The sequence below is a fragment of the Euphorbia lathyris genome, chromosome 1 (assembly GCF_963576675.1).
Source record: "Euphorbia lathyris chromosome 1, ddEupLath1.1, whole genome shotgun sequence".
NCBI lineage: Eukaryota > Viridiplantae > Streptophyta > Magnoliopsida > Malpighiales > Euphorbiaceae > Euphorbia > Euphorbia lathyris.
This window is the reverse complement of record NC_088910.1, coordinates 55,757,098-55,829,186: the sequence shown is the minus strand read 5'-3', so window position 1 is coordinate 55,829,186 and position 72,089 is coordinate 55,757,098. Positions and strand designations below refer to the sequence as shown.

Below are 72,089 nucleotides of genomic sequence, written 5' to 3'. Positions count from 1 at the left end.
TATAATATAACCTAATATTAAGGTATAATAACTAAAATTAAGGACACGAATGTGACAGCTTTGATATGAAACATTTGATCCTTAGACAAAGCACTAGCAGATTGACTATCACTGCTAATTATTATTGGAGATCTTTGTAGTAACAACTTTTAGGTGATCCATAAATCTATTCAACCAAACGGCCTCCTGGGCTGCAGATGAGTAAGACATGTACTCACCTTCCATTCTTACTACTCTAGGAAATTGCCCCGTTTTTAGCAAAAAGACGTAGCCACACGTAGATTTTCTTTCATCCAAGTCTCCTGCCCAGTCTGCATCTGTGTATCCTCTAAGTAGAAGATTCTTTCTTTGGTAACACATTGAATAGTCTGTCGGTCCTTTGAGATACCTCAGTATTCTCTTCACATCAGACCAATGAGCTTGTCCTGGGTTGGATTGATATTTTTTTACCATCCCAACAGCATGACAGATATAAGGCCTAGTGCATAATGTTGCATACATAAGGCTACCAACGACATTTGCATAAGGAACATTTTCCATTTTCTGGATTTCTTGTTGTGTTTTAAGGCACATCTTTGAGCTTAGAACATGATCTTTGCTCATCAGGCTATCTATGGGTTTTGCAGTCTCGCATATTGAATTGCTCAAGAACTTTGTTAATGTAAGTCTCTTGAGAAAAGGCCAAAAATTTCTTATAGAGATCCCTTATGATCTTGACCCCTAAGATATACACTGCTTCTCCCATATCTTTTATCTCAAAACTTGAACTTAGCCAAGCTTTAGTTTCATTTACAAAAGTCTTATCATTTCCTGTATTAGGACATCGTCAACATATAATGATGAACTTATCTCCAGAGCGTTTAGTATAGACACAGTGGTTGTGAGCACAAAATTTACCCTTATAATGAGACTATATTACCTGCACACAGTTATTGTAGGTAGTTTTCTATGTCACATCTATGAAAAGCACAAGTCAGGATCTGAATCATGACTTTGAGCTATAAAATTGCATTTTCTATAAAGTGGTAGCCGATAGACTACACCCGTCGCTGACCGGCGACCATTCTTTTATTCCAAAAACTCTGTGTTTTATTTGAAACAAACGGTTGAAACTGCTTCTGCCACGTCAATAGTTGATTGGCTACAGGCATCGCCGATCGGCTACCACCGTAGTCGGCCGGCTACGAGAATAGTTTTCATCAGTTTAATTTTGAAATTTAGGCAGTTTTCTGTCTAACTCAATAGAAATAGGCAGGAAACTTCCAAAGTTGGGGTTGCAAAAATATTTATGGAGTTTACCTAGAAAGAAAATAATTTGTGAGAGAAAAGAGAACATTAATTATCGTTCTTGAGTGATTCAAACGCAAAATCAAACACCGCAAGTGTGTTGATCAGGAAATTGCACTTTGAGAACTTCATCTCTATTCTTCTGGCAATTTTTGAACACTGTAATTATCAAAACACGATTTTTGGTTTTTTTATTCTGTAACACTAGTTACAAACTCCATTCCAAACATATTTGGAGTGAGTTTCTTGGATTTTTTTTTGTTGTATTTCATCCTGGTGAAGTCGGGTTCAGACTACTGCTTGAGCATTGTGTTTCTTTGTTTACAAGATTCTACCGTATCACAAATTGGATAACAGCTCAGAAGGTAATTTCTGAAGGATTTTTAAAGCCTTCCCTGTTATTTGCAATCTCTATATTTTGATTCTGATTCATTCTGGTTTCTGGGTATTTTTTTCTGCCATTGTTCAAGTTCAGAAGCAGAAATTTCTACTTCTGCGCAGGGTGGCCGGTTGACAACCCTCCATAGCCGACAACTTCCTATCTGCTAACGGCACATAGACAGAAATCTTTGCCTAAATTAATTTTAATTCGGAGGTGTTTTTATAATTTATATTTATTTATTTTTGGTAAATTATGTTAATTATTGCATGTTATAATTTTAGATACGAAATAAAATTTGTTTCGGGTTAACGGGTATTTTAGTTATTTTCACAAAGTGGTAAACTGATTAGAATTGATAAACAAGGTTGAGGATATATTTATTATGTTGTTGTGCTAGATTAATAGGAATTATTTAAGTCATATATGATCAAATCCGACATTGTAATGTAAATCCGAAAGACGGATCCCAATGTCCCGTGACTAATATTTATTTGTTTTACAGGTTTAATAGTTTTATTAGGATTAGACTTGATGTATAGGGCTATTGTGCCATTTGATTAAAATGTAATTGTGAGCATAGCCTTTTTCCGACCCTAATGACGAGTCTGTGTTACTTGCTTACGGTTTTGTGTAGGTGAGCTTCACATCACATCACATTATACGAGAACACGAGCTAAGACCCGAACCCTGACTGTTTCACTTAGTTTCCTTTTCAGTAACTGATTGGGTACAGAGTCCCCAATCGGGATCCACTGTCACCGATTGGCGACCATGGACTATTCCCATGCAATTTTTATTCAATTTGGGCAATTCTTATCCCCAAACCTATCCTTAAAGGACAAAAACTGCCATTTTCGAAAAGGAACAATGGAGAGAAAAAAAGGTGTAGATACTCATTTTTGTCCGGACCAATTTTTAAGTTCTTAATAAATTTTATTCAAAATCTGAATTATTCATAAATTATTCAAAATATACAGTATTATCTTGAAAATAATTTATTAAAGCGCAATTATGTTAGGAGGTTAAAAGTGATGAGGTGACGCGTTGACCAGACGTTGACCGGTCAAAATTACCTGATGTACATTTTAGTGGGAGGTCACTAAAATGTCCATCAGGTAATAAATTTTTAAGTTCTTAATAAATTTTATTCAAAATCAGAATTATTCATAAATTATTCAAAATATACAGTATTATCTTGGAAATTTATTATTAAAGCGCAATTATGTTAGGAGGTTAAAAGTAATGAGGTGACGCGTTGACCAGACGTTGACCGGTCAAAATTACCTGATGTACATTTTAGTGGGAGGTCACTAAAAGGTTATACAGTTTAGTGTGATAAAATTTTGGTTGTACACCAAAATGTGATTATGGGTAAAGGTTGTACACCACGTATATAATTTACCCTCAATATTTCTATTTCTTAATAATAGCCAGGTTTTCTTTATATATATATATATATATAGGTGTAAAATCCAGCGCGATAAAGGTTTAAGTTGTGACAATGAGCTTATTGTGTGACATAACAAAACTACGTAGTTTTGATGATAATTAAAAAGGGCAAGGTGGCAAATTGGTAAATAAAATGAAAGAGAGGATAGAGAAAATTGTTTTATTTCTTTTCTTTAAAATACATTTTTCCGAAATCTCTAACATCGTTTTTTGAAAATTTTTATACTATTAGACGGTCATTTTAAGATCCCTGAAGCTCAAGTAAAAAAATTTCCGATGAACGGAATCCGGGTGGGCGTTTTCCGGTGACAAAAAAGTGCTAGAAAATTCTCAAAAAATGTAAAACATTATTCTAAGAAACTTTAATTCTTGGGTCGAAATAGGATTTATTACGGTTTAGTCTCAATAAAACTTTTTCCTTAATTTTATCCATTTTACATGCTTCAACAATTTGTTGGGACTATACCGTAAAAAATACCGCTTCGACCCAAGAATTAAAGTTTCTTAGAATAATGTTTTACATTTTTTGAAATTTTTTTAGAATTTTTTGGGCACTTTGTTTCTCGCCAGAAAACGCTCACCCGGATTCCGTTCACCGGAATTTTTTTACTTGAGCTTCAGGGATCTTAAAATGACCGTCTAATTTAGACGAGTCTAATAGTATAAATTTTTTTGAAAAACAAGGTTAGAAATATCGGAAAAATGTATTTTAAAGAAAAGAAATAAAACATTTTTCTGTTGGAACAATACAAGTATTATGTTAGAACAAATGATACATTGATTTGGAACAATATAAGTAGGACAAAAAAATGTGCCCAGAAAATTATCAAAAAATTTGAAAACATGTAAAACATCATTTTAAGAAACTTTAATTCTTGGCTCATAGCGAAATTCCTTACAGTTTTGACCCAATAAATTGTTGAAGCATGTAAAATGGATAAAATTAAGGAACAAGTTTTATTGGGACTAAACCGTAAGAAATCCCGCTTCGATCCAAGAATTAAAGTTTCTTAGAATAATGTTTTACATTTTTTGGAATTTTTTTAGAATTTTCTGGGTACTTTTTTTCTTGTCAAAAAACGCCAACTCGGATTCCGTTCACCGGAATTTTTTTTACTTGAGCTTCAAGGATCTTAAAATGACTGTCTAATTTAGACGAGTCTAATAGTATAAAATTTTTTGAAAAACAAGGTTAGAAATGTCAGAAAAATGTATTTTAAAGAAAAGAAATAAAACAATTTTCTGTTGGAACAATATAAGTATTTTGTTGGAACAAATGGTACATTGATTTGGAACAACATAAGTAGGACAAAAAAACGTGTCCAAAAAATTCCAAAACATGTAAAACATTATTTTAAGAAACTTTAATTCTTGGCTCAAAGCGAGATTCCTTACAGGTTTTACCCAACAAATTGTTGAAGCATGTAAAATGGATAAAATTAAGGAAACAATTTTATTGGGACTAAACCGTAAGAAATCTCGCTTCAGAATTAAAGTTTCTTAGAATAATGTTTTACATTTTCTGGAATTTTATGAGAATTTTCTAGACACGTTTTTGCTTGCCGGAAAACGCCCACCCGAATTCCGTTCACCGGAATTTTTTTTACTTGAGCTTCATGGATCTTAAAATGACCGTTTAATTAAGACGAGTCCAACGGTATAAAATTTTTTGAAAAACGAGGTTGGAAAAATCGGAAAAATGCATTTTAAAGAAAAAAATAAAACAATTTTCTCTTTCCTTTTATTTACAAATTTGCCACCTCCTTTTGGTTAATTACAAAATTGGTCATTGTCACACAATAAACCTTGTCACACCATAAGAGATGTGTCACATCTGATCTCTCATATATATATATATACATATATATATATATAGGAGAGGGCTCTTATGAGAACCTTTTTTTAGGTGATGACACTTCGTTATGGTGAGAACACTCAAAACTGCGTTGTTTAGAGTAGGAAAATTTTTAAAAAAAAAACGCTGCTACAAGTGGGATTCGAACAATGGCCTCTTCATTCACACTCCACATTACTTACCACTAAGCTAATTGCTTTTCTTCTATAGCATGTTGCGCGCTGCTTAATATACCAGTGCCATTTTAGCTTCTATTGTTTAATATTTGATTCATGCACTTATTAATATCGATTAAATATGCATAATAATGAATTATTAATAAAAAAATAAATGTGCATAATAATGAATTATTAATAGAAAAAAATCCAAGAACATGCTCTAATTTCTTATTTATTTAATTCTTCTATATTTTTATAATTTATGTTTTAAAATGTTAAGGACGATGTTCTAAATATTGTTACATATGTTCTAAACTTTATAATTTGTGTTCTAAAAATTAAGATAATGTTTTAAAAAAATAGTAAATATATGAACCATTTTTTTTGTTAAAAAAAAAACTCACATTCTAAAAAACATAACGTATGTTCTAAAAAACATAACGTATGTTCTAAAGTTTATTTTTGTATTCCAAAAATGAAGTATAATTTTTTTTTTTAAAATCAGTAGATATCTGGATCGTTTGTTCTATAATATAATTTGTAACTCATGTTCGAAAAAGCATAACACATGTTCTAAAAAATATAACGTATGTTCTAAAAAATATGTCGTATGTTCTAAACTTCATAGTTCGTGTTTTAAAAGTTAAAATATATGTTCTAACGTATGTTTTAAAAAATATATAGTTTGTGTTCCAAAAATTAAGTATAATGGTCTAAAAAAATCAGTAGATATCTGGATCGTTTTTTTATTTGTTCTATAATATAATTTATAACTCATGTTCGAAAAAACATAACACATGTTCTAAAAAACATAACGTATGTTCTAAAAAATATGTCGTATGTTCTAAACTTCATAGTTCGTGTTTTAAAAGTTAAAATATATGTTCTAACGTATATTTAAAAAAATATATTTTCTTATATAAATAAAATATTAATATGAAATTTTATTAAAATATATAATATGTTTTTACTTAAAAAATATTATATGGACTATTTTTGCATTTGTTCTATAATATAATTTATAATTCATATTCTAAATAATATAACGTATGTTCTAAAGTTTATAGTTTGTGTTCTAAAAATTAAGTATAATGTTCTAAAAAAATCAGTAGATATCTGGATCATTTTTGCATTTGTTCTATAATATAATTTATAACTCATGTTCGAAAAAACATAACGCATTTTCTAAAAAACATAACGTATGTTCTAAAAAATATGTCGTATGTTCTAAACTTCATAGTTCGTATTTTAAAAGTTATATGTTCTAACGTATGTTTTAAAAAATATATTTTCTTATATAAATAAAATATTAATATGAAATTTTATTAAAATATATAATATATTTTTATTTAAAAAATATAGTATTGGATTTTTTTAGAATCATATGCACTTAATAATATATAAATAAGAATTGTATAATGAACAAACTAAAGCAAGCGTATTTTTATTTAAAAAATATAGTATTAGATTTTTTTTAGCATTAGAAGCACTTAATAATATATAAATAAAAGAATTGTATAATGAACAAACTAAAGCAAGTGTATTTTTATTTAAAAAATATAGTATTTGATTTTTTTAGTATCAGAGTAACTTAATAATATATAAATTAAGGAATTATATAATAAACAAACTAAAGTAAGTGGCCCAACGGTAGATGGTGTGCGCTTGTCATTCATTCTATGCCCCAGTCCTAGGTTTAAATCCCTCTACCCTCATTTTCTTATTTAATCTTTAATTAAAGGTATCAAAATTACGTCGTTTCATCTAGTTCTCATATAACAAAGTGTCCTCGCCTGAGAGAGGGTTCTCACTTGATCCCTCCTATATATATATATATTAAGTAAATTTATTTTAATTATAAAATATAAAAAAAGCATTTACAGTAATTGTAACGAATGCTGCTCTTGCTCAACGTGAAATAGCAATTCTACCTACCTGTTCTGTTTGTGGTGCGCCTGTTGAAGATAATCTTCATGCAATAAAAAATTGCAAGGCAAATAAAAAAGTTTGGAAGGATATGGAGCTCCCACTTCGTCTTGATAAAATTGATGTTGCTGATTGCTACTCTTAGCTACAAGTATGCATGGAGCAATTGAAAGAAGCTGAATTTGTACGCGCTGCCTGTGGCATGTGGTGGATATGGTTTAGACGAAACAAATTCATCCATGGGGAGGAGTGGATGAACGATGAAACTATGTTGAAGAAACTACGGGATTTTATGAAGGATTGGAACTTGAGGGAGGATGATAGAAATCCCCGAACCGTTGGGACGTCAGCACCTGACCCTAATAAGACTTGGCATCCACCTCCGCGAGGCGTCACTAAAATAAATTGTGATGCTTCTTTAGGGGAAAATGGCTTTGTCGCTAAGGCTGGTTTGATTGCCTGTGATGGGGACGGGCTGGTACTTGCATCTGCGGGTATTCCGTTAAAATATTGCGAGTCACCTGAGGCAGCGGAACTCCTTGCTATCCAGGCGGGTCTCTTCCTAGCTCGTGATTGCTACTTCCCTCAAGTCTGCATTGAATCTGACGCACATGTAGTTATTGATACATTGTTACTTAAACGCACACCACAAGCCACTCTGCAATCATTGTATGAAGACGTGCGAGAGTTTAGTTCGGGCTTCCTCTCTTGTACTTTTCAGTTTATCCATCGGGAAGGAAACGTCCCAACACATAAAATGGCAATTTGGGCTAGGGATATTCCCTCTCCATTAATTTTTATTGAGGATTGTCCAACACACATTTTGGATTCTATTTGTAAGGATGTCATTCCGGCTTGATTTATTCTAGTATTACTTTTCATCAAAAAAAAAAAAAATTAGTATAGAGAAAATTGCATGATAATTCAAGTTTCAATATTATTTTACAGTTATCTAAAATGTTTGGTTTTTTATCCATTAAATTTCCTGTATAATTTTTTAGAGATTTAATAAAATAAAAATCAGTTTTACAAATTGTTGAATCTCATATTCATTTATTTATCCCATTAATATAAAACATAACGTTAGAAGTAATTTTGGGAAAGTAGAGTCCATTGGGCCAGGCTCATTAAGCCCATTTATTAGAGAAAGTGAACTTTCCATTTGTTGGCATCGCTATATACGTAGCGGAGGAATTAGAACTTGGTATCGATATTAGCTACACGCGGGAGAATTCGCCCCGCGACTCAGCAGTGGGATGGGAAGCTACCCGCCCTCGCCCTCGTCGCTCGACTCTTTCTCTTTACCCCCAACTAAACGCCTCAAAACCTTAAACCCTAATTCGAAGAGAGAATCCAGCGAGTACGAATTAGCAGAGAAGCAGGAGGGAGTAGAAAATGATTCACGGGGAAAGCAACCGATATTAACGGACGATTCAGACTCGTTACCTTGCGGTATTTGTTTGTCTGAGAATGGGAACGAAATTAGAGGCCAAATCGATAGCTGCGATCACTTCTTCTGCTTCGTGTGCATTATGGAGTGGGCCAAGGTGGAGTCTCGTTGCCCCATGTGCAAGCGCCGCTTCACCACCATCCGTAGACCCCCTAAGGAAGGCGTCTTTCCCTCTGAGCGCATTGTTAATGTACTTCAACGCGATCAGGTAATTCAGCTCGTTTTCCTTTTTTCTTGTTACTTGGTGACTGTAATTACCTCCATTTTTATGCGCAAATCTTATACTTGATGGGTTGTTGTACTCTGATTTGACCTTTACTTTTATTTTTGACCGAATTCTGCCCCTCACTCATAAAATCACAATTTATTTCAATCCATAAACTCTCAATTTTCAACCTAACAACATAAGTAAAGAAGAACCTTCAATTAATGTCCATTTAACCTTTAAATTTTCTTACTTCATAATAAATTTACCCAAGTTAATTATCTAACCTTTAATTGTTTAGCCTCTCTTAACCTCAATCCAAGCCTGATCGGTTAATATCGAAGAAAGAGATTTTTGTTCCCATTGCATTTATAAGGTTCTAGAGCATATTTAAATTAGCTTTGTAAGGTGTTGATTCGATAATGCTATCTCGAACAAACTCATTTACTATAGATAATGTTGGTCAGAATTCTAGTTATAGTCAGTTTAGGCAATTTAATCGAGTTCCTTTTCTCACAGTCTAACATAATATTTCTTTTTAGGTTTACTTTCTTTTTGGTAACACCTCAATTGGGACGTTTGATCCATATGCACAAACTCAATGCAGTGTTTGCCACAGTTCTAAAGATGAAAACTTTCTACTTCTGTGTGATCTTTGTGATTCTTCTGCTCATACTTATTGTGTTGGCTTGGGTTTTACTGTACCTGAAGGGGATTGGTTTTGCCATGATTGTGCTGTTTCTAAGACTGAACATGAAAATATTCTAAAAGATGAACAGGATGCCAATCAAGATTTATGTGTGAAGTCCAATGAAGTGAAAACAGCTGAATCTGATGCTTTATCTGATGTTCCTATCAGCAATCAGAACATTTTAGACATTTCTAATGTCACTCCAGTAGATCGGGAAGATGTTTCTATCTTTGATATTGTATGTAACTCAGGCGAACCTGTACTTGCCCGTCTTCGAGCAAGATCGTCTTCTTTTCCCCATGAAAGGCAGCCCAATCGTTCAGAGGAAATGAATCTTCCAGGTGAAGGAACTCAAACTAGTCGCAGAAGAACACCTCAGAGCAATTCAGAGAAGATAAACCAAAATGGTGCCAGAACATTGAGTCGATGTCGTGATGTGTGCAACTATGTACAAGCAGTGCGTGATAATTGGACTACCCTGCAAAATGGATCCTTGAGATTCTCTTCCATTGCAACTGCATCTAGTAGATTGAACATCGGAAATTGTAGTAGTGTCCCAGCAAATGGTGGGAAAGTGACAAAAGATGACAGTTTACATGGAACCTCTGTTCATGGTAGATGTCCTTATGATATTGATAAAGCATGGAAAATGTTGGATAAGGCAAAGTCAGTAAAACAGGATTATAGAAGAACCAATGGTGTTGACTGTGTGTTAAAAAATCCTCCTTACAAAGGCAGTGCTTCAAAAACGGGCACTGATGGAAGTTCAAGCCTACATTCATCAAAAAGACAACTACTTGCAAGTAGAGGGCTGCGAAACAGTTCTATGACCGAGAAGCAGTACACGTTTCCTTCCCTTGGGAAGGAAACTGATGATAAGCATATATCCACCAAGTGGAGAATGCAAAAGCATAGTTTGAACATGCCCAAAGCAATGGCAGGATCTTATGATAATCGACCAAATCCTTCACCTGGATTTTCTGCATCTGCATCTGCATCTCGATCTCTATCCACGTCATCTCAGAAAAACCAAACTAGCAGTGAAAGGAATGCCACTAGGGAAACACAGGCACAGAAAAGACTATACAATGGGTCGCAAAATGTAACTAATAAGCAGGATGGATCTGGCAGTTCAGTAACTTCAGTTATGTCAGTGGCAGAAGCTTCTGAATCATTGAACATCAAAGCAGATCTTAGCTCATCTTCCTCTTGCAGGGCAGGTGTTTCTAAGGAAGATGTTAAACTAGAAACAGGTTGCACGGGAAGTAAGGCAGGAAAATACGAGGATGCCAAAAGTGAGATACAGTTACTTGTCAAGCTCAATCTAAAGCTATTAAACGGAGCCAAACAGTTAGGTAAAGATCATATCTTGCTTGGTCTTGTACACATTCTAAGATTCTATAAGTATCTCTTTTTTTTCTTAATTCGCTCAATGATTGATGATATGTGCAGGAATAAATGGATTCAAGGAGGTTGCAAGAGTTGTGACTCATACCATTTTGGCAGCATGTGGTTTTAAGGAGTCACGGCATGTTATTCAGTCTGTTCCAAGCTGTGTTTGCAGTCATTCTGATGGCATTCAGCAACTCCATAAGTCGACTCTAATGCCAAATTCATGCCGAGAATGTTTTTACGTATTTGTCAAGGATGTGGTTAACTCGGTACTCTCTGAGAAATTATCTAAAGCACGTGCGCATGATTAAGTGTTATTAGGAAATAAAAAGGCCTTTTGGTACCTTGTCTGCATTTTCTTTTTCTCGATGAAACATTAGCTCAAAAAGTATTCTTAGAAGTAAATGCAACCAAAATAAATTGTTTCCCTTTTTCTTTTTTCATATTTAAAAGTAAATGTGAAAACGATGTGTTGTACATATTTGTCAAATATATAATTTACTTATATTTATGTTTTATTTTTCTTTTAAAAGAGAATGCATTAATGAGCCTCAACTGGACAATATCGTAACATTACAGATGAAACAAAACTGGGGATAGATTGATAAAACGGAGGACAAGACCCAAAACATGAAGACCGAGCAAAAGCATGAGTCAACTCGTTAGCTTGTTGCTAAATATATTTGACTGGGTAGAAGTTTTGTTGAAGAAATACCTATAACGAGCTATGTTGTCACAAATTCAGTATTGTCATTGACGTTGAATTTATCGCATCAGCCACAACCATGGCATCAATTTGATCACAGCCTTGACTCGACGTCGAATGAATCGCATCGGCCACAACCTTGGCATCTGTTTGATCACAACCATCATGACTCGCTACCCATACGAAAGCATGTAACAAGTATAAGGTCTTACACTCTTTCACTAAAGGCGTGCCAGATAACATATATCTATTCTGCCAGTCAGGAAGCGTCCCGTTGAGTCTCGAAGAATAGCCCCGGGGCCCGTCTGCCAGTCAGGAAGCGTCCTGTTGAGTCTTGAAGAATAGCCCCGGGGCCCGCCTGAGATTGATCAGATAAAAGGGTTGCATCTACGCTGCAAGCTAGGAAAGTCGATGGAGGAGGATGCTAATTACGACAACTTGTTGAAGGAGCAACAACTGCTGATTGTGGAAGTTTTAATTTCTGAGCTCTTAACCAGTCACACAACACATCCTTCACGATGTAACAAACTTGCTCTATCGAGACCGTAATATGATTCCATAATCGATCGTTACAAGACCTCCATAAACTCCTGTTACGTACCAAAGAAAGAAGAAGATTAATTGTTACACCTAAGTAATTAGCTATTAGTTTCTTAGCTATTAAGTTTCATTACTTAGTTGTTAAGTTTTAGTTCCTTTTATTAGTGTCTTAGCTACTAAGTCTTAGTTACTTAAGTGTTAAGTTTTGCTAGCTGTCATTTCTTCTTCCTTAAGTATCTTTTGCCACTGCTATAAATACAGCTATTGTCATTGTAAGGGACCATGAAAAATATTAATGAATTATTTTCTTTTCTCACTCTCTATTCTCTGATTTCTTTTTCTATCTCCTACCTATGAACTTCTTCATCTTAATTCTTTTCTGTAAAGTGTAAATCGTAACATTGGTATCAAAGATCTCGATTCTCCGGCAAATTCTGATCGGGTATGATAAATACGACTGCACTGGTAACTCGTGTAACTAAGAAGAATCAACAAGCCATGGAAACTCTCGAAGATCAGATCAAGGCTATCGCGGGTCAGTTTTACGATCGATCGAAGTCTACTGCAGAAAGATTGGACAAGATAAGCGATCAACAAACTGAGCAACAGAAGAGGATTGAAACTCTAATTGCAGAGCAGAATCAATTACGAAGAGATCAATTGGATTCCAACAAATCCATTGATGAAAGGTTCCACAACGTGTTATCTACCTTCACCAAGCTCCTCCAGATTAATTCCGGTATCCAGATTAATTCCGATCAACCTACGACTTCAACCCTCAATACTAACACTGGAAAAGCAATTCTCGGCAGCGGTCCTAATTCATCCCCTGCATCCTTCGTAGAAGTTTCTCCACCTGAGAGAACTCCCTATTTCCACAAGTTACTTCCGAAATGCGATCCTCCTGTGTTTGAAGGTGTTGATGTAGATCTTTGGGTGAGTAAGTGTAATAAATATTTTCAGATATTTGAAGTTGCAGAAGAAAAGAAGGTGATGCTGGTTCCTTACTTGCTATTTCTAATATGGTACCCACTTGGTTAGAGGAAGCTAAAACTTCCTATGAAGGGGATGTCAATGCTACTAATTTGCTTCAGCAGTTAACCATCCATCCAACCAGTCATCCCAAATATACCTTAACCAATGACATTCTTCGTATGAATCAACGAATTTACATTGGTTCTCACACTGACCTACGATAGAAGGTAGTAAAGGCTTGTCACAGCTCATATATTGGAGGGCATTCAAGGGTTAAAAGCACTCTCTCTCGACTGCAACAAACTTTTTATTGGCCAAAAATGAAAACTGACGTTATTCAGTAGGTTTCTACTTATGACACATGTCTTAGATGCAAGGCTAATCGCTCTGCTTATCCTGGTCTCCTCCAACCTTTGCCAATTCCAGAGGGAGCATGGAAAGATATCGCTATGGATTTTATTGATAAGCTGCCTAAATCTAGAGGATTTCATACTATCTTGGTTATTATAGACAGATTTACCAAGTCCAGTCATTTCATTCCTCTTTCTCATCCTTTTGATTCAGCTAAGGTAGCCAAAGCCTTCCTTGATCATGTCTTTAAATTACATGGTATGCCCCGAACCATCACTTCGGTCCGAGATAAGGTGTTCACTGGTTCATTTTGGAAGGAGTTAATGAAGTTATTAGGCATTACATTGCAATTTAGTAGTGCCTACCATCCGCAAACGGATGGGCAAACAGAGCGACTCAACCAATGTTTGGAGAATTATCTTCGTAGTATGTGTTTTCTTACTTTGAAGAAATGGGCTGATTGGTTAAGCTTAGCGGAATACTGGTATAATACCAGCTTCCATAGTGCAATTAAGATGAGCCCTTATCAGGCATTATATGGCGAAGCACCGTCACTTCTAGTAGTTCCTTCAATTACAACATCTGTGGCAGCGGTGGAAACATTCCTTAGTGATCGTGAGCAAATGAATTCTTACTTAAAAGCTTGTTTAGCTTCGTCTCAAAATCGTGTGAAGCAGATGGCGGACAAGCATCGATCTGACAGAGCATTTACAGTGGGTGATATGTGTCACACCCGACCCAAAACGGCATCGGACATGAAAGGAAAATAGGATAACAAACGCCTAACAGCCTAAAAGCGAATCAATTTTCTAATAGATAAACATTTATTTGGACTACCTAAAATTTAATTAATTATTTGGCTTGGATTGATAATTCTATCAAGCTTCCTACGTATCCCGAACATCTTTTAATCTTTAAATCGGGAATCAAAGCCACGTAGTTCTACCCATTTTTGGTAGTTCTCTCAACATATTGACACGTTAATACAATTCATAGACTTCACTTTATTGTTATATAGTTTCGTTTTATCGCTACTACTATTCTTAATATTTTTAGTATCCCAATCTACGATTTTGACTCATCAATTTTTAACATATTAAAAACTTAATTTAATTTCCTAATAACTTAACTTAATTTCGGAATAGATAAAAAATGCTTATTCAGACCGTCTAAAATTTATTTATTATTCATTTAATATACGCGAATACTTTATCGATTCGACAATATAAAACTTAAACTTAAAAACCTTAAAATCACGTTATCAAATCAAATCAAATCATAGATAAATATCGATATCGTTATATAGGCATTTTATCAAAACAACTCGTAACGAATCAATTGTTTTGTCAAACCAATTCGTAATCAATCAAACGTTTTATCAAACCCACTCATAATCAATCAAACATTTTATGAAACCAAATCCGTAGTCAAGTAAACTCGTAATTAATCAAACGTAAACCCATAAATCAAAATCAACTCATAACCGATAACATAAAACCTCATATCCATTCTAGAGTTTCTCCCCTTATGTATCAATCAATAACCACACATATCAAGAATCACATAGTCGAGACGTCTCTTTAACCTTGCCTAATCCCGTATTGGTCTTACCCCACACTTCGCTGCCAATACCCGACTAGGTCTTTACACTGTGTACACAGACCATGTCCCTCACTGAACATGGTCTTCAAATATCAAAACCAACCGTCCGGATTACTCTAGATGGATATATAAAACTATCATAAGATCGTGATGTCCTCAAATCTCTTTCCAAAATCAAATTTCCAAATAATTCCATAACTACAAAACCAAATCATTTGCCTTCAATTAACTATTTCGCAAACAATCACAACTATTCAAAATAATTTATAAACAAAATACCAAAATCCTTTAAAATTAAATATTCTTTTAATATAAATAAAAGTATTAAAAACTCATATAAAATAACCGATTCATAATTTAGTCCAACTTCAAGAATTAAATAGCTCAAAATATTATATCGTTTAAAAGTAAATATTCTTATCGAGCTAATTCTGGTCACCGAAACAAAATGCTAAACTGAATAATTAATTTGAACTATGAATACTCTTAGACTCGTTAAACCACGTTAAACTACTAAGAGTATATTCGCCCTAATTTTATATTCAAATTATAATTGAACTTTTATATTCAATTTGATATAGACTCTATTAAATAAATATCGGTATTAGTCCTTCTAATTTATAACTTATTTTAACTCGATAATTTAAAGTCTCTAAAATGTTAATCAAACACTTTTACCAGACTATTTTCGTACACTTTTGTCAGACTATCGGAATTGTAACGTGTAAACTAAACTGATATTGTTAACTACGACCGAAGATTCAGTTAGACTCGTGACACTGCTACGAGTCTATCCGTAGCAATTTTATATTCCAAACTCTTACGTTAATTTTATATTCCGATTATACATTTAAACTCGCTACGCGGCTAAAAGGTCTTAATACCGAATTTCACATTATTAAATCTAAGGGACAACAAGTCTAAAATTTATATTAATAATTGTTAGACGTTAAATCATTAATCGAAAATCTATTAAAATTTAACGAAACTATCAAAACTAGACTTACTCAAAATCATACTTATAATCTTTTAAAAAAATAATTTAGATTCAAAATCATACTTATAATCTTTTAAAAAAATAATTTAGATATAAAATACAGTTGCCAAATAGCGTCGTTGATCACCGTAAATTAATCATATGATCCGTTGACAGCTGACAGCAGATCTAAAACATCATCGTCGATCACCACCGTAAATTAATTGACGTCACCCGTTAACCGCCAAAAATCATTTTTCCCAAAACCTCCCTCATTTCTTTTCCATCTTTATATATGATTTGTTTATATAGGTGATTTAAAGTTTCATATTTTCCCATTCAAACTAAAAACTCACTTTTATATACAAAAGTACTAATTTATAACCATATATAATTAATTTATAATACATGGTGTGATAATCTTGAGACAAGTGGTGTACACATGTTTTATACATATTCTATACATGCCATGTATAACTCTCTTTTTTGACAACAAACCCTTTCTAAAAATAATAAAAACAAATAGTATATTTGCTGTATAATTAACATCATATATTATTATTATTATTATTTATTTTCTTTTTTTAGTAAACAAACTAACATAAAATTAATAATTAAATATATATATATATGTTGTGACTTCAACTAACAACTATATATTAATAATAACCTTGTGCCAAGAGATCCTTCATTCTTTTAGCTCCAACATGGTGGAGGCGTGGTTGGTTGCCGGGGATTTTAATGACATTGCCCTCTTGAGTGATCAGAGAGGAGGGGGTAATCATTATGTGAACCGGTGTCTTAATCATAAGCAAAGTATGGATATGTGCGGGCTTTCGGACCTGGGTGCTGCTGGCCACAAATTTACCTGGAAAAGGAATAGTGTGTTTGTTAGGTTGGATAAGGTGTACGCTAATGTTGCAGCGATTTATAGGTTTTCTGAGGTCAAGGTACTTAATCTCCCTTTCCGTCACTCAGACCATTGCCCTATCCTCATTAATTTGGTCAAAGGAAATCGGCTGAAAGGTAATAGACCTTTTAGGTATCTGGTGGCTTGGGAGTCTCACCCCGAGTTTAAGGATTTCGTTAAAAGCAATTGGCATCCCCACTCTGATGTTCTCCTCGCTACTGAGGAATTCAGGAGGAATGTGGCTGTTTGGAATAAAAATACTTTTGGTCATATTATCAGGAGGAAGAACAAACTCTTGAGGAGAATGGAAGGTGTTCAGCGTTGCTTGGAGGTTCGTTTTGATCATAGCCTGAATGGTCACCTAAGAGCTCTTCAGAACGAGTTGGAAGCTGTGCTTAGACAGGAAGAGCTTCTGTGGTTCCAGAAATCTAGGAAGGCTTGGATTCAAGATGGGGACCGGAATACCAGGTTTTTCCACCTCTCAACGATCATTAGGAGACAGCGAAATAGGATCGAGGCTATTAAAGACGCCAGTGGTGAGTGGATTTTTGAGGAGGAGGACATTCGGCGCCTTGCCCTTGATTTCTACAAGGACCTGTTCAGAGAGGAAGCTGTGGACCTAGAGAGTGCCCACTCTGGCATTTCCTTTCCTCGTTTGGGGGAGGATGCTATTAATAATGCTTTCCATCCCATTGAGCTTAAAGAGATTGATCTGGCCTTCTCCAGCATCGGTTCCACTAAGGCTCCTGGTATTGATGGTATCCCCGCTAGTTTCTATCATAAACACTGGGACACTGTTAAAGAGGGTATATACAGCTTTGTGTTAGGTGTCTTTGGTGGTTCGAACGATATCAGTTTGGTTAATAAAACCCTCCTTGTCTTGATTCCTAAGGTTGCCAAGCCTTCTTCCTTTCTCCAGATGAGACCCATCAGTCTTTGTAATGTCTTGTATAAAGCTATTACTAAGATTGTGGCTAATAGAATCCGGAAGATCCTTCCGGATATTATCAGCCAAAATCAAGGGAGCTTTGTTCCTGGAAGACAATTGATGGATAACGTTGTTATTGCCCAGGAGGTTGTCCATTCTATGAAGATTAAGAAAGGCAAGAAAGGGATCGTGGCTCTCAAGCTGGATCTGGAGAAAGCCTATGATAGGTTGAACTGGAGCTTTCTTCTGGATAGTTTAGCCAAAGCTGGTATCCCGGAGAACTGGAGGAATTTGATTGGAAAGTGTATCTCCTCTCCTGTTTTCCAGGTTATGATCAATGGGGATATGTCGGATGAGTTCTCTCCATCCAGGGGTATTCGTCAAGGGGATCCTATGAGCCCCTTCCTTTTTGTTATTGCCATGGAAAGATTGTCTCACCGGATCCAAGAGGCGGTGAGCAAAGGGACTCTCCACCCTGTTTCCATCAACAGACATTGCCCCCCTGTTACCCATTTACTCTTTGCTGATGATGTCATGCTTTTTGTGGAGGGTAATGAGGAACAAATTAAGGCTGTGATGGATATCCTCGACTGCTTTTGTGAGGCTTCTGGCCAGAAGATTAACATCCATAAATCCCGTATGCTTTGTTCCAAGAATATGGATAATAGCTTGTGTAGAAGACTGAGTGAGATGTCCGGCATTCCCCTGACTCAATCGTTTGGGAAATACCTTGGGGTCCCTCTTCATAGTGACAGGGTGTCCAAAGCCTCTTTTAAAGATATTTTGGACAAATCTAACGGTTTGTGTGCTAGCTGGAAAGCTAATTCTCTTTCCCTTGCAGGTCGCCTTACTTTAATCCAGTCTATCAACTGCGCTGCTCCAAATCACATCATGCAAGCCTGTAAGCTCCCTGAGCCGGTCCTCAACGACCTTGATAAAATTAATCGGCGTTTTCTGTGGGGAGAGTCTGGGGATGGGAGGAAGATTCACCTGGTCCCTTGGAAGGAAGCCTGCCAGCCTAAGAGCAGGGGGGGTCTTGGTATAAGGCAAGCTAAGGACAATAATAAAGTCCTGTTAATGAAGCTTCTTTGGAGAATGTGGCAATCCCCCTCCTCCCTTTGGGTTCGTCTTCTGTGCGGCAAGTATAGGAAAGATAGAATCTTTGGTGGCCCGAAGGAGAGGGTTGTCAGCTGTTCCTTCCTCTGGAAAGGGCTTAGTGCTGTTTTTGCTGAGTTCTGTACGGGGATTGGCTTGGAGGTGGGTAATGGGAGATCCATTAGTTTCTGGTATGACACCTGGATTGGTGACAAACCGTTGATTGAGGTGTGCATCGCCCCTCCGCCAAATGATCTCCTCTCCTGGAGAATTGCTGATGTGGTGGACTCGGAGGGAGACTGGATCTGGTCTAAGTTCGACTCCTTTCTTAGCCTGGAGACCCTCCTTAATATTAGAGGTGTGAAGATTAGTAATCAGGAGGAGGATAAGGACAGACACTGCTGGGCCTTGACTAATAATGGTTCTTATTCTTGCAAATCGGCCTATGAAGCTTTTACCCCTAATAGGGCTGATCCTCCTTTGGAAATTTGGAAGTCCATTTGGGCCCTCAAAGTCCCCTACCGCATTAGGAGTTTCCTATGGCTGGGAGTCAAAGACAGGCTCCTCACGAATGCAGATAGACACAGAAGGCACTTGGCTGTATCTGGTGCCTGTAGCAGATGCAGCGGCCATGTGGAAACATTGTGCCATGCTTTAAGGGATTGCCCGAATAGTAGAAAGGTTTGGGAAGGGGTCCTTCCTCACCACATCCTTCCTTCCTTTATGGGGTTCTCTGATATTGACTGGTTCTCTGAAGGCGTTAATGAGAATTTGTTGGCCAGTATGGAGCACCGGGCTATTCTCTTCGCTATTATTTGTCACCAAATGTGGAAATGGAGGAATGAAGAGTTATTTGCTGAGAAGACTGTCTTTATTCCTGACCTCCAGTTTTACTTCTCGAAAAAACTCTCTGTTATTACAAAGAGTTTTGAAGGAGAGCCCCTGGTTCACCCCTCCCCGGTTAAAGAGGTCCAGTTAGTTGGTTGGAGGAAGCCCAGGGAAGAGGTTGTCAAGTTGAATACGGATGGCTCCTGCCTTAGTAATGGCAGAATTGCTGCTGGTGGAGTTCTTCGGGATGCTGGTGGCGCCTGGCTGGCTGGGTTTACCCATAACTTAGGTACGGGCTCCTCCTTTACTGCAGAGCTCTGGGGGATCTTGTCTGGCATTAAACTCGCCATTCGCATGGGTGTTAAAAGACTTTCGGTGGAGTCTGACAATTTGGAGGCTATCAACAGGATTTCGGATAGACAGGCTGTTTGTTTTAAGAGTCAGAATCTCATTAAAGCCATCTTGAGGCTTCGTCCTGCCTTCGATTCTCTTACCTTCTCCCATATTTATAGGGAGCAAAACCGCGTGGCGGATCGCTTGGAAGCTGCTGGGCATGGGGGGATGTTAGGTGTTTCTACCCTTTCCGTTCCTCCTTCTTTTCTGTTACCTTCTCTTCTTGAGGATAGGATTGGGGTCAGTCTTCCTAGACTGATCCCGGGTTAGGTTTTTGTTTGTTTGTTTTTTTTTCTTCCCTTCTTACAAAAAAAAAAAAAAAAATAATAATAACCTTCATCATCTCCCCTAAATATATGTTTTGATAATTCGTTTTTTTTTTAAAATTAATATTAACTATTAATAAAAGATCCTCTTTAATTATTAAATTTTATGAAACTTGCCCAAAGTTTTCAATTTAAACTTAGAACATTAAATTAAACCCAATAGTGTATTTAAAATCGTAGTTAATTAATACTCCAAAATCTATATCAAAATATTTTAGACATGGACGTGACAATTCTACCCACCTTAAAGAATTTCGTCCTCGAAATTCATACCGATTCTTACTTAGTACAATTAATCGTTACAATTTCTTAATTACAATTTTTTTTAACTCACTATCGAACTATATAACCCTCAGAATTTCTATCCCCAGATATTCACATTCCTAAATCACCATCCACACCAGGTCCGAAGAAAATAACCTAGAGCACTGATACCAAAATGTCACACCCGACCCAAAACAGCATCGGGCATGAAAGGAAAATAGGATAACAAACGCCTAACAGCCTAAAAGCGAATCAATTTTCTAATAGATAAACATTTATTTCGACTACCAAAAATTTAATTAATTATTTGGCTTGGACTTGATAATTCTATCAAGCTTCCTACGTATCCCGAACATCTTTTAATCTTTAAATCGGGAATCAAAGACACGTAGTTCTACCCATTTTTGGTAGTTCTCTCAACTTATTGACACGTTAATAAAATTCATCGACTTCACTTTATTGTTATATAGTTTCGTTTTATCGCTACTACTATTCTTAATATGTTTAGTATCCCGATCTACGATTTCGACTCATCAATTTTTAACATATTAAAAACTTAATTTAATTTTCTAATAACTTAACTTAATTTCAGAATAGATCAAAAATGCTTATTCAGACCGTCTAAAATTTATTTATTATTTATTTAATATACACGAATACTTTATCGATTCGACAATATAAAACTTAAACTTAAAAACCTTAAAATCACATTATCAAATCAAATCAAATCATAGATAAATATCGATATCGTTATATAGGCATTTTATCAAAACAACTCGTAACGAATCAATTGTTTTGTCAAACCAATTCGTAATCAATCAAACGTTTTATCAAACCCACTCGTAATCAATCAAACATTTTATGAAACCAAATCCGTAGTCAAGTAAACTCGTAATTAATCAAACGTAAAACCATATATCAAAATCAATTCATAACCGATAACATAAAACCTCATATCCATTCTAGAGTTTCTCCCCTTATGTATCAATCCATAACCACACATATCAAGAATTACATAGTCGAGATGTCTCTTTAACCTTGCCTAATCCCGTATTGGTCTTACCCTACACTTCGCTCCCAATACCCGACTAGGTCTTTACACTGTGTACACAGGCCATGTCCTTCACTGAACATGGTCTTCAAATATCAAAACCAACCGTCCGGATTACTCTAGATGGATATATAAAACTATCTAGAAGATCATGATGTCCTCAAATCTCTTTCCAAAATCAAATTTCCAAATAATTCCATAACTACAAAACCAAATCATTTGCCTTCAATTAACTATTTCGCAAACAATCACAACTATTCAAAATAATTTATAAACAAAATACCAAAATCCTTTAAAATTAAATATTCTTTTAATATAAATAAAAGTATTAAAAACTCATATAAAATAACCGATTCATAATTTAGTCCAACTTCAAGAAATAAATAGCTCAAAATATTATATCGTTTAAAAGTAAATATTCTTATCGAGCTAATTCTGGATAATTCTGGTCACCGAAACAAAATGCTAAACTGAATAATTAATTTGAACTATGAATACTCTTAGACTTGTTAAACCACGTTAACTACTTAGAGTATATTCGCCCTAATTTTATATTCAAATTATAATTGAACTTTTATATTCAATTTGACATAGACTCTATTAAATAAATATCGGTATTAGTCATTCTAATTTATAACTTATTTTAAATCGATAATTTAAAGTCTCTAAAATGTTAATCAAACACTTTTACCAGACTATTTTCGTACACTTTTATCGGACTATCGAAATTGTAACGTGTAAACTAAACTGATATCGTTAACTACGACCGAAGGTTCAGTTAGACTCGTGACACTGCTACGAGTCTATCCGTAGCATTTTATATTCCAAACTCTTATGCTAATTTTATATTCCGATTATAATTTAAACTCACTACGCGGCTAAAAGGTCTTAATACCGAATTTCACATTATTAAATCTAAGGGACAACAAGTCTAAAATTTATATTAATAATTGTTAGACGCTAAATCATTAATCGAAAATCTATTAAAATTTGACGAAACTATCAAAACTAGACTTACTCAAAATCATACTTATAATCTTTTAAAAAAATAATTTAGATATAAAATACAGTTACAAAATAACATCGTTGATCACCGTAAATTAATCATATGATCCGTTGACAGTTGACAGCAGATCCAAAACATCATCGTCGATCACCACCGTAAATTATTGACGTCACCCGTTAACCGACAAAAATCATTTTTCCCAAAACCTCCCTCATTTCTTTTCCATCTTTATATATGATTTTTTTATATAAGTGATTTAAAGTTTCATATTTTCCCATTCAAACTAAAAACTCCATTTTATATACAAAAGCACTAATTTATAACCATATATAATTAATTTATAATACATGGTGTGATAATCTTGAGACAAATGGTGTACACATGTTTTATACATATTCTATACATGCCACGTATAACTTTTTTTTTTTTTTTTTTGACAACAAACCCTTTCTAAAAATAATAAAAACAAATAGTATATTTGTTATATTTTTTTAGTAGAAAAGGAAAGGAAAGCAAAGCAAAACAAGCAACTACACCGGGATTAGTCTAGGAAAGCTAACCCCAATCCTATCCTCTAATAGTATATTTGTTATATAATTAACATTATATTTTATTATTATTTATTTTCTTTTTTAGTAAACAAACTAACATAAAATTAATAATTTTATATATATATATATATATATATTGTGACTTCAACTAACAACTATATATTAATAATAACCTTCATTATCTCCCCCAAATATATGTTTTGATAATTCGTTTTTTGTTTTTTAAATTAATATTAAGTATTAATAAAAGATCCTCTTTAATTATTAAATTTTATGAAACTTGCCCAAAGTTTTTAATTTAAACCTAGAACATTAAATTAAACCCAATAGTGTATTTAAAATCGTAATTAATTAATACTCCAAAATCTATATCGAAATATTTTAGACATGGACGTGACAATATGGTTTTCCTTAAACTCCAACCATATAGACAGACTACTGTGGCAGTCAGAACTTCACTCAAATTGGCAGCCAAATACTATGGCCCTTTTCTGGTATTGGATCGAGTAGGGAAAGTTGCTTATAAGCTCCAGCTACCTCCTGCTTGCAAAATTCACCCAGTATTTCATGTGTCGTTGCTTAAAAAGCAGTTGCAGCCTTCTACTCTAGTCCTTACTACACTTCCTCCAATTGTTGATGCTGAGTACGTGATTCTTCCTCAGAAGGTCCTGAATACACGCTATGCCCACATTGGCAGTCACACTAAGTTTCAACTTCTCATTCAGAGGGATGCATATTCAGCAGTTGATGCCACTTGGGAGGATGCTGACACTATTCACCAACAATTTCCTATTTTTTACCATTCTTGGGGACAAGAAGGTTCTTATGGGGGAGGTATTGTTACGTACCAAAGAAAGAAGATTAATTGTTACAACTTAGTAATGAGCTATTAGTTTCTTAGCTATTAAGTTTCATTACTTAGTTGTTAAGTTTTAGTTCCTTTTATTAGTGTCTTAGCTACTAAGTCTTAGTTACTTAAGTGTTAAGTTTTGCTAGCTGTCATTTCTTCTTCCTTAAGTATCTTTTGCCACTGCTATAAATATAGCCATTGTCATTATAAGGGATCATGAAAAATATTAATGAATTCTTTTCTTTTCTCACTCTCTATTCTCTGATTTCTTTTTCTATCTCCTACCTCTGAACTTCTTCATCTTAATTCTTTTCTGTAAAGTGTAAATCGTAACAACTCCATAGCAACATAAGAAACACTCTTGAAATTTCCTTAGGAGAGGATGTTAGAATGTTAAATACCGGTGACTGAAAATTAGCCGCATTCGTAACTTTGGAATGAATTAAATTCAGCACCGCTCCGTTATTGTACATTCTGTAAAAACGTGCATGCGGTCCTCCAGATCCCCATTGTAGTTAACGCATTGACTTTCTACATTCATCCCTCGATGCAGAAGATTGTCCCGGGTTGGTAAAAGGTTCTGTACCAAATTCCAAGCGAAATACCTTTTGAGGAACCTCAGCCCGCCATAAATCAGACTACTCTCCTGGAAGGTGCTGCTACGCCAAAAGGTAAGCAGTACGAACTGAATACAATCCAGACGAGCTTCCCTGCCAAATCAGCTCATTAGCCTTACCACCCTATCTAGGGGGTAACTTCAACATAGGGATCTCAGGTTATGTTTTTTTAATATTGTAACTAACAATATCAAACTATGTTGATATTAAAATAGCATGTTCCATTAAATTTAGAATCATGTATTGAATTTAGTGATGTATCAAAATTTGAGATTATATATTCTTTTCTATATGATTTGTGGATTTAAATTTGAGCAGAAATGAATTATGATTATTATTAGGTACCTAATTGGAATATAAAAATTGTATATAAATAAATAAAAATTTATAATTGCAATTAATAATCTCAACGTTTTAAAGTATTAGTTGTTCGCTTTGTTGTTTATAGATTTGGTGTGATTTCTCCAGTGACTTTAGGAATTGGGATTCAAGTAATATGGTTTGGGATATGTTGGCTTATTCAAAATCTGAGATGGTTGATGATGGCCTCTTTGTTCTTCTGGAGATGAAAGACCTGAACTTCAGTGCATCAAGAAATTTGTCAAGTGATTTCAATTATGGGTTGTGAATTAATGGATGAGATTTGGTTTACTCCATTATTAGTTCATGGAAAAGTATACTTCTCATGCATCGCATCAAATGTTGAGAGTGTTGGGCAATCCGGAGAGCCTTTTTACGATTAGGGAGAAACTTTGAGCCTTGTGAATGGATATAGTAATGGGATTGACACCACACTTAACCCAAAACCCTAAGGTAGTGGGTTAATGGATCCTTCCCAATTATATACCATTCACCAATCTCACAATCTTCCAATGTGGGAATTTTTAACACCAACTAACTCACACTTGCATCTCAACATTCTCCCCCTCAAGTGTGAGTTTCTTCCACATTGTGCTTGAGCCTTGCTCCCCCTGAGCGGAAATATTACAGAAACACCAAGAGTCCTTATATGACTCTTCTTTCCATATGGGGAGGCCAACCATGGGAGCATCACCTACTGCATCATCCCAAGCCGAACCATCGGCTCTGATACCACTTGTTGGGCAATCCGATGAGCCTTTTTACGATTAGGGAGAAACTTTGAGCTTTGTGAATGAATATAGTAATGGGCTTGACACCACACTTGACCCAAAACCCTAAGGTAGTGGGTTAATGGATCCTTCCCAATTATATACCATTCAACAATCTCGCAATCTTCCAATGTGGGACTTTTTAACACCAACTAACTCACACTTGCATCTCAACAGAGAGGTTTCTGATGAATTTTCTTCAATCTTCGGTGTTTGCTTGTGCTAAAAAAAACTTTACATCTCTTACATCTATCTGTGAGCTATAGAGTCAATTTAAAACCATGTTCATAAAATTGGCAATTTAAAGTCTAAGAAGCTGTTTTTCTTTTCGTTTTAGTTGATTCAGCAGATAAGATTTTGTCAAAACATTCATGAATACCTGTACAAATTTATGTTTTTTCACACTTGCTTTCTGTTAATACAGTAAACAAGTTTCAAAAACTTCAGTTTTGTAGGGGAATTATGAAGAAACTGGTAACAGATACTCGTTATGGAACTTCAAAGGATGAGTATTTTGGCAGCATCATTCAGTCTGGTATTTGGTCCATCTAATATGAACCTCAAATCTATCTGCTGCTGGTACCTGCCATTCGGATTTTATGAAAAATATAAAAGAAATAATAACAAATGGTACTAATTTTTTTTTATGAATCTGTCAATATTTTCAACGTATCAATATTTTGCACACCTTAAAAGTATAAATTAATGGTCTTTCTAAAGGCTACAACAAGAAAAGAGATATTAAAGGAAACAATAAGATTTTATTCATTATCCATTAATATTCCACTAACAAAATAAAATACTTATTTTGAAAGTAAACTTTGAATCAAAAATCAAAATGCTAACATTCCCTCCTGATTCAAAGTTTTTTTTATACATATGATGTACTTCTCATCATCATCTTGTAATCGGACCACTTCTCCCCACAAATGGCTTCTCGGTCCACTTCTCCCTGTAAAAGGCTTTTCGGTGCACTTCTCACCCACCTTCAATTAATGGAGCACTTCTCTCCAACATTAAAATACTAATTCATCGTCAACAACATATGTCAATTTGACATTTTCTTCAGTAACTTTTTGCATTTGAAATGCTGAGGCTTCTCCTTGTGCCAATAGTCTTTTTCTTCTTGATCATGCTTCTCACAATGACCATACTGAATAATTTTCAATTTTCCTTTTCAGATTTTGACAAAGAAAATTTCCTCAACCACTCGTTCATTTTTCGGAAGCCATGATTGAGTTTTCTTTCAAATACTCACAGATCCCTTAAAGATCAACCTAGTTCTGATACCAATTGTTGGGATTTTGGAGAAAAAATATAAAAGAAATTAATAACAAAACATGGTGCTAAGAATTTTATTAAATCTACCAATGTCATGTATATCTTAAAAGTACAGATTAATGGCCCTTTTAAAGAAAAGAGATATTAGAGAAAACAATAAGATTTTATTTGTTATTCACGAATATTCCACTAACAAAATAAAATACTTATTTTCATGAACCACTAAACTAGACTTGGTCAAAAGCAACTTTGAACCAAAAATCAAAATGTCAATGTTCCTTTCTCATTCAAAGTTTTTTTTACATATGATGTACTTCTCATCATCATCTTATAATCGGAGCACTTCTCCCGCCAAATGGTTTCTCGGTGCACTTTTCACCGTAAATGGCTTTTCGATGCACTTATCACCTGCCTTCAATTAATGGAGCACTTATCTCCAACATTAAAATACTAATTCTTCGTCAACATATGTCAAATTGTCATTTTTCTTCAGTAACTTTTTGCATTTGAAATGTTAAGGCTTCTCCTTATGCCAACAATCTTTTTCTTCTTGATCATGCTTCTCACAATGACCATACTGAGTAATTTTCAATTTTCCTTTTCAAAATTTGGCAAAGAAAATTCCCTCAACCACGTGTTCATTTTCTCGAAGCCATTGTTGAGTTTTCTTTCAAATAATCACAGATTCCTTAAAGATCAAACTGATTCTGATACCAATTGTTGGGGTTTTTATGAAAAAATATAAAAGAAATTAATAACAAAACATGGTGCTAAGAATTTTATTGAATCTGTCAATTTCTGCACACCTTAATGGCTCTTCTAAAGGCTTATAATGCAACAAGAAAAGAGATATTAGAGGAAACAATAAAATCGTATTTGTTATCCACTAATATTCCACTAACAAAATAAAATACTTATTCTGAGGAACCACTAAACTAGACTTGGTCAAAAACAACTTTGAATCAAAAATCAAAATGTCAATATTCCCTCCTCATTCAAAGTTTTTTAACATATGATGTACTTCCCATCATCTTGTAATGAGAGCACTTCTCCTCGCAAATGGCTTCTCGGTGCACTTCTCACCGTAAATGGTTTTTCGGTGCACTTCTCACCCATCTTCAATTATTGGAGAACTTCTCTCTTATATTAAAATACTAAATCTTTCATCAAGAACATATGTCAGATTGACATTTTCTTTAGTAACTTTTTGCATTTGAAACGTTGAGACTTCTCCTTGTGTCAACAATCTTTTTCTTCTTGATCATGCTTCTCATAATGACCATACTGAGTAATTTTCAATTTTTCTTTTCCAATTTTGGAAAATAAAATTCCTTCAACCACTTTTTAATTTTCTAGAAGCCATGATTGAGTTTTCTTTCAAATACTCACAGATCCCTTAAAGATCAACCTAGCTCTGATACCAATTGTTGAAAATTTTGTGAAAAAATATAAAAGAAATTAATCACAAAATATAAAATCTCAACATTCCCTCCTGATTCAAAGTTTTTTTTAAATATAATGTAATTTGCATCATCATCTTGTAATCGGAGCAGTTCTCCCAGCAAATGGCTTCTCGGTGCACTTCCCACCCACTCTCAATTATTGGAGGACTTCTCTCAAACATTAAAATACTAATTCTTCATCAACAATATATGTCAAAATGACCTTTTTTCAGTAACTTTTTGCATTTGAAACGTTGACGCCCAACAGTCTTTTTCTTCTAGATCACACTTCTCACATTGACCATAGTGAGTAATTTTCAATTTTCCTTTTCAAATTTTGGCAAAGAAAATTCCCTCAACCACTTGTTCATTTTCTGCAAGCCATGATTGAGTTTTCTTTTAAATACTCACAGATCCCTTAAAGATCAACCTGGCTCTGATACCAATTGTTGACATTTTTGAGAAAAATTATAAACGAAATTAAAACAAAACATGGTGCTAAGAATTTTATTGAATTTGTCAATGTTATGCACACCTTAAAAGTACAGATTAATGGCCATTTTAAAGGCTTAACAAGAAAAGAGATATTAAAGGAAGCAATAAAATCTTATTTGTTATCCACTAATATTCCACTAACAAAATAAAATACTTATGTTGAGGAACCACTAAACTAGACTTGGTCAAAATAACTTTGAATCAAAAATCAAAATCTCAACACCTACTTCCAGTTATAGAGTGAAAATTTCATGGAATGTCGGTACATTATTTTAGGCAGGATAAAATGGTGGCAAAACACTAACTTATATTTCTGACATTCTCTTCTTTGGAATATATATCTTCAGAAGAATAGCTTATAGTTATTATTGCTGTCACAAACTGTAACATCTCAATTTTGTGCGTTTACATATAGACATATGCATTACATAACATTATTAGGGACATTAGAAATAATATTTGCATTTTATATGTCATCATGTCATTGAACAGATGGTAAATTTATATAGATAATAATAATATCAGGATAAGTGAAAGTATATGAAATAGATGTTTAAGTGTGTCTTAAAGTATAAGGACTAAATTGAATAATCTTAAAAGTATAAGGAATGAAGTGTAATTTGTTAAATTTATAATTTATATAATATTACATAAAATTTCTGATCTATTATGAGAAAATAATAATAATATTAATAGTAATATTAATAATAGCGGTGAAACTTATAAGATAGTAATAACAACAACAACATATGGACAAATTAGGAAATCTATCCAAAACCACTAGATAAATGTGTGAAAGGTTTAGATGAGTGATATTCAGCTCAAATTCTCTAGAAAATTAGAGAGAGAAACACGTTCAAGAGAGAGAAAGTGAAGAAAAAGAGAAGAAGAAGAAGAAGAAGAGAAAGGTATGTTTTATACACCATTTTGCACAAATTATTTCATGCCTTTAGAAGCTTATTTAGATGGAGTTAAACAAGAGAAATTTTTTAGCTTATGTCTTAGGTAAACCCCAAAATTTGTTGCATGCAATTTGGTTAAGTAGTTTAGGAGATAAGGTATAATCTATTAGACTAGCTCTAAATTGAATCCTACATATGAAGTTATTCTTGTGGTACATTTTTTAAGCCTTTAAAGACTTTATTTGGAGAGGTGAATAAGAAATGTTCATATATGTCTTAATTACTGTCCTGGAAAGTTTGGTTAGTATTGAATTTTTTATATTAGGATATAACTAGGAAAGAAGTTTATGTGTGTTGTGTTGCCTATGTATTAACACAGGGTCAGATTATAAATTTGATTATAAATTTCACAGAGCTCATAAAATTTTGAATTTTGGATATGTTATACTCATGTTTGTCTAGTTTAAGTAGGAGAATCAGATCATTGCGAGTTATATCTTTTTATTTATGAGTGATTTCGTGGAACTGGTACATGCAAATTGTGATTAAAATAAGACTCAAAGAGAAATTTTGTAATAAATTATGCATACTTGGACATTTTATAAAACTTTATTATGATATGTATATATGAGTCTAGGATAAAATAAAATCAGAATTAGTTCATTTGGATATATGAAAAAGGAGTTATAAGGTTTTTATGTTAAGAGGTCATATTAGTATAGAAACAAATACCATTTGATGGAAACAAATGTAATGAAATGAAAAATAAAAATCCATAAGTAAATAATTTTAGGTTAAAAAGGGTGTTATTTTTATTTAATCCATTTGAAGATATTCTGGAGGAGGGTACAAGCCGTCATCGAGAAAATTAGCGGCCTAGAAGTGAGTATAAACATGATATGAAGTTAACTTTTAATTGTGTTTATGATTTGAGAATTGTGGTGTTTGATGTGAATTGTTGTAATTGACTTGAATAAATATGAATTGATACTTGTTGAACATTATTTGTGATAGTTGGATTAATTGAGGAGTGTGTGTATATGTTAAATGTGATTTAATTGATATATAATATATGTACATGAATGCATGAAACGTAAATGGACGACGTTGTGACATACTAGTTTGGTCACTTTTATGACTACTTGGATTTACATGGACTACTTGGAGGCGGCGACTTATGCACAAGCAGCATATCTTCTGCCAAATTGAGGGTCCAAAGCCATACTTTGTCTTCTTCCATTGGTTTCTGATGTCAGTGGAGAATTTACCCCATGGTCTTCTTACCATCTGCATGCAGGTAATAATCTACTCTGAATTTCTATTTTTTTGGTAGATGCTCTTCTGTATTGTATTAAACCATTTCAAGCCTTTCTATTTTTTTTGCCTCCTGGCCAGCGAGGGGAGCTCTGGTTGCAAGGACCAATAATCATGAAATGTAACAATTGGCTGTTCTGTTCACTACTTTCTCTTTTTGCCTTTTCGTGAATTGATCATATAATCACACTACCTTAGAATACATGAGGCCCTGTAATATTTTTCTGCAACAAGTTAGGAGAATGAAGTAGTTATTTTGTTGCAATAAGGTCTGAATGGTGTTCGTGCAGGTTATGTATGAGACGATAAGGCAACTGCTAAAACCTTAGATTCCGAGAGCTGGTTAAAAACTAGGGATATTTTGTTATTTTGATTCTAATGGCGTCCTCTATATCTTTGATAGATTAAAGGAACTGATAAAATATAAGGCATATCAGGTGATTACATCACTGCGAATTCTTTCGATTTCTTTTAATCTTCGGATGCTACTAAGATTGTATATGATTCCACTCTCTTTTTTTCTTTATTTGTTTGTGTAGGGCTAATTAACCCTTTTTTCTCCATTTTAATTTCGTATGTCAATTGGGTTAGTTTTAATTTTTTCTGAGTTTTGTTGTCTTGAATCATATAGAGATGAATTATGGGCAGTAATTAAGGAATTCTACATTTCTATCTATAATATTACTTTAAGTTCTGGATGTTCTATTGTTACAATTCCTTAATCAAATATGGAGTTTGCTAATTTCTTGTTCAAAATGTTGTCTTCCTTTGTTTGTTTTGGTACTTCTTTCAGTTCGGTTCTCAATTGCACATAGGAATTGAATTTTTATGGCTCCGAGTTCATATTGTGATTTTTCCTTAAAGATGCCAAATGTTAGCCCTGATCTATCTGATAAGGAAGGACTTGGAGCCCTTTGTTGAAATTGATCCCACTTAGCGGTATGGATGTTATAGCTAGTATTAGGATCCAGTGAAGTTAAGAAGGTATACACAACATTTAATCTGGAAGAAGGAATAGAGTTTCATTTTATCTTTGTATGGACTAAGTATATTGGCGGTACGACATTTCATAAGTTCCAATTCTTATTTGACAATTATGGATGTATATTTTGTAAGAGATAAAAATTGACTTCATTATATAATATATGAATATAAATTCTTAATCTTTGGATGGGATATCCTAGGTCTTCTTCCTTTATCCCCCATTTTTAATTAAAAAAAATCTTAATCTTTGGATTAAAATTTAGTTGATTAGATTTATTAAAGTTATTTTGTAATTATATATTTTATTATAAAAAGTATTTTAAAAATGTATTTTTTTAATAAATTGACCTATAACTGCCTCTATATTGATGCTGAAAATTTCAGAAATCCGTCGCAAAACCGTTTCAAATCCATCGCAATATCGTTTCAAATCCGTCAAAAACCGATCCAAATCCATCGCAAACTAGTGGTTGCTATAGAAACTTACCCCGACGCCTTATAAAAACCGTCGTTAGTGTAGCAACCCCTGTTGTATGGGCGGTTTTCTGATGGTTTTAAAAACCGTTGGTAGAAACTTACTGACAGCTAAAACCATTCGCTAAAGAAAAGAAATTTCATCGGTAAAGGCTTTGTTTTTTGTAGTGATTGCTTCCAATGACTACATATTGAATTTTTTCAAGAATTTATTTTCTATATTTCACAAGTTGCCTCCCTTTCCAATGAGCTTATCAAATGCTTGTAGGTTAACTTTTCTTTCTATTTTTTCATTATAAATTTCCTTTGACAAGAGTAGCAGTTTAGCCTGATGATACATGCATGTATTTTAATTTAGGCAAAATCTCCATTCTGAATTTGAGATTGTATATTTTCTTAATTTTCACATTTTCTATTGGAAATAGGTGCTAGAAAGTTTGTCGTGAATGAGATTCTGAGTTATAGGATGCATGTCGATAATCATGATGACAGTTAAACACTAGAATTCATGAATGCAGTGGTGGAGCTCTATAATGATCAATTAGTCTCAAAGCTGCAAAAAAATGCAACTTTAACTCCCCAACTCCATTTTTACCTACTTAAATTGTTGAGAGCAATGCCTCAAATATATGGTGATAACAATCATAATATTCCATTCTCTACTGATGCTATATATTTCTTTATCAACTAATGTTATATTGAGATTGTTTGGTACCTTACCAATTTAAGAAAAGTTCAAATAATAACAGATTTTGACTTGAAACACATCAGAAGCCACAAACCCTTACACATAATAAAGAGAGACCAGTTCATGAGGTCAAGATAACTGAAAAATAGTGTCAGCAGAAAAGTGAAAATTGAGAGTGCAACTTCCATAGTGGATAGCAATGTGATACTTTTAACGAGGAAATAGGTGTCTTTCGAGACCTTTAGAATTCCTGGATATTATGCACAAACAATGAGGGAAAAAGAAGAAGGTGGCCAAAAATACAAGCACGCCAAGGTCAGTATCCTCTCTGATTGATGGCCTACGAGGATTCATCCAATATATTTGGCTTGCACACAATAAGCAATAGAGGATCGCTACGATCAGAATAAGTTTCAAAGATTGATATGCTTGTTTTCTACTATCCTTTGAAGATTTTACCATTGTTAGGCATGAAATTGACTAAATATAACATAGTATTTATAAGGGAATTTGGGTGTTTTATTTTGTCATTTGGTAAGAAATAAGGGCTAATTACTGTCCTTGTGCAGATAAGCAAAGAGAAATGCTAAACTCGCTGGAAACAGCTTGTTTTGCTAAAGCCAAGAGGAGTGGAGCCTTACTTGTATCCAGCGGTCAAACGCCGGATTATCCAATGACGGACATCGACAGATCATGGTGGCAGTGGCAGAGAAAGCGGCAGAGCGGCAGGTGGAAGTGTGTGGCGATGGGATAGCCTAAAGAAGCAAGATGACTTGAAGTATCACCCCCTTGAGTGTTCAAGGGTTAATCGAAATTTAATCATTTTAGTTTATTTTAATTGTAGTTGGTAGTTGACTTATTTTGTAGAAAGGGTACAAAAGTTGTACCTATTTTGGCCTCTGTCTTTCCCTTTAAATAGAGGAAGCAGAGAAAAGTTTAGTACTTCGGATTTTTAGTATTTTTTTAGTAACATAGAATAGAAGAAAGAAGAGAGCTCCCATGGAGTCTCAAGCTGTATCAAGAACCATCGTCTGCTCACTGCTCGATATGAGTGAGTAGTCATTTTGAACGGGCACGGCCTGGCCGACCCGGTGATGTAAGTGTTACAATGTTTTTATGAATATTTTGTATTTTGCCAATGTTGTGGTCAATGAGGGTTTAACTTTCTTGCTTAAGCATGTATGTATGTGTTAGATGAATGATAGGACACTGCTTTCATCTTCACCGATATCTCTATTGATCTCAACTTCGAAGCTGACAAGTTAGAAGGTTGTGTCAAGGGTTTTCTCATCTAGAAATGCAGTTTTGTTCTTAATGCTAGAAAGAACGTATCTTTAGGATGCTAAAGGTGTTAGTAAATCTTAGGATTTTGAGAACACACGAAAGTTGACTCAAACTCACTTCAAAACTGAAACTTTGGCTTCATTGGTATTATCTTGTATTCATGGAATGTTGTAAGACGTAGCACACCGTGTTCGGCTATGTCGAGCCTATTCTATTCTCTAAAATCTTTGCAAAGTTATTTCATTTTCTTGTTTCATTAGTCTGCCTAAATTGTTAAGCAACCAACATCAAACAATCAACGATAAAAGAAGACACTGTTGTGACACACACTGTTTAGCAACGATTTCTAATATTGATTTGAATCACAATCCCTGTGGAGACGATACTCACTTATCACTTTATTACTTGTATCTAGTGCACTTGCTAGAGTCTAATCTGAGGACAACAAGTTTTTGGCTCCGTTGCCGGGGATTGAGAGCAACAAATTTATAGCTGAAATTTCTGTAAAACAAGGTGTTTTTAATCTGTGTGTTAAGGCGTGCAGGAACAAAGAAGTTAATTACACGTTTATGCGTAGAGCTGCACCTCCTGTTTTTCCTATCGATCTCGAATTAGAGAGAACGTGTAGACGAAATAGAGCGGGAGCTCGACGTGCTAGACAGAGAGAAAGGCAAAGAGAAAGAAGAATGGCTGGAAGGGAAGGCCCAGAACAGCCAGTTCCACCAAACCAAGAAGAAGAAGGAGAAAACAATAACCCTCCTGTTATGAGAATTAGAGACTACTCTAGGCCAACTATCGAGGGACACTCATCGTGTATCATGTTGCCCAACGAGGGGAACAACATGTTCGAAGTAAAAGGGTCCATGATACAGATGATACAGGCCTCAGTGCAATTTAATGGGTTTCAATCGGAAGATCCAAATGGGCATCTTCAAGAATTCATCACATTATGCAACACATTCAGGTCGAACAGGGGTGTCTCTGACGACGTGATCAGATTGAAGATGTTTCCTTTTTCCCTAAGGGATAAAGCGAAAACCTGGCTGCAAAATTTGCAGCCGGGAACGATCACGAGTTGGGAAGAGATGGCAAGAGCTTTTCTGATGAAGTATTTTCCGCCTCGACAAGCCATCAAGCTACGAAATGAAGTGTCACGCTTCATACAGGATGAAGATGAGTCGATGGCTGAAGCATGGGAAAGGTACAAGGAGCTGCTCAGAAGGGTGCCAAATCATGGTATCCCTATGTGGATACAAATGCAGAATTTTTACAATGGCGCGACCAACGTTTACAAAATCCAGATTGAATCTATCGCGAATGGTAACCTAGAAGATCTAGAGCCACAAGCTTTATATGACCTAATAGAGAAAGTGGTAAGCACGAGTTACAACTGGCACTCGTCCAGAAGTGAAGGGAAAAGGACAGGAAACGAGGATGTCATTTCGAAATTAACAAGCCAAGTAGAACAGCTTACTCGACAGTTGGGAAAGATAAATGTCTCGTCCATTCACAATGAACCGCCATTCAATGAACCGCCATTTAATGACTGTTGTGGTTTTTGCGGAGGAGCTCATTTCAATATCAACTGTCCCGGAGTTAAGCAAGGAAAACACACACGGGCTGAATGCGACTACGCAGGGTACAATCAGAGGAACCAGCCTAACCGTTATTCTAACACGTACAACTCTGAAACCAGGAACCATCCAAATTTTGGATGGACAGGCCAACCAGACCAGCTGGGACAACCACAGTATCAAGATCAGCCTAGGTATCAACAACAGCAAGGAGGACATTACCAAAGACAACCTCAGCAGCACTATAAGCAACCTATGCCACAAAAAGAAGATGTCAAACCAGATATGAAAACAATGATGATGCAGTTCATGAAACAGACGCATGCATCAATCAAGAGTCTGGAAACACAAGTTCACCAAATAACTGCGTCCACATCAAAAGGAAATGGGATAATGCCGAGTAATACAGAGCCAAATCCTAAAGGCGACGTCATGGCAATCACGCTAAGGTCTGGTAAGGAAACTCAACCTGTGGTTTTATCTGATAAGAACGCTGAGTGTGCAGGAACGTCCAAAGAAGCTGAAGGAGAACAGGAACAGGCTGTTCCTAGAAATGAAGAAACAAGGAAGGCAGACCAAGAGGAGGAGGAAAGAATGTATAAACCACCACCACCGTATGTTCCACCTGTGCCATATCCAACGCGTCTAATCAACAAGAAGTTGGAAGAGCAGAATTCGAAGGTGCTGGATACCTTAAGGAAGTTACATATAAACATTCCTTTCGTGGAAGCACTGGCACAGATGCCGACATATGCCAAATTCCTCAAGGACATCTTATCGAACAAGAAGAAGCTGGAGAACATTTCCATGATACAACTCAACAGAGATTGTTCGTCAATACTCCAAAACAAGCAGCAGCTGCCCAAGAAGCTAAAAGATCCAGGGAGTTTTTCGATACCTTGTTCTATTGGAAAACTGAATATTGAAAATGCACTGTGTGATTTAGGAGCTAGCATCAATCTTATGCCATATTCTTTGTATGCAAAACTTGAACTAGGAGAACCCCAGCCTACTCGTATGTCTATTCAGTTAGCTGATCGTTCCGTATGCTACCCTAGGGGGATAGTGGAAGACGTGCTAGTAAAAGTAGGAAAATTCATTTTGCCTGTTGATTTTATTATAATGGACATAGATGAAGACTTGCATGTTCCTATCATCCTAGGAAGACCATTCTTAGCAACAGGGAAGGCATTGATAGACGTGGGTGAGGGGCGCTTATTTTTAAGAATTAATGGGGAAGAAGTTATCTTTAAGATGAACGAGGCTATGAGGCGTGCGAATAATAATGATGACACATGTTGTTTCTTAGATGATTTTCAAAGTCTTTCTACTTTGCAGGAATAGGACACATTAGAAAATTTATTGGGAGAAGAGGTGAACATATGCGCAGGGACAGGCTGTTCCATTGAGTCCAACCTTCCGGCACCTCAGTTCGACCCTACTGTTCCAACTCATCAAGAACCACCAGAGGTACCAACTGTGCCTGTGTCTAAACCAGAATTGAAGCCACTGCCTGATCATCTCGAGTACGCATTCCTTGAACCACCCAGCGGACGTCCGATCATCATATCTTCAAAGTTGACTCCAGATCAAAAGGCGCAACTCTTGGCGGTTTTGCGAAGAAACAAGGCTGCAATCGCGTGGAAAATTGATGACATAAAAGGAATTAGCCCGGCAGTCTGTGTTCACAGAATCTTGATGGAGAAGGAGCATAAACCAACAGTCCAACCGCAACGCAGATTAAATCCACACATGAAGGAGGTTGTACGTAAAGAAGTAATCAAGCTTCTCGATGCTGGAATTATCTACCCAATATCCGATAGTGTGTGGACAAGCCCTGTTCATGTTGTGCCAAAGAAGGGAGGAACTTGGCATGCAGATAGGCAGAGATACTAATGGCTTAAGATGCAGATAAACAAATACAGGGAAAGAACTCGAGGATGCAAATGTGAGTATGGAAGAAGCCATTCGGGAAAACGGGTAGATAACTTCAAAGCAAGTTGACAACTGTTGAAGAAAATGGGTAGACGATTTAAGATCAGGGGGAATCAGTTTTGCTTCTGAAAGTGGGAGAGAAGAAGTTTAGGGGGAATGTATAGAAATAATGGAATTTAAATTGATATAAAGCGAAAAGGAAGAGAATGGAACCATATTGGAAAGTGAGGATATGATATTCAGATCGTGATTGTTGATTAGGATCAACAGTTTCTTTAGGAAGACACGTTCATAATTAAGGAAAACAAATATTTACAAAATTAAATTACACATCAGCTAGGTTCAAAATTAAAGAAAACAATCATTTTAAAAATAAAAAAAAAACTAGAAAAAATTACACATCAGCCATTAAGTGTCTTGCTTTTAGTATAGTAACTAGCATTACGTCCGTGCGATGCACGGTATTTGCAATATTTTTAAATATATTAAATATAACTAAATTAATTAAAATTATATATTAACATGTAGTTTATATTGATTTTACTATAATAATTCAATATAAATTATTAAAAACCTCTTTAAATACTACATTTTGAGTACGATTATATGTTCTAAATTCAGCAAAATTATACAAATGTAACGCAAGTTGCTTTTGCATGGAAATTTGAACAGAAATAAGTTTACTAAAATTTATTTGAAATAATAAGCCCGATAAATTTATTTATTGATAATGCTAAAATTAGTAATACATGTGATTCTCAATTTATTTGAAATTGTGTTATCAGTCTAAAAGGAAAATAAATACGGTTAAATTAAAGAAAAACATCTCTTCATCTTTCCACAAAAATAAAAATGACCTCTTCATATTATCTTAATTTATGTTGCGAGGAAATTATGAAAAAAAGATATACTTTTTCAAACTGGTTTCAACCAAAACTCCTCTTGTCCTCTTTCTAAGCATCTTATGAACATATTAAAATACACCTAAAATTTATTATTATTATTCAAATTAAATATAAAAAAACAAATTCATCAAATTAGATAAGATTAACATTATTCTCCTTTCCTATTAATTATTGATGGAGTATAGGAATATTTTCTAAAGACAGTATCATAAACTTATATAAGATTGAGAGTTCTAGATTCCTATACAAACATATAATAAATATAGTCTTTAATAAACTATTATCTTTATATTTGTGAAAAGATCAACGGTTATGGATACAGATATAAATAGTATAACAAAAAAAAACATTCACAAAAAAAGTCTCAAACTTCATGTCTTGAATCCAACTCAACATGTGACAAATATTCAAACTCATTTTATACTTTGCGGAAATAGAATGAAAAAATACATCTATTTTCAACCCCCAGAAGACATGAACTGGGAAAAAATAGATAATAAAATATTGTAAAAAGGTATACTAAAATAAGAAATCATTTTTCAAAATTTTTTAATATAACTGACCATTAAAATGAATTAATGGTAGATTAAAAGATATTAAAGGCTATTATGAATATACATTTTCTTGTTCCTTAGTACCATAATTTTTTGTGGATCCATAATTTCTTATACTTTTATTCAAAAAGAAGCAATAGTTCAGCATAACTATTTGTTGTGAAGAAAGTTATTAAATAACATTAATTACGATATTGTTGCACCTCAAAACTTTTGTGGTGAAGCTCTTAGCCTAGTGGTTGAGAGCTTACCTATGCCTTGGGAGGTCATGGGTTCGAATCACATCCGGGTCTGGTGGGGATTTTTCTTTCTTCTTTAATAATGTAAGTGCATTGCGCAAATTTTAAAAAAAAAAATAACATTAATTACGATATAACTTGTAATCCAAATGGAAAATTAGTATCATAGAATTTGGAAGGTGTACATATTACCTAATTCATAGATATGGTGTTAAAGTAGATATGCTACAAATACTTTAAGGGCATGTAAACCAATCTATTAGAATTTAAACCAAAATTTATATATATATATATATATATATCCATGCTCAAAAGGATCACTGAAAAATAGCCAGCCAAATGCAAGACATCAAAATCAAAAATCCCACAAATTTAAAAAGCAAGAAGAAAGAATAGGGAGAAGAAAATGAACTACATATTTTAAGGAAGGAACCGTAGATTTTTTATTCAATCATGAACAATGTTAGTATATTCATTATATGCACTGTTGAAAAAACAAAATAGTATGAGTTTATGCACCTTTTGAGATGGAAAAAAGAATATATTAGTGACAGAATGGAAAATAGTTAAAACAAAAAAAAAAAATTGGAAAGAGTTATTACATGCATCCATCTGATCTCAACATCCACGGTAAAAAGATAGTGTTGAGATCAGAAGGTCAGATCTGAAAAGGTCAGATTTTACAAAAGAAACATAAATCTTTCAAGCAAAGCCATATTAACACACAATGATTAATACCCTTGCATTGACATTAAGCTCTCGTTTACCAATTGTTGCTATTCTTAGTGAAACAATAGAAATAAATATATAGAAAGAGATTTAAGCCGGAAATAGTATACAATATAGAGAGAAAAACCCATGAACGATCCACTAAGTTGGAAATCGAAACTTGCATATTCGAAGGAAGATCCAACCCAAATAGATATAATTGTAGTTGAGTATAACCCCAAATGCAAATGTAGATGCATTTATAGAACAAATAGTAATCAAATAGACAGGGAATTGGAAACCTTATAAAGGAAACTGCTATTTTTAATTGCCAACTTAAATCTCAGAAACCCAAAACTTTCCGCTCTTAAACTCAATTTTGAAGCGAAAATCAATCTTCCAACTAACTAATTAAACTTAAATTTCCAACATGAATCTAAGAAACCTATAACTTTATTCTCTTAAACTCAAATTTGAAGCAAAAATCAATATGCGAAATATTAAAAAAGCAAAAATTGTAGCAACTCAACATTTGATGTGGATAGAAGATGCAAATGTTGTTGGGGGAAGGAATAAAATTACTTACCAAATGTCGAACTAATTAATCAAAATGAGGCATTGATACATGGTGAGAAGGGGATCGATCCCTATGGAAAACATGAAAATGCAGAGATTTTAGGATAGCCTGGGATCTGTTCCTAAACTCAAATGTGAAAATGTGTAAAATACGTAAAACACAATGAGAAGTTGTTGATAGGTTAGTAATGTTAAAGAAATGGGTGTTAAGATTAGGAAGAAACCTAAGAGATGGAACAGTTTGGAGCTGTTTTCTCTCTTCCTTTGGTATTATCTCCGCCTAGACAACAATTTTAGAATAGAGAAATAGAAGTAGGTGGAGGGAGATGGTAAGTAGTGAGAGGTTTAACAAGTGAAAAGAGAAATTAGCATGAAGTATTCGCAAGAGAAAAATGGAGCGTGAGTTTTCTCTTGAAACAGTATGCGTGAAAAAAAATTAATAAAAAAAGAAATTAAAATGTTTTCTTCCAAAAAAAAAAGGAGATGACATGTCAGCATTAAAGTATACTAAAGGACGGCACATGGTAAAATTGTCTATATATATATATATATATATATATATATATTAAAGAAAAGAATAATTTTAAAAATTCAAAAAACTATAAAAATTACACATCAGCAATTAAGTATCTTGCTTTTAGTAGAGTAATAGATAGATGAGATACTTAACAAGATGTGCAATTTAGAAAAGGAAGAATAAGAAAACAAAATTCAATAATTAATTACTTTTAAATTGAAAAAGTATTAATTTCCCCATTATTTTAGGGATGTGATGTTCTAAGCAGTTTTTTTTAAAAGCTTTGATAAAATCAGTTTAAAACTATTAAAATTTGACAAATAGAGAATTTTTTTACAAGTATATTACAACCGTAATATTTTAAGTCATTTACAACTGTAATAAGGACGGTTTTGGGGACAAATTGTTTATATATTAAAAAGAACTCAACAATTACTATGTTATTTGTTATTCTTACTTGTGTAACACATGGACTAGATTGAATAAATCACCAAAACATTGAAATCGGTGGGCGGTTTCCCCGACAACATTAAAGGAAATTTACTAAACTTACTTCAATGTTGTCGGGGAAACCGTCATCCGATTTCAAAACTATAAACCACCGCGAGCCAATACTATGTTTTCGGAATATATACTATAGTATTCCCAGGTTATTTTTTCCCCATTTTCTACTCCTTTAAATAAAAATCAATGAAACACTAAAAGGAAATTTACTAAACTTCAATGTTGTCGGGAAAACCGCCCTCCGATTTCAAAACTATAAACCACCGCAAGCCAATCAATCCTCTTCTGATTACCTATGTTTGTAGAATATATAGGTTATTTTTTCTCCATTTTCTCCTCTTTTAATTAAAACTTAATGAAACACTACAAATGAATTTACTAAACTTACTTCAATTTGTCGGAGGAAATCGTCCTCCGATTTCAAAACTCTAAACCAATGCGAGCGTTCCGATTACCCAGTCGTTGTCGTCATTGCCCCCTATATGCTTTTAAAATTGTGAGAAAATGCTTCTTAACCAAATAACCAAGAACTCTGAAACAACTCATAACAATAATTAATGTTTTTTAATTTTCTATTTTGTGATAAAAATGTTTTTTGTTTTTTACTTCCCCAATTTTCATTTTTTTTACCAATTTCTTGTTTTTTTTCTGTTTTTCCCCTTTCATATTTTTTTGCTATTTTCTTTTTTTTTTTCAATTTTCACAGTTTTTTTTACTTTCACGTTTTGCTCTTTAACTATTTTTTCCATTTTTTGTGTTTTTTTCACTTTTTTTGTTTATTATATTATTTTGTTCTTCCGTTTTTCACATTTTTATTTTCGTTTTCGTCCAATTTTCATGTTTTCTTTTACCGGTTTCTCATTTTTTTCTTCTGTTTTTCCCGGTTTTCACAAATTGTAAAGTCAACTCGATTAACCCGCTACCCAATCCATTTATTATATGAGTTAGTTGGGTCAAACGAAAAAATAAAAAGCATGAGGGAGTCGTGGTCGAAGAAGGGTTAGGAAAATATTTTGCCTTCTTGAACATGATAGAATATTTTTCTAATTTCCTGTCTTTTTTCTATTGACCATCATAATATTTTCCTTTGGCTATTTTTCTAAACAAAAAAAACACTAGAATATTAGGAAAACATTTTCCAGCACACTATTTTCCTGCAAGCAAAGAAGGCCTTAACAGACATCGAAATCCACCAACATGCAAAGGATTATTGACTCAATAGCTATCGAAATCCACCAACTAGCATCCAAACGTCTAATGATTTTTTAAACGTTTTTTCTATCACTTCAACTTGCATCAAGGTTTATTAAAAAAAATCGGTAAAGAATTTTTTTAGTATAGGCACAGTGTATAAATGATATAGTGCGTTAGGCTAATAATTTGAGGACACATTCACTACAAGGAAAATGGTCTATTACGCACTACAAAAAAAACACACTTTCAGGGACGAAACAAATCGTCCCCAAAAACATAAAATTTTGTCCCCTATACTTTCAGGGACAATTTTCTTGTCCCCATTTTTTGTCCTTGTTTCCTCCGTACCCGATTCTATAGGGGACGAAAAAAATGACGTTGTCGCCTTTTAGAGGCACGACTGTCGTCCCCGCTCTTAAGGATGATTTTCGTCCCCGTAGAAAGGGACGGCTATCGTCCCTATTCCTAGGGACGACATTTCGACCCTATTCCTAAGGACGATTATTGTCCTCATTTCTAGGGACGGCAAGTCGTCCCCATTCTGAGGGACGACATTTCAACCCCATTCCCAAGGACGATTGCTATCCCCATTTCTAGGGACGACATGTCATCCCCGTATAATGGTGACAAATATTTGTCTCTAAAATAAGGGACGACAATCATCCCTAAAAAATAATACAAATAATTATTAATTAAAACTAATAAATTATCGATTTTAAACTAGTAAATTACTAGTTCATTTTCAACCGCAAACGAAACTCTCATATGTAGACATAAAAATAAATCACAAGATGAAGCTGATTATGAATACAATAATATTTTATTTAACGGCAATATTCAACCCGATAATGATTGAGTAACTATACAAGTTCATTGGACTTGTTCATCCCAAATAACATCAACTCTAATATGTCCTACGCTAATTTCTATGATCAATAAAGCTATATTCAAGCGCCTCTTGAGCATTAAACTGTTTCAGTCTACTCAAAATCCTGTTTAATCTACAAATGCACATCCGTTCTAACAGGGCACTTATGATGGCAGCCATGATTAAGATAGTGTAAAATGTTCCATCTGCAAAGGAAGTCCATAAATATATCATTATATTTTCACAACATATAAATCTAAAGAAGTACAGTAGAACAAAATCATGCAAGTATACAATCTTGATCATGCATTTCTGTCGAGTCTGATAATACATATGTGGTGAGTGCCGAATCCACCAAAAATAATCCCAACTTTCCCTAAACGAATAAATTGTAATAAAGCAAGTAGAGGTCGAACCCAAGGGAATAATATTGTTTCAAAACTTCTTACGACCTAACAAAATAATTAAATGGGGGGTTTAGAATTGTGAAGCTTATTAAATTTAAAGGTAACAGGTAAAAGATCATAACAGAACAAAACAAGAATTAATGACGGTTTGTGAATAATATTTTGATGAATTTAGTTAAGGGGAATCGCAGGATAATTCATACGTTAACGATCATTGACAGATAAAATTATATTCTCATGTATTCGTCGGGTCAGTTTGATGTGTTCTTCCTTAATAGCGAACTAGTTAAGCACGACAAATAACTTGTTCCTAATCAATAAACAACCCTATCTCAGCGCCTAAGGTTTAATTTACTAACAGCTTAGAAAATAGAAGAACCTGATCTTAGTTGATCGTCTCTCAGCATCGGCGATCATAAACTAACTTATCTGTTCATTTGACTCAGATAAACCCAGCTCGATTCGTATTAATGTCACGCGGAATAAAAACTCAGGTTTGTCAAACTTGAGTCTGTTCTTCCAAACACGAAACTAGCTTAGTTCAAATAGTCAACAGCTACTTTGTTCGGTTGTCTTAGGTGAAACTCTAATAAACCAAATCAGCCTTATGATTATTCGATTCGACAAACAACCTGCAGTTATCATTCATAGAAGAAATAATCAATTGAGAACAATTCTCTGAACACGATGAACAAATAAATGGCTTAATAAGTTGAGAAGAAGGAAATACAACGATCTCACGATAACGGAAAAATCTCCCTTGAATTAACCCTTAACCGAAATAATGAAGTTAGCTCCGAACAACCATGAACGTATATGTTTTTCTGCTGGAAAAATAAAAATGTAAAAACTGATGTTCAAACTTGGAACTCTTGTTTTCTTAAGTCTATCACGATTCCTAAATATAAGGAACTAAATCCCTTCAAATTAGCTCTAGAATCCTTCTTCAAATTTTGAAATTAATTGCCTCTTCATTAGTCTCCTACAAATTCGTGCTTTAGCTGAAAATCTTGTTTTCAAATCGTCCAATCCGGATCAGGAAAGCAATCCTATTCGAAAAAGGAAACTGCCAGCCCGTAACTGCATTAGTCTTGTGCAAGACTAACTCCGACTCAGACCAATTTTTGCCCAATCAGCTCCGGATCATGAACCGACATCAACTCGACCCAAATTAGGCCCAATTTACCTTCCTTTAGTCACCATTGGCCTGTAGAGATGAAGATACCAAAAACAAACAATAAAACCCGCAAAAATGACAAAACATGACAATTATAAAGCACAAAATCGGGATTATTTATTGTCAAATTATGCACTTATCAAACACCTCACACTTGCCCAATGCTTGCCCTCAAGCATACCAGATCATGGCATTAGCTCCGCATACTCTTAGGTTGTCTTGTCATTCGTTCCTAATTCCCCTAAGCGTTATAAAGACATCGACTACCAATCATCCAAATCAAGAATCTTTCGAATTTTAGAATACTTCTAACTCCCAAAAACGTCTCAACAACATCGCACGTAACGTGTAAAACAAGGACTAGAAGCAACTTATTAAAACGGGTTTTCATGCAATGTTGGAAACAATTCAGTTTGTCAGTTTGTAGGCAAAGCATTTACTTGACTCTGACTGTTCAGAAAGGTACTCGCAAGACTCGATAACACTTAAGGGACTCAGTACTTAAAACAACAAGTAACTTTATCAACTATTTGGAAGAGAATGAGCTAGCAATGGTAAAATCTCAATGAAACAAAGCAAAGGGCAGCCACCTCACACTAGTTCAAACATATTCCCTTTTTTTCGAGGCGATTACCTCACACTATTCTAGACTTATACCAATAGTTGCACATATTTCCAGCCTAAAGAATGTGTGATTAAACATGTACAAAACTAGTAACAAAATGGACAACAAAACATCTATAGAACGCAACAACCATATTCACATGAAAGCACTTCTAACACATCATCCCTCCCCCTCTTTTCTCCTCGCACCGTCCTCGGTGCAGAATTTAATCAACTAGGGGCAAGGGCAGCAACCTCAATAACCAATTAAATGAGAAGACAAAATATAAACAAATGATTGATAAGCTTACTACCCTTTTTAGGGGAGGGGACCCCGAGCCTCAATCTTTTCGAGGGAAAGGTGGGTCAAAATTGACCGACTTGAAATATGCTTTTTGGTTAGCACGCATCTCTGAGATTTCTTGTAATATGCGCTCTTGGATGCATTGATAGGCTTCCACGGTGGTAGTAGTGTCTTGGACAAGTTCTCCCAAGGTTTGTAGTTGACCTTGTACAATCCGAAGATCCGAAAGGGGAGACTCAGTCGGGGCTTTTCTTACCGTTGTTGCCTTGGTGAAACGGGGACGTTGGCTTGCTGTTTCGGTTCCATCAGTACCATCATTGGGCAGCAACTCCTTAGCTGTTGCCAATTTTCCTGCATCCACAAAAACAAAATTTTGCCCTTCTCGGTGTAACAACTGCATATTCTGTAAAACTTTCAAGCTAAGAGGCGGCGTAAGGCATGAAATGTGTTTATCAGTGTGTGCTACATCAAAATCACATAGGTGCACTTCCAATGACGTTATCAAATGTCCTAGATAGATATACTTGGGTTTTTGGACTGGCTTTTGGAACTTGTCGGCTATCCAATAACCCAGGTTCACTTTTTGACCTGTAACCATACACCACAAGAAAAACATCTCAGCTTTCGAAGTTTTCATTGAATCTCTATTCCTAGCCGAGTAATTGACTGCTAAAAACCTATGCATCATTCTGACAATGGGGTTGCGAAAATAGTGGGCTGGTGTTTTAGAGGGGATAAACTCAGGTGCGGACTCAATTGTGTACTCCTTAAAAATGTGTGCATCATCAAAGTTCGAAGGATAATCACATAGCATGTCAAGATAATCATCAGAGGCAGCAAAAGTAGCATTCATCAGTCCCAATACAACATTGAACTCAGTTATAGATAAGTGATGCTCTTTATCTAGCAACCTAAACTGAATACATTTAGAGTGTATATCCAGCTTTTTCGTATCACAGTGAAACGCATAGGTGCTATAGAATTCGTGAACCAAGTCATCAAACACAGGGAATTTCATGGCAAACAAATCTCTCCAACCAATTCCATCCACTAATCCATAGAAATGAGCATGCATTTTTAAATGTGTTAAAGCATCCTCATCAACACTATAAGCGGGGATAATTTTTCAGGATTTCAAAGAATTATACCTCGCTGTTTGTTCGGAGTTGGAGAATTTCAGGGCACTTACATATGGAATGGTGAGTGACCCGTATTTACTTTTCCCATGTCCGAGCCGAGCACGTTTCTTCGATGGAACCTTCAGTTCTGGACTCGAGCTATCCGAACTTGTCGAACTAGCTGAACCAATTGAAACTTCAGTGGTTTCGATGTCTGAACTGGAAGCGGGAGTTGGAGTTTTTGCCCTTGGGGTTTTTGGCTTGTTTGCTGTCGTTTGCTTGCTGGATTGAGACCTAGTGGACCTCCTAGTGGTTGTGGAAGGGATGGGGTTCAGCTTCCGCTTTCGAGACGTTGTTGCAGCTCGTGTAGGGGGTTCTCTTTGCTCTCTCGCCTTCTCTGTTTCAGTTACTAGAGTGGCCGATGTTGGAGAATCGCCAATGGTCGGAGCAGATTCGCCGACGACCACCAAGCTCAGATTCGCCGACGATGGGTGTTCCGTCGTTTGAGGTGACGGTGGTTCCGTCATTGAAGGCGACGGCGGTTGTGAGTGAAGGTAGTGAAAAGAAGGTGGCGGTGGTTCTTGATATTGAAGGAGTCGAAAAGAAGGTGGCTGTGATATTTGGTAGTGGGAGATGAAAAGAGAAAATTAGAATTTGAAGGATGTAGTGATGGTGAGGTCGAATTGGTGAGTGGTGGAATTAAAGGAAAGGAAGTGTGAGTGGTGGAATTAAATGAAATTAGAAAGTGGGAAATGAAAGAAATCAAAGGATTGGTGAGTGGAGGCGGTGATGTTGGTAGTGAAGGAGATGAAAAGAAATGGAATAAATGGGAGAGGAATTGGAAATGGCGGTGGTGGGTTCAAAACCCTTGTTTCTAATTTTTTTTTCACGTTTTACCCCTCATTTCTAATTTTTTCTTCTAAACACTCTTGGACTTTATTAACTCCCCAACTCATTCTCTTGGGCCTTTATTCCTCCATTCTTATCTTTTTCTTCAAACCTGTAAATCAAAACTCAGAACTTCTAAACCTTTGGAGAAGATGATGTTAGTTAAATCAGTTAACCTATATGGAATAAAAATAAAATAAAAAACTAGACTGAAAATAAATGATAGACGTTAGTCTTGTGCAAGAGTAACTCTGGGTTGCCTCCCAGTAGCGCCTTTAGTTAACGTCTTCGGCTAGACACATCCGAGTACTAAGGCTCATCTCCTGGGTCAAGGTACTGCACTGCTTCAGGGACTCCAATGGCGATGTTCTCATAAAATAATTTGAGTCGTTGACCATTCACTTTCTGCACTTTCCCATTCTCCAAACTCTGAATTTCCACAGCTCCATGTGAATAAACTTGGACGGCTATGAAAGGCCCTATCCATTTTGATTTTAATTTTCCAGGAAACAGTCTCATTCGAGAATGGTATAGTAATACCTTCTGTCCTACCTGAAATTGTTTCCGTGTTTAGTAATCTCATTTGATTTAATTTCTCTTTTATGACCAGGTCCACTAATTCAGAACAACTTCTCTTTGAATCAGAAATAAAATTACTGGCTCGAAGGCTACGCAAGGAAGTAAGGTTACAGAAATTACAAAGTGCTGAAACTTCGAGTTCTAGTGAAGAAGAAGAAATCTCCAGCGAAGAAAGTGAACAATCTGAAGAAGAGACAATGGCAGACAGAACTCTAAGACAACTTCAAGTACAAGAGGTCAATAATCAGCCCCTATGCATCACGTATCCCAACTTGGATGTGTCGCTTGAGCTTAAATCCGGGTTGATTCATTTGTTGCCCAAGTTTCACGGTATAGAGAGTGAAAGTCCTCATAAGCATCTTAAGCAATTCCATGTGGTGTGCTCCAACATGAGACCACAAGGAGTAACGGAAGAACAAGTGAAGTTGAGAGCGTTCCCATTCTCACTAGAAGATGCAGCCAATGATTGGCTTTTAAATTTGCCATCAGGAACCATCACTACATGGAACCAGATGGTACAATCATTCCTGGACAAATATTTTCCAGCCTCCCGAGCGGCATTAATTCGGAGAGAAATCAGTGGAATCAAGCAAAAAGATGTGGAGTCGCTTCATGAGTATTGGGAGAGGTTTAAGAAGTTATGTGAAAATTTCCCTCAACACAGGATAGCTGAAAATTCTCTAATCCAATATTTCTATGAAGGGATGCTTAGCATGGAAAGAAAAATGGTGGACGTGGCAAGCGGAGGATGTTTCCTCGACAAAACACCAACCGCAGCTAAGGAGTTGATCAGGGTAATTGCAGCAACTTCTCAACAGTTTGGGAAAGTTCAGGAAGGTCCCAAGAAGGCATATGAGGTAAGCAGTTCTAACATTGAGGAGAAATTGAATAAACTGACTAGTCTTGTGCAGAACTTAGCTCTAGGAAAGGCGGCTCAGGTGAAGAAGTGTGGAATTTGTACTGCCACTGAACACGCTACTGATGAATGCCCTATTTTGTATGAAGAGAATTCTAAACAAGCCAATGCACTTAATGGGTACCAAGGTTAAAATCAAAGAAAGTATGATCCATACTCTAATACGTACAACCCAGGGTGGCGTGATAATCCAAACCTCAGCTACGGACCAAGACAGCAAAATTATTACTCACGGCCTCACCAATCCACCCAAAACTCAAGTATGCCTTTAACTGATGTTGTCCATAATCTTGCAACTAATGTGCAGGAACTCCAGAAACAGATGACTCAAATAGCTACAGCTCTGAGTGAGATTCAATCTCAAGGTAAAATGCCCTCTCAACCGGTGGACAATCCAAAGCCAAATGTGAGCGCAATCACCCTTCGTAACGGAAGAGAAATAGAGCAGCCCGTTTTAAGCAAGCTGGCCAGCAAGAAGAACGTCGTCGAGGAAGATAAAATTCTTCAAGAAGAAGTGCAAAAGCGAGATAAACTCCCTCCTTTAGTTACTCCAGCACCTTACCCGAATCGGTTCGACAAATCGAAGAAGGAAAAGGAAGAGAAGGACATCTTTGAGGTATTTCGCAAGGTCGAGGTAAATATTCCATTAATTGATATTGTTAAACAAGTTCCTCGATATGCTAAGTTCCTTAAAGATTTGTGCATTAATAAAACTAAGAGTTGGGTATGAAAAGATCACCATGGGTGCCAATGTGTCGACTGTACTTCAAAGAAAATACCCTAAAAAAGTAAGGGTAGAGGTATGTTCACTGTTCCATGTCAGATTGGGAATATTAGTATTAAACGGGCAATGTGTGACTTAGGAGCGTCTATAAATGTCATTCCTAAGTCTGTTTATTCCTCTTTAAATGCTGGTCCTCTTGAAGAAACTGGCATCGTTATTCAGCTTGCTAACAGATCTATTGTTTACCCCGAGGGGCTGTTGGAAGATGTTTTGGTGCAAGTTAACGGATTGATTTTTCCAGCGGACTTTTTTGTTCTCGATATGGAAGACGACAACTGTTCATCGCAGTCATCGGAGATCCTATTGGGAAGACCATTCCTGCAAACATCTAACACGAAGATTGATGTTAAGAAAGGGACGCTAACTATGGAGTTCGACGGTAAAACTGTTCAATTTAATGTCTATGATGCCATGAGATTTCCTAATGAAGTATCTTCAGTTTGTGGCATAGATATCCTCGAACCAATAACCCAGCATGCTTTCGAGCTTTTTAGTAAAGATGAGTTGCAGGTGGTCATCGAAGAAAGCATCGGAGTCGAGGGTGAAATCAACTTTGAGATGGGAGAAGATATACGCGATGTTATGCATGAATTGGCAGCCTTGAAACAAGATGGTAAGATTTCTGAAGTTAATACATTAACAGCCTCTAACAAGAAACCTTTACCCTCTGTTTTGCAGGCGCCAAAGTTGGAATTAAAGCTGCTGCCCAGCCATCTCAAATATGCATTCTTGGGTAGCGAGAACACTCTTCCCGTCATCATCTCCAACAAACTAGAGCCAAACGAAGAGGAACAACTGATTGAAGTTTTGAAAGAGTACAAGGAGGTTATAGGATGGACCATAGCGGATATTAAAGGAATAAGCCCCACTACGTGTATGCATAAGATTCACATTGAAGACGATGCAAAGCCTAAACGGGAAGCACAAAGAAGATTGAATCCGCCTATGATGGAAGTTGTTAAGAAGGAAATTCAGAAGATGTACGACACCGGTGTAATTTTTCCAATATCCAATAGTAAGTGGGTAAGCCCGGTACATGTCGTGCCAAAGAAAACCGGAATCACTGTGATTGCTTGCTAATGAAAAAGGAGAATTGGTTCCCACCCGAGTTCAGAATGGGTGGAGGGTTTGTATCGATTACAGAAAGTTGAATACTTCAACTAAAAAAGACCATTTCCCGCTTCCATTTATTGACCAGATGTTAGAACTTTTAGCTGGAAAATGTTTTTATTGTTGTCTTGACGGTTATTCGGGTTTTTACCAGATTCCAGTGGCACCGGAAGATCAGGAAAAAAAACCACTTTTACCTGCCCCGTTGGCACTTTCGCATATCGGAGGATGCCATTCGGACTTTGCAATGCACCAGCGACGTTCCAGCGATGCATGGTAAGTATTTTCTCTGAGTATGTTGAACAAATAATTGAAGTGTTCATGGATGATTTCACGGTATATGGAGACTCATTTAATCACTGTTTGTCTAACCTCGTTAAGATTTTAAAAAGATGCCTAGAGTCTAATATGGTTTTGAACTATGAGAAATTCCATTTTATGGTTGATCAGGGAATAATTTTAGGCCATATTAGTGTTCGGGAAGTTCGTTCTTTTCTTGGCCATGCAGGTTTTTACCGGCGATTTATAAAAGACTTCTCGAAGATTACTCAGCCGATGTGTAAGTTGCTTCAAAATGACGTACCATTTGATTTCAACCAGGAATGTAAGGATTCTTTTGATTTGTTGAAAGACAAGTTGGTTTCAGCACCGATTATCCAACCATCCGAATGGAATCGTCCTTTTGAGATCATGTGCGACGCAAGTAATTATGCTGCAGGAGTCGTGCTAGGGCAGCGAATCGATAAGAGTCCACACGTGATTTACTATGCTTCGAGAACCTTGGATCATGCTCAATGCAATTATTCAACAACAGAGAAAGAACTCTTAGCAGTGGTGTTTGCTTTAGAAAAGTTTCGTTCATATTTGTTGGGTACTAAAGTCATAATTTATTCTGATCATGCAGCACTTAGGTACCTAATGCAGAAAAAAGAGTCCAAACCTCGACTGATACGGTGGATTTTACCCCTCCAGGAATTCGACATCGAGATTAGAGACAAAAAGGGGTTCGAAAACCTTGTGGCAGACCACCTAAGTCGTTTACCCAACAATACAGAAGCACCACCGCTGAGTGAAGAATTTCCAAATGAGAACTTATTTAGCGTAAGTGAAATAACCCCATGGTATGCTGATTTAGTGAATTATTTGGCCACATGTGCTGTTCCGGACGATCTCAGTAGGCACGCAAAGGATAAACTCAGAGCTGAAGCCAAGTATTACATTTGGGATGACCCATACCTGTGGAAACACTGCTCAAATCAGTTGTTAAGGCGGTGCATACCTGAAAGCGAGGTGGAATCAGTGTTGAAGTTTTGCCATACAGAGGCTTGCGGAGGCCATTTTGGCCCAAAGAGAACAGCTCACAAAGTACTAGACAGTGGTTTGTTTTGGCCTAATTTATTCCGCGATGCTTACATATTTTGCAAATCTTATTTTCGTTGTCAAAAAACAGGAAATATAGGACGGCGGGATCAAATGCCACTTACACCGGTTTACTCTTGTGAAATTTTTGACGTCTGGGGGATAGACTTCATGGGTCCATTCCCCATTTCGTTTGGAAATCATTACATATTGCTTGCTGTAGATTACGTGTCTAATTGGGTTGAGGCAAAGGCCACCAGAGCCGATGATGCTCAAACAGTGATTCAATTTGTTCAAGCTAACATTTTTTGCAGGTTTGCTACGCCTCGAGTACTCATAAGTGATAAAGGAACTCATTTCTGTAACTGGATTATGACAGCCCTCTTGAAGAAATATGGCGTACAACACAGGACGTCGACAGCTTACCATCCCAAACAAATGGCCAAACGGAAGTGTCAAACAGAGAATTGAAGTCCATCTTGGAAAAGACAGTGAATTTCACAAGGAAGGATTGGAGCACCAGGCTAGAAGAAGCTTTATGGGCCTACCGGACGACGTACAAAACGCCTATCGGAACCACTCCATTTCGACTAGTATATGGGAAGGCTTGTCACCTCCCAGTCGAGCTTGAACACAGGGCGTTCTAGGCGATAAAACGGTGTAATATGAACCTTGATGAAGCGGGGGAGGTCCGGAAACTTCAGGTCCAGGAGCTCGAAGAGTTGAGGAATGATGCTTATGAAAGCTCAAGGATATACAAGACGAAGACTAAAAAGTTCCATGATGACATGATTGTCCGGAAACAATTTCAGGTAGGACAGAAGGTATTACTATACCATTCTCGAATGAGACTGTTTCCTGGAAAATTAAAATTAAAATGGATAGGGCCTTTCATATTCGTCCAAGTTTATTCACATGGAGCTGTGGAAATTCAGAGTTTGGAGAATGGGAAAGTGCAGAAAGTGAATGGTCAACGACTCAAATTATTTTATGAGAACATTGTCGTTGGAGTCCCTGAAGCAGTGCAGTACCTTGACCCAGGAGATGAGCCTTAGTACTCGGATGTGTCTAGCCGAAGACATTAACTAAAGGCGCTACTAGGAGGCAGCCCAGAGTTAGTCTTGCACAAGACTAACGTCTATCATTTATATTCAATCTTGTTTTTTATTTTATTTTTATTCCATGTAGGTTAACTGATTTAACTAACATCATCTTCTCCAAAGGGTTAGAAGTTCTGAGTTTTGATTTACAGGTTTGAAGAAAAAGATAAGAATGGAGGAATAAAGGCCCAAGAGAATGAGTTGGGGAGTTAATAAAGCCCAAAAGTGTTTAGAAGAAAAAAATTAGAAATGAGGGGTAAAAAGTGAAAAAAAAATTAGAAACAAGGGTTTTGAACCCACCACCGCCATTTTCAATTCCTCTCCCATTTATTCCATTTCTTTTCATCTCCTTCACTACCAACATCACCGCCTCCACTCACCAATCCTTTGATTTCTTTCATTTCCCACTTTCTGATTTCATTTAATTCCACCACTCACACTTCCTTTTCTTTAATTCCACCACTCACCAATTCGACCTCACCATCACTACATCCTTCAAATTCTAATTTTCTTTTTTCATCTCCCACTACCAAATATCACAGCCACCTTCTTTTCGACTCCTTCAATATCAAGAACCACCGCCACCTTCTTTTCACTACCTTCACTCACAACCGCCGTCGCCTTCAATGACGGAACCACCGTCACCTCAAACGACGGAACACCCATCGCCGACGAATCTGAGCTTGGTGGTCGCCGGTGAATCTGCTCCAACCATTGGCGATTCTCCAACACCGGCCACTCTAGTAACTAAAACAAAGATGGCGAGAGAGCAAAGAGCACCCCCTACACGAGCTGCAACAACGTCTCAAAAGCAGAAGCCGAACCTCATCCCTTCCACAACCACTAGGAGGTCCACTAGGTCTCAATCCAGCAAGCAAACGATAGTAAACAAGCCAAAACCCCCAAGGGAAAAAACTCCAACTCCCACTTCCAGTTCAGACACCGAAACCACTGAAGTTTCAATTGGTTCAGCTAGTTCGACAAGTTCGGATAGCTCGAGTCCAAAACTTAAGGTTCCATCGAAGAAACGTGCTCGTCTCGGACACGGGAAAAGCAAATACAGGTCACTCACCACTCCATATGTAAGTGCCCTGACATCCTCCAACTCCGAACAAATAACGAGGTATAATTCTTTGAAATCCCGAAAGATTATCCCCGCTTATAGTGTTGATGAGGATGCTTTAACACATTTAAAAATGCATGCTCATTTCTATGGATTAGTGGATGGAATTGGTTGGAGAGATTTGTTTGCCATGAAATTCCCTGTGTTTGATGACTTGGTTCACGAATTCTATAGCACCTATGTGTTTCACTGTGATACGAAAAAGCTGGATATACACTCTAAATGTATTCACTTTAGGTTGTTAGATAAAGAGCATCACTTGTCTATAACTGAGTTCAATTTTGCATTGGGACTGATGAATGCTACTTTTGCTGCCTCTGATGATTATCTTGACATGCTATGTGATTATCCTTCGAACTTTGATGATGCACACATTTTTAAGGAGTACACAATTGAGTCCGCACCTGAGTTTATCCCCTCTAAAACACCAGCCCACTATTTTCGCAACCCCGTTGTCATAATGATGCAGAGGTTTTTAGCAGTCAATTACTCGGCTAGGAATAGAGATTCAACAAAAACTTCGAAAGCTGAGATGTTTTTCTTGTGGTGTATGGTTACAGGTCAAAAAGTGAACCTGGGTTATTGGCTAGCCGACAAGTTCCAAAAGCCAGTCCAAAAACCCATGTATATCTATCTAGGACATTTGATAACGTCATTGGCAGTGCACCTATGTGATTTTGATGTAGCACGCACTGATAAACACATTTCATGCCTTACGCCGCCTCTTAGGTTGAAAGTTTTACAGAATATGCAGTTGTTACGCCGAGAAGGGCAAAATTTTGTTTTTGTGGATGCAGGGAAATTGGCAACAGCTAAGGAGTTGCTGCCCAATGATGGTACTGATGGAACCGAGACAGCAAGCCAACGTCCCCGTTTCACCAAGGCAACAACGGTAAGAAAAGCCCCGACTGAGTCGCCCCTTACGGATCTTCGGATTGTACAAAGTCAACTACAAACCTTGGGAGAACTCGTCGAAGACACTACTACCACCGTGGAAGCCTGTCAATGCACCCAAGAGCGCATATTACAAGAAATCTGAGAGATGTGTGCTAACCAAGAAGCATATTGTCAGTCAATTTTGACCCGCCTTTCCCTCGAAAAGATTGAGGCTCGGGGTCCCCTCCCCTAAAAAGGGCAGTAAGCTTCTCAATCACTTGTTTATATTTTGTCTTCTCATTTAATTGGTTGTTGAGGTTGCTGCCCTTGCCCCTAGTTGATTAAATTCCGCACCGAGGACGGTGCGAGGAGAAAAGAGGGGGAGGAATGATGTGTTAGAAGTGCTTTCATGTGAATATGGTTGTTGCATTCTATAGATGTTTTGCTGTCCATTTTGTTAGTAGTTTTGTACATGTTTAATCACACATTCTTTAGGCTGAAAATCTGTGCAACTATTGGTATAAGTCTAGAATAGTGTGAGGTAATCGCCTCGAAAAAAAAGGGAATATGTTTGAACTAGTGTGAGGTGGCTGCCATTTGCTTTGTTTCATTGAGATTTTACCATTGCTAGCTCATTATCTTCCAAATAGTTGATAAAGTTACTTGTTGTTTTAAGTACTGAGTCCCTTAAGTGTTATCGAGTCTTGCGAGTACCTTTCTGAACAGTCAGAGTCAAGTAAATGCTTTGCCTACACGCTGACAAACTGAATTGTTTCCAACATTGCATGAAAACCCGTTTTAATAAGTTGCTTCTAGTCCTTGTTTTACACATTACGTGCGATGTTGTTGAGACGTTTTTGGGAGTTAGAAGTATTCTAAAATTTGAAAGATTCTTGATTTGGATGATTGGTAGTCAATGTCTTTATAACGCTTAGGGGAATTAGGAACGAATGACAAGACAACCTAAGAGTATGCGGAGCTAATGCCATGATCTGGTATGCTTGAGGGCAAGCATTGGTCAAGTGTGAGGTGTTTGATAAGTGCATAATTCGACAATAAATAATCCCGATTCTGTGCTTTATAATTGTCATGTTTTGTCATTTTTACGGGTTTTATTGTTTGTTTTTGGTATCTTCATCTCTACAGGCCAATGGTGACTCAAGGAAGGTAAATTGGGCCTAATTTGGGTCGAGTTGATGTCAGTTCGTGATCCGGAGCTGATTGGGCAAAAATTGGTCTAAGTCGGAGTTAGTCTTGCACAAGACTAAGGCAGTTACGGGCTGGCAGTTTCTTGCTTCGAATAGGATTGCTTTCCTGATCCGGATTGGACGATTTGAGAACAAGATTTTCAGCTAAAGCACGAATTTGTAGGAGACTAATGAAGAGGCAATTAATTTCAAAATTTGAAGAAGGATTCTAGAGCTAATTTGAAGGGATTTAGTTCCTTATATTTAGGAATCGTGATAGACTTAAGAACACAAGAGTTCCAAGTTTGAACACCAGTTTTTACATTTTTATTTTTCCAGCAGAAAAACATATACGTTCATGGTCGTTCGGAGCTAACTTCATTATTTCGGTTAAGGGTTAATTCATGGGAGATTTTTCCGTTAAAAAAAAACAAAACCAAAATTTGGTGAGTGCCGAATCCACCAAAAATATTCCCAATTTTCCCTAACGAATAAATTGTAATAGAGCAAGTAGAGGTCGAACCCAAGGGAATAATATTGATTCAAAACTTCTTACGACCTAACAAAATAATTAAATTGGGGGTTTAGAATTGTGAAGCTTATTAAATTTAAAGGTAACAGGTAAAAGATCATAACAGAACAAAACAAGAATTAATGACGGTTTGTGAATAATATTTTGATGAATTTAGTTAAGGGGAATCGCGGGATAATTCATACATTAACGATCATTGACAGATAAAATTATATTCTCATGTATTCGCTTGGTCAGTTTGACGTGTTCTTCCTTAATAGTAAACTAGTTAAGCACGACAAATAACTTGGCCCTAATCAATAAACAACCCTATCTCAGTGCCTAAGGTTTAATTTACTGACAGCTTAGAAAATAGAAGAACCTGATCTTAGTTGGTCGTCTCTCAGCGTCGGCGATCATAAACTAACTTATCTGTTCATTTGACTCAGATAAACCCAGCTCGATTCGTATTAATGTCACGCGGAATACAAACTCAGGTTTGTCAAACTTGAGTCCGTTCTTCCAAACACGAAACTAGCTTGGTTCAAATAGTCAACAGCTACTTTGTTCGGTTGTCTTAGGTGAAACTCTAATAAACCAAATCAGCCTTATGATTATTCGATCCGACAAACAACCTGTAGTTATCATTCATAGAAGAAATAATCAATTGAGAACAATTCTCTGAACACGGTGAACAAATAAACGGCTTAATAAATTGAGAAGAAGGAAATACAACGATCTCACGATAACGGAAAAATCTCCCTTGAATTAACCCTTAACCGAAATAATGAAGTTAGCTCCGAACAGCCATGGATCGTATATGTTTTTCTGCTGGAAAAATAAAAATGTAAAAACTGATGTTCAAACTTGGAACTCCTGTGTTCTTTAAGTCTATCACGATTTTTAAATATAAGGAACTAAATCCCTTCAAATTAGCTCTAGAATCCTTCTTCAAATTTTGAAATTAATTGCCTCTTCATTAGTCTCCTACAAATTCGTGCTTTAGCTGAAAATCTTGTTCTCAAATCGTCCAATCCGGATCAGGAAAGCAATCCTATTCAAAGCAGGAAACTGCCAGCCCGTAACTGCCTTAGTCTTGTGCAAGACTAACTCTGACTCAGGCCAATTTTTGCCCAATCAGCTCTGTATCACGAACCGACATCAACTCGACCCAAATTAGGCCCAATTTACCTTCCTTTAGTCACCATTGGCTTGTAGAGATGAAGATACCAAAAACAAACAATAAAACCCGCAAAAATGACAAAACATGACAATTATAAAGCACAAAAGCGTGATTATTTATTGTCGAATTATGCACTTATCAATATGCATCAAATTTATGTTAAAATTCAGTCGCCAGTTATCACCTAACTATAATAACTCAAATAACAAAAATTGAACTTGGGTGGAATGCAAAGATTCGTTATCTATAGAATTTCTCCAATTGACAGTTAGACCTTTCTCTTCAATGTTGTTAAATACCAAGGAAACATGTTTTCTTAGTGTATTCATAATGTCAAAATCATACAACTAAATTTGAAAAAAGATTAGTGCTACGGAATGGCACTTCCTAGGGTCCCCATCCATTCGTTAGGGGCGAATCTGTGCGGTCCTGTGAGGTCCCGCGGTCAGCCGTGTCAGCATATAGTAGCCTTAGAAGTTTCCATAGGATTACCCGTTACTATTTTTGATGTGATAAATGAATCAGTTCGTGTTTTCAAACCGCCATGATACGTGTCTAATCCTAAATTATGTAAAGAAAATGAAACGATGCGTTAATATATACTCGTGAATCGACATACTCATTATCCTAAAACATCAAAACGATTTGAACTAAAGATGACTTAGTCGTCTCGTGTGAATGAACATGTGCGACCCGCCTTGTCCCTTTCGGTGTCCCATTAAAAGCTTAATACACGCCTTCCGGAATCAAATTTCTCGCTTCCCCAGCAGAGTCGCCACTGTTAGATGAGGTGTCGCGGCCTAATCTCCCGGGCGGACCGGGGGGTGGACAACCTCATGGCGACGTAAGCGGTGATTGGCGCCGAAAGCAACCAATCGTGGAATCAAGCTGCTCGGCAGGACCGGAGCTCGGAGATATGGAAGAGTCGCCACCCACGAATGGGAAAATGAACACCGATCCCTTGCGGAAGACCGGTGTGGGTTCGGGAAACTTAGGTACGAGCCGAGAAGGCTAGCTCCTTTCCGGAGAAAGGCTACTAGACACCCCGACATCGTCCGGTTATGAACCACCGGCCTCCTACTCAGCATGTTAGGCGATAACGGACTAATCGTATACTTCTTTAAGTTTAAAATTCATTTGAAACCCTTTTCTTTCTCTTTTTAGAAACCGTTTTGAGCATATGATATTGAAAAGCCACATCAGTAAAGAATCACCCATTTATGTTTATACATACACAGAGAGGGGGAAGAAAGAAGTGATTTATTTACAACCGTATTAAATATTATGTCGTGTGTTTATTCTACACTAACTTATTTCCCAAAAACGGATTTATTTACATGGTTCGCACCTGAATCGTCATATTCATTGATCATAACATCCCCCAATTCACTATTCCAACCTGGCCAATCTCCATCACATCACAAAGCTTTTCAATTTTATTTCTTGTCTCCTTACAGGAAGCATAAGCATGGAAATATTTTGTGTTTGCATCTCCCGCTTTAAGCCAGCGAGCCTTAGCCCGTTGCTTCCAATATAATTCCAAAGCCCCCAAAAATTCAAAATATTATGAAAATCTTCAAGACCAGGTAGGGGTGGAGTTCGAGGGGTCCAGCCCTTCCAGCCGCCCGAACCACCATGACCACGAGTAGTTTCGGTCCCCCTATCTTCACGAAAATTTGAACTTTATTCCATAAACTAAGAATACACATGATATTATATAGAGAAAAAAAAGTATATCAACCTCTTAACTTTTTCAATTTTTATTGATTAAACACGTGACCTTTTATAGCTCCTCGATGAAATAAGAACATAGTTTCTTAACAAATTAAATTTTTACTTAGAAATTTAGAATTGATTCTACTAAAGAGTAAACAAAGTATTTCATTAAAAAGTATATAATATGTTGAATGTAACTAACGAGAAATCAAAAGTCATGGACAATTTAACTAAGTTTCATATTAAATTTGATTATCTTATTAATTAGTAGCTCAATATATCCAATTATAATTATTAAATAAATCTTTAGCCATATAATACGTATATACTCAAGGGCAGAGATAGGGGGCCTGGGGCCCGACCCCTGTCTCCAAGAAGAAGAAAAATTCCTCTAAGTGCTTAATTAACACCTCCAAGATAGAGGCAACCCAGCTTGGCCGGGCTACCTCAATTCAAACTTAGCCTAGGAAAAGAGTGAATAATTAGGTCCATCATTGGCCAAATTTAGTTATTTACAAACTAGTAAAATTACAATTTGATACCTTTAATTTGATAAATTAGTTTTATACTTTTAATTTGTGCGAAGATTTGATAAATTAGGAATTGCTATATTATATAATTGTTATAAATTGGTGATTTGATTAAGCATAATTTCTTTTTGTTGTAGTATAAACGGTTAAGGTTTAGGTGATTAATTAACTCATTAAGTTTGTAATTAATTTCAAAATTCAACTTGATTATATATGATAAACGATAAATTTTTCTAAATTTGTACGAAATAACTAATTTTACTTTTATAGTCTAAATGTAGCTTAATATTGAGAACTTTTACTCTACTACATAAAAATTAATGTACATATATTAGCCTCCCCGAACTTTATTCAAATGACATATTGGCCTTCTGAACTTACTTAAAGTATACCTATTTCAACTGTTTCAAAATTTCTCATTACTTCATCACATGGATTATTGGGAGGGGGGTTAATACCACTTTAAAGAAGTTCAAGGTGTAAGTTGAACGTTTTAAAAGTACAAATGGATAATTTATTTTTTTAGATCAGTGTATGGGGCTAAAGATGTATTAAGCCTATTTAATAATTAGAATCGAATATGTTGAGCTCCTAATTAATAAGATAATCAACTCTAATATGAAAGCTAATGCTGAAGTGTTAAATGAACCATAAATCCCGTCATCAATACAGTACTGAATTTGCTCTCCTCTCACCCTTTTCCCTATCACATTCGTCGCCATTGTGAAAGTCATCTCAACGAAAAATCTTCCCGGTTCAGCAAGCACTTTTAGCGACGGTATATCATGGAATAATTCCTCAATTGATTCATTTACAGTTTTCACTATCTCGTCGAACAATTGGTTCACCTTGAATCCCCCACCAATGTCGAGAACATGCATTTCGGGCATTTCAAGCTGAACCGCAACATCAAATGCAAACCTCGCTGCGGAAATGGCTCTACGGTAGATATCTGCTTCCGTCGCTTTTGAACCCACGTGGAATGAAATACCGACAACTTTCATATCAAGCCGACGAGCATGTTTTAGCAACGGAATAATTTCTTCAGTCGATGCACCATATTTGGTCCCGAGGGAACGCCAAGAAGTGGTGTCGTTCGGGACTTTAATTCATAACAACAACTCTGATTCTGGATGCCATTTCTTCATCTTATCAATCTCTTCTTTTGAATCGAAGACTGTCAGGTTCACCCCATTTCTAGCTGCGTACTTGATATGTGAAACCTATTTATAGAGATGTCAATTTTTAAAACGACAACATAAATTATCGACACAACTTGTTTGAAACAATAAGTTTGACACAATTATCATTTTTTGCATTTTTATATCATATTTATGCTCGGAATCGACCCCCGTTAATATTGCCTATTAAATTTGATCATGGAGGTCTCAAACAAGTTTTGGTTACTCATTTGTTTGCGTAGGTACTTGCCGAACACTTTGCTTAAAACATTAGCTTCGGAATCACGCACTTGGTAAAACCAACTGACGGTTTGTTTCTTAATGATCTCAATCCCTTGTCTTTTAATTTCTTTTACTCGAGGACAAGTAAAACTTTAAAGTACGAGGAGGTTTGATAGGGGCGTTTCGTCCCTATCTTTTAGCGTGATTTACGGTTTAATTTTAGATGAAATAAATAAGTTTAATTGCAAAAATAGAATGTTTTAATAAAATAACGAAATAAAAATAAAATCCGTACTTTCGGTTAATTATCTTTATTTTTTATTAAATTAGAAAATAAAAACGTCAAGCTAACTCGGCTCTCGAGAATTGTATTTCAGGTACGAGTAAGGAGCAAAAATCCACTGACATATGCGGGGCGTGGAACACCAAGTCAGAAATGATTGCTCAATCTGCAGGCACCACGTGGGATTTACCCACTGCCACGCGAGGCATCCTACCTTACACGCAGGGCGTATAAGCAATGATAAGCTCAATCATAAATGTCAGACTGCATGGTCTTCCAAGTCAACTGCTCTCACGCGGGGCGTCCCAACCTACACGCGGGGCGTATAGGGGAGGTTTCTTCAATCTAAAATTCCAAGGACTCATATAGGCGAGGCGTCCGCTACGCCACCCGAGGCGTAAAAGACTCGTTTCAAGCCATTAAATCTCAGCTTGTCCGTTGCTCCCGGCATTTCATCAAAGTCCCGCTCCATCTCCGCACACCAAGCTCGAGAGCTCCACCATTCAAGTCCTTAGAGACGGCTTTTGAGTTCGGTTAGCTAGTTCCGAGGGTGGATTCTTCCCTTTACACTTGCTAATTAGCTTGATCTCATCCTATGTACTAGGCTTGTTTGTAATCCATATTTACACCTTCCATATTTATAATTTATGATTCATAACCTCTTTTTCTATATATGTGTTGATGTTTGTTGCTTGTTTTGATACTCGTAATTGACTATTGTGTAGGGGAACGCGATTTTCGACGCCATTCGGGCTATCTTTAGGGATTCATATAGGTGTTGCCTTACCGGAAGTGACGCTCCGGAAACCGTAGGAATTGACAAGCCACGGAACTTACGGGCCCTAATTTCTGGTCCCAAGCATTAGACACGCCTTGACTAGGAACCACGTAGTCTAAGTACTTCACGGGTCGGTCGAACTACACGTAGTCGTCTTTGCAGGAGCAAAACATTAACCGTATACGTATTAGGAGTCGTTATTTGTCATAGTTATAACTTATCGCCAACCGTATCACTTCTTAAGAGTTACGTCATATAAATTTGCCTCACCCGTAGTTAGGAGTAGTTTGTAGTTGGTCCCTATATCAACCCCAAAGTATTCACAGCTTAAATAACGTATAAAACCGAGTCGTTTAATACTTGAAGTTATAAATCCCGTGGATTCGATACCCGGTCTTAACCGGATTATTACTTGATACGACGGGGTACACTTGCCCCTAAGTAGTGACGTCTAGTAAAGATAGAGCACTTAGAAAGATCACATCCATAGTCGTAACGCACTTATCATAACATACATTTCATATTTACACCACTAGACGAAACCAACATCAAGTTTTTGGCGCCGTTGCCGGGGATTTATAATTTCTTGCAATATTAGACAAAAACGTTTTATTGTTAGTTTAAGCATTTGTAAATATTACTTTCTTTTTGTGTGAATAATTTATTTTGTTTCGTGTTGTTACTAATGATTTGTTTCATGGTATGATGCCTCATAGTCGTTGTCTATGGGACGACCTCATGGATGACGAATGTTCGCACCAACCATCAACCTCACAATTCGATGTGGTAATCTCTATGCTTAAAGATATTCATGTGAGATTATATAACACTGAGGCATTTTGTTGGGATTTGGGAAATCAAATCGCTAGATTGAAGTCTCGTATCGATTCAACCGCGGACAAATCAATTCGAGATACCAATCTGGTTGGTCAAAATGGAAAGCTCGAGTTAATTGAGTTTTCTCAAGAAGATTCTCCAAATAATAAAGGTTGTCTCAGTTGCGAGGAAACGGACATCGATGAGCCGGTTGTGTGCGGACCCATGGAAATAAATCCAAAGTTAGAAGAGTTGGCGGTTCCTTCTACCTCGGAATATTTCACTCTTTTTGAACTACCTAAGGAGTCAAAGAGGGAGCAAACTAAACTCTTCAATAATTTCTGTAAATATAGTTTTTGGTTTTTGTTAAATTTTTTTGAAGCTAACAATCTGTTTTGTAGGTACGGATTGTTTATTCAAGAATTTGCATTTCCAACGCGAATGGAAGCATACACCTAGGAGGAAATGCTAAGTCGAGCTCACCGACTATAACGTAGCGCTTCTTGGGAGGCAACCCAAGCTCGAATAAGGGAGTTTTCTTCCCCAATTTTTATTTCCCGCATTTTCTTTTCCAATTTCGTTTCTTTTAAATAAAAATCACCGGAAAAACAAATCTCATTTTAATCCAAAAAAAAAAACCACGCGGAGCGTACACACCAGTACGCCCCGCGTAGCTGCGTTTCTTTTCCATTTCCATGCTCGTTATTTCTGTTTTTGCGTGAGTTAATAACGTTCGCGCGGGGCGTATCCCTTTTACGCCCCACGTGCCCCCACCTTGTCCCAGATCAAAAGGCCCAGAGCTCGGAACACGCGGGGCGTCCCTCTATGTGTGCCCCGCGTATTTGAGTCTCTGGCCAAAAATGGATTAAACTGCCCCTCCTACGCGGGGCGCCCCCTGGACACGCCTCGCGTAGGACCTGACCTTCAAGGGTCTATTTTTTTCCATCTTTATTTTTGTTTTTGTTTTCTTTTGCGACGCCCTTGGAATAAGCGTCATTTTAATAACGCGGAAGGCCGTGCAACCCCGCACTCTTAGTTTGGTTTGCACTAACAAAAACAAAAATAAAAATTAAATAAAGTATTCATCGCTTAGATAACGTATAAAACCGAGTCGTTTAATACTTGTAGTTATAAATCTTGTGGATTCGATACCCGGTCTTAACCAGATTATTACTTGATACGACGGGGTACACTTGCCTCTAAGTAGTAGCGTCTAGTAGAGATAGAGCATTTAGGAAGATCATATCCATAGTCATAACGAACTTATCATAATATATATTTCATAAGCTCTACCTAGCCGTTTACGCCATCAGGAGGTAAGATGAACTAATCCCATGAACATTAGGAATGTTGATAGTGATAGCGATGGAGATCTATTTGACGATTTTGATATGCCTAAGATTGCTAGAAATATGTGGATTAGAATGGATGATGATGCTTTGAATGATAGGCATAGGAATGATATACATGTGAATGATGTTGTTAGTCTCGTGCATGTGCGTGCCGGGAATGTGGATATTTTGAATGATGATGATGTAGGTGGTCACGGAAGGGGAAATTATGGGATGAATGATCTGTATGGGGGTCATGCCATTGATAGGGGCGGATATAGGGACGGAACGAATGGAAAGGTTGGGTATGGAGACGATGCTTTTAAATTGAAAGTTGATCTACCTTCATTTGGAGGGGAACTCGGTATTGAGGGGTTCCTTGATTGGTTGCTTGAGGTGGAGAGGTTCTTCGACTATGCGGGCATACTGGAAGATTGAAAGGGGGGCCTCGGTATGGTGGGATAATGTGAAGGAAGAGAGGAGAAGAGGAGGAAGGGAACCGATTAGGTATTGGCGGGGGATGAAATCGATGATGAGAGAATGGTTTTTGCCACCCGACTACGAGCAGTATGTCTACAGCTCCTACCAGAATAGCTCACAAGGGGCTAGAAGCGTGCACGAGTATACGTCGGAGTTCTTAAGGCTTTCGACACGGGCTAACTTGTCGAAAACCGAAAGCCAAAAGACTTCAAGGTATCTAGAGGGGCTACGGTATAACATTCAAGACCGAATTGGGACATAAATGGTAATCCGGATTCAAGACGCAAGGAATCTAGCTTTGAAGGACGAGTCTCAATTGAATGTTAAAGCACGTGATGGGTACCAGAGGCCGAGGATTGAGGAAGCATGTGAGGAGGGAGAAGAGTCCAAAGGAGTGGACAAGGAAAAAGGTGGCACTAGTTCAAGTGGCACTAAAGTCTTGAGTGGAGGAAAATCACCTAGCGGAGATGTGTGACCCTTTAGGACAGCCGCCCCTCCTAAGGGCAACAACCCGTACACCAAACCGGCTCCGTTTAAGTGCTTTCGATGCAACGAACCGGGCCACCGCTCGAAAAAACCATAAAATGTATAAAAAACACACAAAAAAAACAATGAAACATATACTTTTTTGAAATCCAAATCCGCAGAAGAGCAGCTGCAATCCGATCTTCATTATTCAGACCATTTCGAACATTCGGATTAGAGTCATTTCTTTTGTTACAATTTTAAAAGTGTTCGTTTAAAAAAAAAATAAATATTTTTTTTAGTTGTTTAGTTTTATTTTATTTTATTTTATTTTGTTTTATTTTGTATTTTTAAGTTTTCAGGTTTAAAAGAAAATTAAAAAAAAAAAGGCCCCAGGAGACCCAGCTCGCCGAGCAGTGCCCTGCTCGCCGAGCTGGGCACTGCCGCCCAGCTCGGCGAGCAGGCCACTGCTCGCCGCGAGCTGGGCGCTGGCGCCCAGCACGCCGCTGGGCACTGCGCCCAGCCCGCCGCTGGGCGCTGCCGCCCAGCCCGCTACTCGGCCGAGATAAGCAACGGTTCGGGATTTTTTTCCGAACGAAGCTGAAATAAATAAATAAATAATAATAATAAAAAAAAAAATTGCCACCGCAAATCGTCAAACTTTTGACGATTGCGATAAAATCCGTAAGTTTTCTTCTCCACCCCATATGTGAATGTACACATTATCAAACCTCAAATATCAAATTTAATTATTATCAAACCTAGAATGAAAGTCAATTAACGCAATCAAATGATCTAGAATCATTACAACGTAAAATAATACCAAATCTATGTATATTGTCATATTCATAAGAAAGGAAAAAGAAAAATAAAGCTAAGAAAGACTTACCAAAACTGACAAGGCAAACTGAAATCACTACTATAGGAAGAACCAAAGGAAGACATATCAGCTTAATTGTGCATCTCCGACAGAAAGAAAAAGAGCATAAATCATACAAGCTTAATCACCGACTATTCTTTAAAGATTGAGTTGTTATAGATGAGTTTGCTTTTAAATAGTATACAGAGGACTTCTAAACATTTGCTTTTTTATTTCTTTTATATCATTTTCCAACTTCAAGTTCAATGAAAAATTACTTACCCTGCTCATTGCAGGTGCGTTGTTTCCTAATAAACTGTCATCCCCCAAGGTTTGCTATCCAAGCATTCACCAAGTGATCATCAAGTGCATCAGACTCAACAACAGGTTGTTTAGATTCATAAATTAGGTAGAAAAATTCCAGTTGCAACAGCTGGATCACTTAAACCAATTGATGCACTTATGTTATGCATTTTATGGTATTTGCCATTACCGATACAAGATTTGCTGAAGTCGATATGCATAGTATAGCTGCAAACCGACCAGAGCAACTCGATATTCAGACCTATCCCATTGTTTAAAGAACAATAAGGTAATAACAGAAATATCCACATAGTGATGTACCATACTACTCAAACTACATGAATTTGGTATTGGACCTGAAAGTTCATTATATTCTACTTGGAGTTACTTTAAACTTAATAATAACAAAGCTCATTAGGTAAAGAACTTGATAATTAATCTCCACTCAAAAGCTTGTCCATAGAAATGCATACTTATTTTTTTGGGAAAGAAATGCTTGCGTAGTATAAGCTAAAAGTAATAAAAAAAATGCATTATAATTAAAATAAATTGAGAAATATGAACACAACTTACAAGTAAAAGCATAAGCTTAGAATATGTGAACAATATGAAGCCAATAACCTAATAAACTTGAGAAATAGTTGCTTTAATTAATTTTGGGTATAATAACATATCCTATATTTGCTTTAATTACAGGAACATGAATGAGAACCAGTAACATTAATGATAATACCCAAACAGAAAATGACAGATTGCGAAAATATCCATCAGAAACCAAAGAAATATAAAAATGACTTCAAATATCCCAGGTAAGAACAACGAAGTTTGAAAGAAAGTAAAAAGGATATGAATTAATAGAACCTGGTCAAAGATATTATCTCCATAATTTAGCCTCTAACTTCTCTTTGCAATATCGATTTTTTTAGTAGCGTACAATCATTTTCAAAGGTATGAAACGAGATTTCCTCCTCTATACAATTTGTCATATCTGTCATTGAAACACAACAACAATAAAACAGAGACAATGCGCATATAATCAATAGAAACCCGAAGTAGAAGGAGAAAGACTCGACTGCAGTTTGTTCTTTGCTCCTTTCTTTGTTAACTAATGGGTTTTATTTAGAATTTCATAGTGAGATCAGTGCATTAACATCCAAGTTGAAGCTATTACAGCAGAGGAATAAATCAAGTATTTTCAATTATAGATTTGGTTAAATTGAAGGTCGATATACACAACATTGAGATTTTCACGAAAGTAAAAAAATAAAGTAAGACCTAACCTTGAAAATTCATGAGATCTGATGGATCCAGTCTCCAAATTCGTTGTTCAATATCGTAAATCTACCCTTGATATTGAATTCATCGATAAAATTTGGGGAAACAAAAGGGAGAGGAAGGCAAATGGAAGAGATAATGAATAAGTGGTGGCTCGTTATGTATGGAGCAGTGTGTCGGCTGGCAACGAGGGGAACTAAGAACGAGAGAGAGAGAGAGAGAGAAGGGCGGAGTGGGAGATGAATGTGGAGGAAAGAGTTAGACAAAATCAATTAGATTTTGTCCCCAAATTTTAATGAATTTATATATAAAAATACAATATAATCTCTATTAATTAAATTTGTCCCCTTTACTAGATTAAAAACTAATCGGAGACAATAAAAATAATTGTCTCCTGTATTAATTTTAAAACTATAATTAAAGACAAAATTTATATTTTGTCTCTAATCATTTGGGCTCAAAAGTCATTTTATTTGTAGTGAGGATACTTTTTTAGCAACGCTTTTTAGCATATGTCTTCATATTTTAAATTTTAGTCATGCTTATGTATTTGTGTCGTCTATATTATCACTTAACGAAACTTTTTATTATACATTGACTTTCTAAAAAAAGTAACTACACTTTGAAAAAAAAACATCATCTTTTTTATTAAATTAAAGACAGTTTAGAATTTACGTCGTGAAAAAGTGCCTCCGTATTTTTTATTTAAATATATTTTTTATTTTTTGTCCCCGTATTTAAAATTCAGACACGCTTGTTAATTTGCGTTGCCTTTTATTATAGTTTAATGACGCTTTTAATTATTGTGATGACATTTTTAAAAATTTAACTACATATTTAAAAAAAAGCGTCGGTATTTTTTAAAAGTTAAAAACCGATTAAATTTTGTGTCTTCAAAAAGTGTTTAGGTATTTTTTTTTTTAATTTCAATACCCTTTTATTTGGTCCATCTTTAAAAATTCAACAATGTTTTATCTATTTGTGTATCTTTTATAATTACTCTATAATCTTTTAATTTTAATTTATATTTTTTATTGGACACTAATAATTATTTTTAATATTATTCAATACCGTTGGCTTAATTGACATAAAAAAAATTATAAAAGTGTTCTTTATAATTATTTTTAATACGATGAAAGAAAAAAATAACTAACATAAAAATAAAAAAATTAATTGTAAACATTTTCTTAAATAAAACTCAAATCCACCCTTTATAATTTCTATCGTATTATTCCCACCCACCTTAGTTTTCATATTCCCAGAATCAACCTCTTTCTCAAACGAAAGAAATCCCGCATAGAGTTCTGCCTGCCACTGACTAGAACTCAGCCAGCCTCCACCCCCGCTGCTCCACGCTGCTCCCATAGCCGCTGATCTACGCCAAAATTGATCGCCAACCAGGTTAGTTTGGCTGATTAAGGTTTTATTTATGTTTTCTCAAGTCTCTCCAGCCCTAACTGTTAAATCATTATCTTCGAAGAATAAATTGGGTATTGGATGATAGTAGTTGGGTGGACTATTGGATAACATAGAACTATCAGACGTAAGGAGATCAACCTGGGATCGGGTCTTGTCTGTTATGATCTCCCTAGTAAAAATTCAGGATTTGTAACGGAAAGAGAGTTGTTGTTGCGATTTCTAAATGAAATTGAATTTCAATGTTTCCCGCTAAGCATTAGATTAGCTTCGTTGGGGCTATGAAATGCATGCATATGAAAACCTTCCCTACTTAGAATAAGAAATTGTCGTCCATCAACCCTACCTTCGAATTTTGCGTATAGCACCCCCTGTCTTGAACTAAGAGGAATACAGACTTTGGTATCCAAAGTGAAACATACTGCTCTATTTTGTATATTTCACTATTGATTTGAAGTAGTTGTTTTAAATTAAATCATTTCTTCAGGTAATCATGCTCTAGGTCTTAAGATAACTAGTTGTTTTGAATTTAATTTGTCATGTCCGTGTCTAAAATTATTCGATATAGATTTTTGGAGTATTAATTAATTATGATCTTAAATATACTATTAAATTCAATTTAATGTTTTTAAAAGTAAATTAAAAGTTTTAAATTAGTTTAAAAGATTTTATAAATAAAAAGGACTTTAATTGATTTTTTTCGATTTTGTTAAAAGTTTATATACGGTTTAAAATGATAAAAGTAAATTTAAAATTTCCTATACTATAGCATGATTAAGTTATTAATAAATATTTACTTGTTCATAAAAAAAAAAAGATATAATAATATATATAACTTATATCCAATTGTTACCCCCAAATAGATTAAAGGGAGAAT

At 35.9% G+C, this 72,089-nt stretch overlaps 1 protein-coding gene and 1 pseudogene across 2 annotated transcripts; one reads left to right on the top strand and one right to left on the bottom strand.

Annotated features, from left to right (window-relative positions):
• Window positions 1–8,269: 8,269 nt before the first annotated feature.
• On the top strand, window positions 8,270–11,311 carry LOC136233837 (uncharacterized). 2 transcript variants are annotated; one of them, XM_066023535.1, is made up of 3 exons: window positions 8,270–8,715; window positions 9,492–10,758; window positions 10,856–11,311. In XM_066023535.1, the coding sequence occupies exons 1-3, from the start codon at window positions 8,314–8,316 to the stop codon at window positions 11,104–11,106; spliced, it is 1,920 nt and encodes a 639-aa protein (XP_065879607.1). In that variant the 5' UTR covers window positions 8,270–8,313; the 3' UTR covers window positions 11,107–11,311. The 2 variants fall into 2 exon arrangements, with proteins under 2 accessions (XP_065879607.1, XP_065879600.1); XM_066023528.1 differs by having other exon boundaries at window positions 9,255–10,758.
• Window positions 11,312–61,365: 50,054 nt separating this feature from the next.
• On the bottom strand, window positions 61,366–63,961 carry LOC136218184 (ornithine decarboxylase-like; annotated as a pseudogene).
• Window positions 63,962–72,089: the final 8,128 nt, after the last annotated feature.

Excerpts from the sequence above, each read along its gene's own strand:
- LOC136233837 (XM_066023528.1), top strand. The coding sequence starts at position 8,314 with ATGGGAAGCTACCCGCCCTCGCCCTCGTCGCTCGACTCTTTCTCTTTA. Across the intron at positions 8,716-9,254 it reads ATGTACTTCAACGCGATCAG|GTTTACTTTCTTTTTGGTAA; the intron begins GTAATTCAGCTC and ends ATTTCTTTTTAG. Across the intron at positions 10,759-10,855 it reads AAACGGAGCCAAACAGTTAG|GAATAAATGGATTCAAGGAG; the intron begins GTAAAGATCATA and ends TGATATGTGCAG.